This window comes from Hevea brasiliensis, chromosome 11 (assembly GCF_030052815.1).
Source record: "Hevea brasiliensis isolate MT/VB/25A 57/8 chromosome 11, ASM3005281v1, whole genome shotgun sequence".
In the NCBI taxonomy this organism is placed as follows: Eukaryota; Viridiplantae; Streptophyta; class Magnoliopsida; order Malpighiales; family Euphorbiaceae; genus Hevea; species Hevea brasiliensis.
Genome location: NC_079503.1, coordinates 95,921,379 through 95,993,467, shown reverse-complemented (window position 1 = coordinate 95,993,467; position 72,089 = coordinate 95,921,379). Strand labels below are relative to the sequence as shown.

The following is a 72,089-nucleotide window of genomic DNA, read 5'->3' as shown; positions in this document are numbered from 1 at the left end:
GGGACGTGGAACGTCAACCATGTATGCAGTCAGTATGGATAAAAAGCCATGATAACATATAATCGGGCATAAAAGCCATGAGTGCGGGTATAAAACCATGAGTGCGGACATAAAGCTATGAATACAGGCATAAAGCTTTACGAAGTACTGCTAAAACAATACCCTATTGTCATGCCAATCTATCCAATCTGACACACGTGTCTAAGCAATACATGGGTACATAGTACCATTAAATGTTAATATATTGTGTTTTATGACTTCATTATTTCATGACAAATTCCAATTATAATTTATAACATTTCAATTCTATTCCTAACAGAAGTATAAATTTTTAAAATACATTTCTACATAAATTTTACCTTCATCATAATTCATATATTTATTCATTATATCATTTGTGTTGATCACAATTCACAATAATGGTTCTCGTATACCATTGTACTCAAAGTATTATTCCTTTCTATAATAATGAGAACTAATGTCTCATTCATACATTAATATGATTCATTTATTCATTCATTATGTCATTCATATTGATCACAGTTTATAACAATTATTTCATTAATCAAATTACCTATATTAACCATCCTACTAGTTTTTCTAATTTATTATGCTATTTCCTCTATCATTGGGGTTACTATTCACTTAACCATTTTCCTTCAAAGGTTGACTTTTTAATTCATAATAGATTTGTTAAGCCTAAGTTCACCAAGGTACTATATTTTGCATTTTATTTTTGTTGGTATTGATTACCAATACCATTTTAAAGTATAGTGTTAGTTATTTAAAATTTTCAGATTTCAAGCACTAAGGTTACTGTTCCATTGGTTATTTGTACAGTAGGAATTTGACAAAATTCTCTTCATTAAAGTTGTTCCTTTATGTGTCATCTTTAATTCCCTTTTTGAATCACTCCATTTGGAGGCTTGTAGCTCAAGTTATGGTCAATTTATCATAACTGGCCGGATTAGTCCTTACCCAAATTTTCTAGGCAAATTTGGTTCTGCCAGATTTGGTGTCCGAAATTGGAGTAGTAATTTGAATTGGTTAGGTTCGTAATTTGAGTTTGTATTCTTGAAGAAAGTTGTTCTAAATTGTCTAATATTTTCATTGCTATAAAATTCAGGTCATTTGGATATTTCTACACCAAGTTATGGCCAATTCATTTGGTCATTTTCCAGGAACAGCTTGTGTGTTATCCGGATTTGGTCAATTTTTAGGGTATCCTAAGTTTGTTTTCTGGGCAAAGTTTCTTCATCAAAGTTGTGCCATTATGTGTCTAGTTTCATGTCCACTTGGTCTTGCACCAATTGAACCTACACCACTCAAGTACAGCTGCCCAAACTTGCTGGACTCATATCCAGCCCTGCAGGTTCTATGAGGCTGCATACCCAATCTCAAATCCAAAGCCATAATTCACTTCAATCCCTCATCAAACATAGCCAAATGGTCATTAATTGACCATTAGGACTTGCATTCACTAACACATGAGCAAAACCCTAAGTTTGTCCCAAACCCTAACTCCAAAATTCTAATTTACTCAAACATCATGCTATCAAACATTCTAATCATCAATTTCATGTTCAATTGCATTAATTCACAACTATAATTCACTTGAATCATTGAAACCCTAAAGTACCTTAGGCTGCCAAAATTGAGGGTTTTTCATAGATACATAATTTGTTTTTCTTTCTTCCAAACTAATACTTAATTCATAATCTACACAAGGTAAACTCATGGATTTATGGAAGAAGTAGCACTAACCTTGACTTAGCACTAAACTCATGGTTTCTCTCTCTCTCTCTCTCTCTCTCTCTCTCTCTCTCTCTCTCTCTCTCTTCTCTTGGTTTGGCTGGTTGAAGATGATAGCAGATTATTTCTTTTCAATTTTGTCTTAATTATCTCCTTTTACTTATTTTAGGAGGGCTTATTTAAATGTGATTGGTGGGAGCTTTTTAATGACATCATAATGAGGTCATAATTTGCATTTTATCTCATTTTATTTTATTTTCTTTTCTGCTCATTTTCAATTTAATTTTTAAAAATATTTATTCATATTTTATATCATAATAATTACTTACTTAATTGGACAAGTCGGTCAAAAATCATCTCTGAAGACGAAATGACCAAAATGCCCTCTGTTTGGCTTATTGAGCCAAAATCCTCTATACCGATTGATAAAATTCCATAAGCATTTTCTTGGCATTCTAATGCCATCGAAACCTCAATGACTCTTCTTTGGAGTCCCAAAAATTATTTCATGGAATTTCCCTCGGGTTTAAGGCTACTAGCTGTAAAGACAGCAACTTTCTGTTAGGGTCACCCATCGCTAGGGCACCAGCTCATTTAATTTCATTGTATTTCATATCTAAAATTTTTCCTTAATCTTTCTTACTATTTTTTGGTCTATTTATGACTCCTCACTCTAGTTTAATTATAGTTCCAGACATTCTAGCTGTTCGGACCGACATTGGTCACTAGAACAGTAGAACGTATAAACTATCTAAAGTGAGGGTGTTACACATGATCTACTTCTTCATGAGTAAACTCTTGCTTATCTTGATGAAGAAAACCATATCTCACCCACCATATCTCACTGGTGGGTGAGATATCCTGGTTGATCTGTGAGGAATATGTAACACCTCTATTTGCATAGCCTAGTATATTTCACTATTCTGGTAACCGGTGTCGGTTCGGATAATTAAGAGGATTAAAACCACACTTAAGACAACTAGATAAGTCCTAAACACAAATAATTAGTAATTATCAATTAGTTAAGTATAAATAAGAAAAATAGAACATAAGAAGTAAATGAGCTGAGAGTCACAGCGATGGGTGACCTTCTCAGGAAGGACTACGAGGTCAATCTAAACTCAAATTTCAAACCGTAAAATGTGACGTCGTGGTCCTTAGGACTATTGCGAACACAATGGAAAAGAGAAAATCATGAAAAAGAATTGTTAAGCCGGTCAAATAATTAGGTCGGAGATCAAGAAGAAATATTAAATTATTTACAAACCGGGTCAAACCGGCGAGGGGCAATTTGGTCAATTGACCCCGAGAGCTGACTCTTGACCTAACTGTTAAATAAAATCGGAGAAAAAAAATTTTTAGAATCTGAAATTAAATTAAAGAACTAATGGAAAAATAAATTAAAAAAAAAAAAGAAAAAGGAAAAGTGAAAAGTGATGACATCATGCATGATGCAATAAACATTATAATTTAAAAATTAACTTTTGGATAATTTTTTAGGTCTTCCTAAAGGATAAAAAGTCATAAAAGAAAAGAAAAAAAAAAAAACAAAAACACTCTTCTTCCTCACCATAGCCGACTCACCTCTCATCTCTCTCTCTACACATTTTCTTCATCTTCTCACTAGATTTCCCCCAAGTCCTCACCTTAAAACACCTAGTAGCCTTCATAAAAAATTCTCCTAACCTCTTGAGGAATTACTTGGAAGCATAAAGAAGAAAGGAATTGGAAGTAACAAGCTTGAAAATTTTCCCTAAGAGAGGTTAGTGCCCATTGATCTATTATTTTCATGGATTCCTTGTAAACTAGTTTAAAGATGATCAAATAAGTAAGAAATTGAAGAAAATTATGGGTGAATTTGAAAAGTGTAATTTTCGGCCATCAAGTAGTGAACTAGGGTTTGCTTGAGTTTGATTGAATTAAAGGTGAATATGAGCTTTAATGAGTTGAGTGATTATGTTTACATGTTTTGATTTAGTAAAATGTAAAAAAATTAGTAAGTTAGGGTTTTGGACCTAGGGTTTTGGAAGCCAAAAATTGGAGAAATGGTCAAATGGTGTGTGTGACCTTGTTTTAGTTGAATAATGGTCATTTGTGACCAATTGAGGTATGTTGGAAATGTTGGAATTGAATGGAAATTCGGATTGCTTAGGGCCATTATGCAGGCAGCAGGACCAAGGTCCCTTTCAGGGACTGAAATTGAAAAGTTTCTAACCCAATTGGTGTGAAGCCAATTAGAAATGAAACTAGACACAAAATGACACATTTTTTATTTAGGAATCATGCCCAAAAAGTGACTAAAACCTAGTGAACAAATTGGCCAAATCTAGATGTGAGTGTTTTTCCCTGTATAAAAATGACTAAATAAACAGTGTTTGTTCATTTGACCATAACTTGGGCTAGGCAGGTCTAAGTGACCTGAAATTATACCAGTGGAAAGCTAAGATATAGACCTAAAACTTTCATGAAGGATACAAACCCAAATTATGCCCTTAACTAAGTCATTTAGCTACCCAAAGTTGGTGACCTAAAACTGCCAGAACCCAGAAATTTGCCCAGAAATTTGGGTAAGTCTAATCCGACAGCCATGATTCAAATAGCTATAACTTGAGCTAAAAAAAAACTCAAATTGAAGTGATTCAAAAAGGAGAATAAATTTAAAACAATAAGGAACAATTTCTATGAAGAAAACTTAGCCAAATTCTAATAGTAAAATGACCAATGGAATAGTGCAACATAAGACACAAAAACTGAAAATTTGCAAATTTGCCTAAAAGACTTAAAATTTGAGTAAACAACCAAAACTAATAAATTTAGTAACAAAAATGTGGTATGTGAGTGAAATTAGAATTTCCATACCTATTAAGCCTTAGAAAGTAAACAAATTGACTTGAATAGTATAGTGAATAGTAACTCTGAAACACAAATTTTAAGGAATGCTAAGTTTAGCATATTAAAGCTAGGTAAAAGTAAATTTGAATTTATTTTTGGATTTATGATAAGTTATGATACTAAAACACTGTGAAACTGTGTGTTTCAGTGGAAAAGAATACTGGGAAAGAACCCGAGGGATCGAGTCAAGGCCAAGAGGCGACTCGTATAAGGTTTGCGCACAATATGAAATTTTTGTAAATTTTCTTCTGCATATTGTTTTGAATGAATTGAGATGTGAAATCGTGACATAATTGAATTGAAAAGTTTATTATGCTTTTGATTTAAATTGTTGAAAGATTAATTGTTTGTGTTTGAAATGACAATAAATGTTTAGTAAATTGTTAAGACAGTTTTGAAACCACAATGTCATGACCACATATTTGAATAACCCACTAGCATGACTAGTGGGGGAAATTAGTTTCAAATTTTGATTCCTTCTCTGACTGAAGTGTTGAGGTGTGTGCCAGTAGAAGAAGAAAAAGAATGGGTTCTCATATATTTGAGCTAGTTAGCCTTGTGTTGTGACTTCTCCTTAGCCTCTGGCTACTGAGATGATATTCGTTTTGAATGGCATGATATAACTGTGTGTTTTTATGAAATTTGTTTTGAGACTTTTGCAATGAAATTGTGTAACGATCGGGTCTCTTAGGCAAATCCCACATCGACAAAGCACGGAGATGGTCTTGGGTTCAAAAAGTAATGATATATAAAATGGGGGAACTAATCACTAGAGGCGCCTTTTGGTGGAATGGCCTGGAGAGTTGGAAGAACTCCAGGGTTAAGCGTGCTCGCTTGAGAGAAATCCTAGGATGGGTGACCTCCTGGGAAGTTCTTCATTCCACTTATAGGACAAAACCGTGAGGCTTATAGCCAAAGCGGACAATTCCTCTAGTGGTTGGAGCCCAATCGTTACAAATTGTTTAGATTAAAATTCTATAAATCATGTTTTGAATTTATATTTCATGTTCAGTTTAATTTTTGAACAAATATGATTTAAATTCCACATAAAGATTATTTTTAGTATATTGTGCACCACTTAGTCATAGTACTCAGCGATGGTTGTTATTGCTGTCGTAGATATTGAGACTAGAGGAGCAGCAGAGTGTGCTGCTAAGGATTGTGGAGCCATCTTTCCTAAAGTTTTATCGGGTATATTTTATACCCTGATTGTAAAAATTATTTTGATGTATGTAAATGTATGGACATGTAAAACTGGTTATGAGCAGTTGTATAAAGCTTGTAATAAATTTTGATTTGGATTTTTCCTAATGTAAATATTTAGAGTGATGTATATAAATTGTTTTATCTTTAGTCAAATATGAATGGAAGTATTTTGTTTTAATTTGAATGAAATTGATTAATAGTATTTTGATGATTGTTGAATTTTGGAAATTGAGGAATGATGTTGAAATTGGTTGGGATGGTTGTGGATTTGATGAAGTTGTTGAGATAAATCATTGGAAGTACTTTTTACAGGTATTTGGAGAACTGTTTTCTCAAAATACAAATGGCACTCTGCCGAAATTTTTATAAAATTTGCGGAAAAATAAAATGGGACAAAAATTTTTACTAGTCTTAAAACTTCGAATAAATGTTTTAATACCTAGTAGAAAATGTCCATCACTTATAAAAAGTAAGAAAATTGTTTTAAAATCCCTTGTAGGGTACTTAATGAGTTATCAATAGGTGAAGTTCGGTAGTTCATTAGGTATTCTACGGGATCATGTTATGCCTTACAGAGGGGTAAAGTGTGACATGTTTTAGTGGTATCAGAGCAAACTTTTAAAATACGTTTTAACTTGTGAATTTGTGTCTTTTCTTTGCTAAGTACAACTGCTCAATGTCCTTATTTATTACATACAGTGCATTACATCATAAATATGAACTAACGGAGGGAAATCTCCATGTGTTACTTGTTCAAGAGATATCCTACTCCAGACTATTATGGAAGAAGGGATCACTCAGTTGAGCAATCTGTTGAAGCTGAGGTACAAGAGGAAGCCCCGGCTCTACAGAATGTCAGTGGGTCAGTGGCACCAGCCCCACAAATGTCGCAGTTTTCTGCACAGTTCGCACAGCAGATGGCGGCAATGTTTCAAAAAATGGCTGGGGGTATGTCTACTCAAGCTCCACCCTAGACTTCTATGGTGCAACCTCAAGCTCCAGTCATACAGTATGACAAGTTGTTGAAACATGGGGCGACGGAATTCAAGGGTACAGTAGACCCTTTAGAGGCAGAACAATGACTTGAAAGAATGGACAGAGTGTTCAAGAAGCTGCACTGCCCAGAGGAGCTGAAATTTGAATACTCCGTATCACTACTGCAAGGGGATGCATATGATTGGTGGAAGACCATCCCCCACTACTTGGCTGAACTACCAGTACTGACCTGGGATGACTTCATTAGAGAATTCAGACAAAAATACATCCAAGATGCATATGTGGATTTGAAACTACAAGAATTTCTGAGTTTGAAGCAAGGCAACAGAACAGTGGCAGAATATGAGAGGGAGTTCTCCCGCTTAAGCCACTATGCTGAGAGTCTCCTTTCTACCAGCAAGGAAAGGTGCAAGAAATTTGAGACTAGTTTGAAGCCTAGTTTGAGGATGCAAGTAGTGGGATTCAGACACAGTAACTTCTCAGAGCTCATCTTTAAGCACTTGAGTTGGAAAAGATTGAATTCAAAGCGACACCCGCAAAAGAGAAATCAGAGAAGACTGAAAGATCAGAAAAAGAAAAAGGTGAAAAATCAGTTGAACAAAGTCCTAGTAGTACTTCTGAAAAGAAGAAGAAATTTGGAGGACTTAGCAGAGGTCGAGGTGGAAGGTTTGGAAGGGGCAGATTCTCTGGTCAGAGACCCCCTAGGTCTGGTCAGCAGTCGAGCAGGGGTTCACAACCTCCTCGCCCCTGTGAGACTTGTGGCAAGATTCATGGGGGAGAATGCTATTGGGCAACAGGAGCCTGCTTTAACTGTGGAGGCAAAGGCCATATTGCAAAAGACTGCACTAGTGCTCCTAGATTCGGTCCAGCTCCTACGACTGCAGAATGATCTATTCAGAGTCTTGCTCCCAGAGGTTCACAACCAGTTGGCAAAGGAAGAGGCAGAGGTAGAGGCACTGCTTCTGGCAGTTAGGGTACTGTTAGTCAGTCAGCACAAGGAAGTGCTTCAGCCAGAGTTTATACGATGAGATAACAAGAAGAGGCTGAGAGTTCCGATGTGGTAGCCGGTACATTCTCTATCCCTGATCAAGAAGTATTTGTGTTATTTGATCCAGGTTCGACCCACTCGTATGTTAGTGCTAGCATAGTCAGTTCACTTGATGTTCTGTGTGTCAAAATGGGTTTTGAAGTGCTAGTAACTAGTCCGTTAGGATAAGAGGTTTGGGTCAATAGAATCTATAAAGACTGTCCTTTGGTAATCCAAGGACATGTTTTTCTGTCAGATTTGATTGAAATGCCCTTTAGAGATTATGATATTATCTTGGGTATGGATTGATTAGCCAGGCATCACGCTATGATTGACTGTAGACTGAAGATAGTCACTTTTGGTCTCCCTCTATACGATGATGTGGTAATACATGGGGAGAGGCAGTTACTACCATCAAACATCATTTCGGCTGCATTAGCTAGAAGGATGATCAAAAAGGGGTGTGAAGCATACTTGGTACATGTGATAGACACCCAAGTGGGGAGTCCAGCACTAAGGGACATTCCTACAGTATGTGACTTTTCGGATGTGTTTCCTGATGAATTGCCAGGATTACCTCCAGAAAGATAAGTGCAGTTTGAGATTGATGTTATGCCTGGTGTGGGCCCAATCTCCATAACACCATATAGAATGGCACCTGCAGAATTGAAAGAGTTGAAAGTGCAATTGCAAGAGCTGCTTGACAAGGGCTTTATCCGCCCTTGTGTGTCACCTTGGGGAGCACCAGTGTTGTTTGTTAAGAAGAAGGATGACACTCTCCGTTTATGTATTGACTATCGACAGTTGAATAAGGTGACAATAAAGAATAGATATCCATTACCCCGCATTGATGACTTGTTTGATCAGTTGAGGGGTGCAGTTGTGTTCTCCAAAATTGACCTGAGATCAAGTTATTATCAGCTGAAAGTACAAGAGCAGAGTATTCCTAAAATTGCTTTTAGAACCCGCTATAACCATTATGAGTTCTTGGTCATGTCATTCGGGTTAACTAATGCTCCGGCTGCTTTTATGGATCTGATGAACACTATCTTCAGACCATACCTCGACTAATTTGTTATGATATTCATAGATGATATATTGGTTTATTTGAGGAGTGCAGAAGAGCATGATAGACATCTGCAGATTGTACTGTAGACTTTGAGGGAGAAACAGCTATACGCCAAATTGTTGAAGTGTGAATTTTCGCTAAAGGAAATATCCTTCTTAGGGCATGTAGTATCAGTAGAGGGCATCAAGGTAGATCCAAGTAAGATAGAAGCTGTCCTTAATTGGAGGCCACCCAGAAATATCACAGAGATTCACAGTTTTCTGGGTTTAGCTGGATACTTCTGTCGGTTTGTGAAGGGGTTCTCCATGTTGGCATCTCCATTGACTAAGCTACTTCGAAAAGATATGAAATTTCAATGGACGGATAAAGACCAGTAGAGTTTTGATAAATTGAAGAGGTATTTGACTGAGGCTCCAGTCCTGACTTTACCTACTCTGGGTAAAGAATACACAGTTTACAGTGATGCTTCTCACAATGGGTTAGGCTGTGTATTGATGCAAGATCGAAATGTCATTGCCTATGCATCACCCCAGCTGAAATCGCATGAGAGGAATTATCCAACACATGACTTGGAGCTTGTAGCTATTGTGTTCGCTCTTAAGATTTAGAGACACTATTTGTATGGGGAGAAGTACTACATCTACACAGATCATAAGAGTTTGAAGTATTTGGGCACCAAAAAAAAGTTGAATTTGAGACAGAGGAGATGGTTAGAGTTGATAAAAGACTATAATTGTCTGATAGACTATCAGCCAGGAAAAGCTAAAGTTGTGGCTAACGCCTTAAGTCGCAAAACTATGGCAAGTCTACGGGTTACTCCTTTGTCTATGGCACATGAGTTGAGATCATTACATGCCAGCTTAGAGATTAATGATGAGGGGCAGACAGCAGTTGCATGGCATGTACAGCCAGTATTGATTGATCAGATCAGAATGGATGCTCAGAATGATGAAAGGTATCAGAAGCTGTTGGAAAAAGTCAAACAGGGTAAGAAACTAGAATTCTCAATAAGAGATGACGGTTTACTGCTACACTAGGGAAGAATGTGTGTTCCTAATGATGTTGATTTGAGAAAGATCATTTTGAAGGAAGCACATGAGTCTCCTTTTGCCATGCACCTTGGTGGCACAAAAATGTATAGAGGGCTAAAGGAGCGTTACTGGTGGATGGGTATGAAGAGAGATGTGGCAGAATTTATTTCCAAATGCCTAACTTGTTAGCAAGTAAAGGTAGAGCATCAAGTACTAGCTAGGTTGTTACATCCACTACCAGTACCAGAATGGAAATGGGAGAGAATAACTATGGATTTTATGATGGGGCTTCCGAGGACACAGAAAAGTCATGATGCAGTATGGGTCATTGTTGACAGATTGACCAAGTTTGCTCATTTTCTGCCAGTCTGGACAGACTACAGTTTAGAAAGATTGGCCAAGTTGTACATTAATGAGATAGTAAGACTGCATGGAGTGCCAGTATCCATTATATCAGACAGAGATTCTAGTTTCACTTCTAGATTTTGGAGTAGTCTTCAGAGAGCCCTAGGAACTAGATTGAACTTCAGTACTGCATTCCACCCACAGATAGATGGCCAGTCTGAGAGGGTAATTCAGATCTTGAAGGACATGCTACGGCCTTATGTGATTGAGTTTGAGGGCAGTTAGGACACACACTTGCCTTTGATTGAGTTTACTTACAATAACAGCTACCAATCAAGCATCGGGATGCCTCCATATGAAGCTTTGTATGGCAGAAAGTGCAAAATTCCCCTGTGTTGGGATGAGGTAGGTGAAAGAAAGATGATTGGGTCAGAAATCGTTCAACAGACCGAGGAGAAGATCAGGGTGATCAGAGATCGACTTAAGACTGTATCAGACCGTCAGAAGTCCTATATTGATCTGAAGAGAAGGGATATTGAGTATGCAATGGGTGACAAAGTATTCCTCAAGGTTTCCCCTTGGAAGAAAATTATGAGATTCAGCAGAAAGGGGAAACTAAGTCCTCATTTCATTGGGCCATATGAGGTTCTAGAAAGAGTGGGTCCTTTGGCATATCGTTTGGCACTACCTCCAGAGTTGGAGAAGATACATAATGACTTTCATGTGTCTATGTTGAGGAGGTATCGATCAGACCCATCTCATGTACTACCAGTAGAAGAAATTGAAGTAAATCCAGACCTCACATATGAAGAAGAACCCATAGAGATTCTGGCTTATGAGGTAAAGCAGCTACAAAATAAGCAGATATCGTTAGTGAAAGTGCTGTGGAACCATCATTCGGGTCAAGAAGCTACTTGGGAATGAGAGGAGGAAATGAGGAGACAGCACCCACAGCTGTTTAGAGACTGATACCAGGTAAAATTTTGAGACAAAATTTATTTTAAAGGGGGAAGAATTATAACACCCCTGTTTGCATAGCCTAGTATATTTCACTATTCCGGTGATCGGTGTCGGTCCGGACAATTAAGAGGATTAGAACCACACTTAAGATAACTAGATAAGCCCTGAACACAAATAATTAGTAATTATCAATTAGTTAAGTATAAATAAGAAAAATAGAACATAAGAAGTTAAACGAGCCGAGATTCACAGCGATGGGTGACCTTCTCAGGAAGGACTGCGAGGTCGATCTAAACTGAAATTTTGAACCGTAAAATGCAACGCCACTATCCTTAGGACTATTTCGAACATAGTGGAAAAGAGAAAATCATGAAAAATAATTGTTAACCCAGTCAAATAATTAGGTCAGGGATTCGGAAGAAATATTGAATTATTTACAAACCGAGTCAAACCAGCGAGGGGCAATTTGGTCAATTGACCCCGATAGCTGACTCCTGAACTAACTGTCAAATAAAATCAGAGAAAAGAAAATTTTAGAATCGGGAATTAAATTAAAGAACTAATAGAAAAATAAATAAAAAAAAAAGAAAAAGGAAAAGTAAAAAGTGATGACATCATGCATGATGCAATAAATATTATAATTAAAAAATTAATTTTTAGATAATTTTTGGGGTCTTCCTAAAGGATAAAAAGTCATAAAAGAAAAGAAAAAAAAAACAAAAAACAAAAACACTCTTCTTCCTCACCATAGCCGGCTCACCTCTCATCTCTCTCTCTACACATTTTCTTCATCTTCTCATTAGATTTCCCCCAAGTCCTCACCTTAAAACACCTATTAGTCTTCATAAAAAATTCTCCTAACCTCTTGAGGAATTACTTGGAAGCATAAAGAAGAAAGGAATTGGAAGTAACAAGCTTGAAAATTTTCCCTAAGAGAGGTTAGTGCCCATTGATATATTATTTTCATGTATTCCTTGTAAACTAGTTTAAAGATGATCAAATAAGTAAGAAATTGAAGAAAATTATGGGTCAATTTGAAAAGTGTAATTTTCGGCCATCAAGTAGTGAACTAGGGTTTGCTTAAGTTTGATTGAATTAAAGGTGAACATGAGCATTAATGAGTTGAGTGATTATGTTTACATGTTTTGATTTAGTAAAATGTAACAAAATTAGTAAGTTAGGGTTTTGGACCTAGGGTTTTGGAAGCCAAAAATTGGAGAAATGGTCAAATGGTGTGTGTGACCTTGTTTGAGTTGAATAATGGTCATTTGTGACCAATTGAGGTATATTGGAAGTGTTGGAATTGAATGGAAATTTGGATTGCTTAGGGCCATTATGCAGGCAGCAGGACCAAGGTCCCTTTCAGGGACCGAAACTGAAAATTTACCAACCTAATTGGTGTGAGGCCAATTGGGAATGAAACTAGACACAAAATAACACATTTTTTATTCAAGAATCATACCCAAAAAGTAACTAAAACCTAGTGAACAAATTGGCCAAATCCGGATGTGAGTGTTCTGCCCTGTACAAAAATGATCAAATGAACAGTATTTGTTCATTTTGCCATAACTTGGGCTAGACAGGTCTAAATGACAAGAAATTTTACCAGTGGAAAGTTGAGATATAGACCTAAAACTTTATGAAGAACACAAACCCAAATTATGCCCTTAACCAAGTCATTTAGCCACCCAAATTTGGTAACCTAAAACTGCTAGAACCTAGAAATTTGCCCAGAAATCTGGGTAAGTCTAATCCAGCAACCATGATTCAAATGGCTATAACTTGAGCTACAAAACTCCAATTGGAGTGATTCAAAAAGGAGAATAAATTTAAGACAATAAGAAATAATTTCTATTAAGAAAACTTAGCTAAATTCTAACAGCAAAATGACAAATAGAACAGTGCAACATAGGACACCAAAACTGAAAATTTGCAAATTTGCCTAAAAGACTTAAAATTTGAGTAAATAACCAAAACTAACAAATTTTGTAACCAAAATGTGGTATGTGAGTGAAATTATAATTTCCATACCTATTAAGCCTTAGAAAGTCAACAAATTGACTTGAATAGTGTAGTGAATAGTAACCTCGAAACACAAATTTTAAGGAACGCCAAGTTTAGCATATTAAAGCTAGGTAAAAGTAAATTTGAATTTATTTTTGGATTTATGATAAGTTATGATACTGAAACACTGTGAAACTGTGTGTTTCAGTAGAAAAGAATACTGAAAAAGAATCCGAGGGATCGAGTCAAGGCCAAGAGGCGACTCGTATAAGGTTTGTGCACAACATGAAATTTTTGTAAATTTTCTTCTGTATATTGTTTTGAATGAATTAAGATATGAAATTGTGACATAATTGAATTGAAAAGTTTATTATGCTTTTGATTTAAATTATTGAAAAATTAATTGTTTGTGTTTGAAATGACAATAAATGTTTAGTAAATTGTTAAGACAGTTTTGAAACCACAGTGTCATGACCACATATTTGAATACCTCACTAGCATAACTAGTGGGGGAAATCAGTTTCGAATTTTGATTCCTTCTCTAGCTAAAATGTTGAGGTGTGTGCCAGTAGAAGAAGAAAAAGAATGGGTTCCCATATATTTGAGCTAGCTAGCCTTGTGTTGTGACTTCTCCTTAGCCTCTGGCTACTGAGATGATATTTGTTTCGAATGGGATGATATAACTGTCTGTTTTTATGAAATTTATTTTGAGACTTTTGCAATGAAATTGTTTGGATTAAAATCCTATAAATCATGTTTTGAATTTATATTTCATGTTCAATTTAATTTTGAATAAATATGATTTAAATTCCGCATAAAGATTATTTTTAGTATGTTGTGCACCACTGAGTCCTAGTACTCAGTGATGGCTGTTATTGTTGTCGCAGATATTGAGACTAGAGGAGCAGCAGACTGAGCTGCTAAGGATTGTGGAGCCACCTTCCCTGAAGTTTTACAGGTATTTGAAGTACTGTTTTCTTAAAATACAGATGGCACTCTGCCCAAATTTTTATAAAATTTGTGGAAAAATAAAATGGGACAAAAATTTTTACTAGTCTTAAAACTTCGAATAAATGTTTTAATACCTAGTAGAAAATGCTCATCACTTATAAAAAGTAAGAAATTTGTTTTAAAATCCCTTGTAGGGTACTTAACAAGTTATCGGTATGTGAAGTTCGGTATTTCATTAGGTATTCTACGAGCTCATGTTATGCCTTACAGAGGGGTAAGGTGTGACAGAATAACTATAAATGTTTCATCAATAGGTGTAGGTTGACTAGATAGATCTATATCAATTTGATTTGTTGGTTAGTCAGAATTCTCCAATTCTAACTCTATTTGCCTTCCTTTGCCACCTTCTTCAATGAACTGTTGTTCAAGAAATATGACATCTCTGCTTACTACAACCTTTTGTGATGTAAAAATAATATCCAAAACTTTCTTTTGGATATCCAATAAATCGACCTTTTTTTGATCTGGTTTTTAATTTATCAGTGTTCAGCTTTTTGATATGAACTGGACAACCCTAAATCTTAACATGCTTAAGACTCAGTTTTCTTCCATGCCATATCTCATAAGGTGTGGAAGAAACTAATTTTGATGGAATTCTATTCAGAATATGCAAAGTTGATTCTAATGCAAATCCCAAAAAGGAGATTGGCATATTAGTATAGCTCATCATACTACGTACCATATCTAATAGGGTACGATTTCTCCTTTCAGATACACCATTCAGTTGTGGCGTTCCTAGAGAAGTCAGCTGGGAAACAATGCCATGCTCTTTCAAGTATTCATCAAATTCAGTACTTCAGTATTTACCTCCACGATCTGATCGAAGAGTTTTAATACATTTTCCTGTTTGATTTTCTACTTCAGATTTAAATTCTTTGAACTTTTCAAATGATTCTTGTTTGTATTTCATCAAATACAAATACCCAAACCTTGATTTATCATCAGTAAAGGTAATAAAGTAATGAAAACCGCCTTTAGCTATTTTCTTAAATGGACCACATACATCACTATATATTTACTCCAAAATATTTTCAGCTCTTAGTCCTTTTCCAACAAAGAGTGATCTAGTCATTTTTCTTTGAAGGCAGGATTCACAAGTTGGAGTAGGTTCAGAACTCAATAAGGATAAAATCCCCATTTTCTCCAATTTTGCAATCCTATCTTCTGCAACATGACCTAATCTTAAGTGCTACATATATTTTGAACTTGAGTTGATTTTCATCATGGAATTACATTAATTTAAATTGCTTGCATTCAATTTGTGTTTATCATTATTATCCAAATAATAAAGACCATCATGCATATAACCCGAGCCAACATATTTATTTTCAAAATAAATATTGCAAACATCATTTGTGAACTGAAATTCATAACCATTTCTAATCAAACTAGATATAGAAATGATGTTCTTAAAAGTATCAAGTACATACAAAATATTATTCAAACACAAAACATGTCCACACATGTAAAAAGATTTAGATCCTATGGCTAAAGCTTCAACAGTTGAGCCATCGCCAATTCGGAGTCTAAAATCTCTAGCATGCAAGCTGCTACTGTTTGCTAGTTCCTTTATATCATAAGAAATGTGAGAACTGGCACCAGTATCTAAAACCCAAGCTGTAGATGAACTATGAGCATCATCAGTATCTAAATAACAAGATATAGACATACCTTCTGAAGGTGTATCCATCTTGTCCTTCAGAGAAGCAAGATACTCTAGGTAGTTCCTTTTCCAGTGTCCATCATTTGGCAGTGGAAACACTTTCCTTTGCCTCCATCAGTTTTGGTCTTTCCTTTCTGCTTGGCTATCTTCTTGGAAGGTCATAGAACTTGAGGTTTGTTATTCTTATTGCCCTTCTTCTTTTTGGACTTTCCAACATAAGAAGAAGATGCAATCAAAGTTACCTCTTTTCCTTTATTGTCCAGCATATTCTTTTGGGCAATAACCAACATGTTAAGTAAACCAGCCAAGGGTATTCCTGCTTAGTCATATGAAATTTGTCACAAAATTCTCAAATGACTCAGGTAGAGACTAAAGGATCAAATCCATCTGCAGTTGGAAATCCATGTTAAAGTCAAGATGTTCCAGCTGCTCTATAAGCCGAATCATCTTGTGACACCCCTTACCCGTCTACAATATATCCGAGTAAGCTATGTCACACGGTGTACCGGAACACTCTATTTTATCTTAATCATTTTTATTCTTCCTTAATTAATTTTTATCATAGTTTTGAATATAACTTGTGAAAGATAATTCATTTAAGTCATTTATTGAAATTATAATTTATTTGAGGTTCCGAAAATTTTATAGAAAATCCGGCAGAGTACCAGCTAAAAATGGAGAAAACAGTTCTTCGGAACCTGTGAAAAAAACTTCTGATAATCATATTCAATCATTCTCAAACTCCAATATCATCAAAATCTCAATATTTTTCAACAACATTTCTCAATCATTCATTTCTCATGGTACTCATATATATAAGTAATAAATAAATACTCAAATTTTCCATTCATAACCACAATTTTCACTATTTACATTAACATCAAAATACATTATATAAGTCTCATTTACACAATAGAAAATAAAAGATAGTTACAAAATACCAAAATGAAACCTAGTGTCCTACCAATGCACTGAGGATGGTGAGGTGACACGGACACTATGCAGAGCTGCAGAAGGTCTCACCCGATCGTGGTCTCTTGGGCTCTCGGTCGATATCTCGGAACCTCTGGCGTGGCAAAAGCAACGCGCTAAGCAATAATACTTAGTGGTGCCAATAATAAAATAAAAATAAATAATAGAAAGTAAATATGCAGTGAATGTATTGATGTTTCATTTCAAATAAATTTTCGATGAGTATTTGTAATATTACTTATTTTGTACTTGTTATATTCATTATTTCATTAAATTTGGCCACTTTTATATTTGGTTGCCCAAGTAACCTATACTGGACGACTGGACTAGATAAATGGGTAAACTGGCACTGGGCATCAAGTACCTCGGGCTGTCACACCATCGGTCACATATGTATCTCCCGGTATGCAACAGAACAGCTAATAAGCTGTAAATAACATTAGGCACAAGGCCAAGTCTCAACACAATGTCAGAATGGCTAAAAGCCATGAAATCACAGAATGGCATAATGCCATGTGCAGTACTGCTAACTGAACCCTATTGGCATGCCAAACTATCCAAACCAATCTTGTTAGGTATACTAGGGCATTTGATACTTTTGAATTTTGTAATTTTTGAATTTCAAGCTTTGGTGTTACTATTCACTTCATTAGTCAACAAAAATGTTGACTTTTGCATAGAAAATAGGTACATTGGTTTTAACACTCCCAACATACCACATTGTACATTCAAAACTTGTTGGCATTAATCACCAATACCATTTCTAAGCTTAAAACTAATGGAGTAGAATTTTCAGTTTTTATACCCTAACTTTACTGTTCCATTAGTTACTGTTGCAGTGGGAATTTTGTCTAGTTGAATTTCTTTTTTTGAATCACTCCATTTGGAGTTTTGTAGCTCAAGTTATGGGCCAAAAACCACAATTGGCCGGATTGAAAATTTTCAGAACTGACTATATCTACAGTGCAGTGAACAGTGACTTCAACTGCCTTGTTGGATAGGTTCTGGTCATAATTTGGGATAGGTTTCTTCATGAAAGTTGTTGGTCTATATCTTAACTTGTTGCTGTAAACATTTCAGGTCAATTGGGCCATTCTACAATAAGTTATGGCCAAATGAACAATCACTGTTCATTTGGTCATTCTGCAGAATCTGGTGGCAGGACATCCGGATTGGGGCAAGTTTTTGGTCCACTTGCTTTGGTCTTTTGGGCATGGTTTCTTCACCAAAATTGTGCCATTATGTGTCTAGTTTCATGTCCAATTGGCCAAACACCAATTGAACCTACACAGCCCAAGTTATGGCTGTCCAAACAGGCTGGACTCACGACCACCTGCTTTGGTTTCACTAGCGACATACCAAATCAGTTTGTAATGCTATAATTCACTCTAAGTTATGGTCAACTTACCTCAAATGGTCACTAATTGACCATTAAAATATTCATTCACCATTACATAAGCAAAGTCCAAGTTTCTCTCCAAAACCCTAATTCCCCTATCAATTCACACCACACACCTTAGTTAAACACACTAATTCATTATATATATATATACACACTTTAAACACCATCTCTAGTCCACTCTAAGCCCATCAAAACCATTAAAATCATCACCCCCAATAGGCTGCCAAAATTCACCATTTACCCTAGCATGTTTAATTTTCTTCAATTCCACAATTTCCTAGCCTAACTTAATGTTTTAACATGAATATCCAAAGGAAGAAGGAGAAAGATGGCACTAACCTTGTTGGAGCTAACTCCCAAACTTGTAAAAACTTTCTTTTCCTTCTTCTTTTTGCTGGTTAGAGAGAGTTTAAGATGCAAGGAAGAGTTTTTGTGAAGTGATTAAGTGAGTTTATGGTGAAACTTAGTGGGGTGTGAAGCTTGATGAAGTGTTAATGGAGGTTTGGGTTAGGGAAGAATTTGGCTGGTTTGAGGGAGAAGAAGGTAGATAGTGTTTTTTATTTTTTTGGTCTCAATTGTCTCTTTTTATTAGTTAATTAAATGGTTGTTTAAATGTAATTGGTGGGGATCTTTAAATGACATCATAATGATGTCATAATTTACATTATATTTCATTTTCTTTTCTTTTCTTTTCTACTAACTTCAAATTAATTTTTCATCAACATTAATTCATATTTTATGTCATATAATTTATGTACTTAATTGGACAAGTTGGTGAAAAATCACCTCTGAGGGCGAAATGACCAAAATGCCCTCCGTTTGGCTTAACGGGCCAAAATTGTCTGTACCGATTGAAAAATTTTTCTAAATATTTTCTTGGCATTCTAATGCCATAGGAACCTCAATAACCCTTCTCTGGAGTCCCAAAAATTATTTTATGAATTTTCTCTCGAGTCTAGGGCTCCTAATTGCGAGAACCGCAACTTTTCACTAGGTTACCTATCGTTAGGGCACCGGCTCGTTTAACTTGGTTGTATTTTATTTCTAAAATTTTTTTCTCAATTTTTCTTATTAATATTTGAGTTAATTATGGTTCCTCACTTTAGTTTAAATATTTTTCCGGACATTCTAGCTGTCCGGACCGACACTGGTCACCGGAACAGTAGAATGTACGGAGTTGCTACAGGGAGGGTGTTACACATCTTGTGGACATGATCCCCAACATTCTGTCCCTTAGACATCTTCATTCGAAATAGCTGCCTAGATATCTCATACCTAGCATTCCTGCTATGCTCACTATACAACTCTTACAGGTGAAGTAGGATCTCACATGCACTTTGCATATTTTCATGCTGCTTCTGTAACTCATTAATCATAGAAGCAAGCATGTAACACTTGGCTCTCATATCATGCTCCTTCCACTTGTCCAAAGTGTCATGTTCCTCTTGAGTGGCCTCTGGAGGTAAGGGACTAGGAACCTTTGAGTCTAGAATATATCCAATACATTCTAGGTTCAAGACAAGTTTTAAATTTCTTAGCCAATCAGAAAAATTAGGTCTCGTCAACCTATTGTGATCAAGTACACTCGCAAGGATATTGGATGGTGGTGGTTATTGTGTGCTCATTATTATCAGAAAATTAACTGCAGAAAATAACTAGATTAATTATTAAATGTATCAAGTAATTAACCAAAATGATTATGGTATTTTAATCAAATTGGTCCTCCCACTGACTTGGCGAATCCTACACTTCCAAAGTAGGAAATGGAAATCCTAGTTGGATGAATTTCTAGTGAGTGATTGAATTCTTATAGTCTTATTGATCATCCTCAGGCACATCCATTATTGGAATTACAATAAACTATAAGTGAGTAACTCCTTGCTCATCACATCTCATGTGAGGTTCAATCATTTATCTAGCCCCCAATGCTTAAAATCTCAGGCACATCCATTATTGATTTATCTTGCATTAGTTAAGTTGATCCCATTGAGCCAGTAAACATGCAAATAATTTTAATATCCTCAGGCACATCCATTATTGGCCATCAACATTTTTACATATTTACAACATCTCATTCTTAATAATTATCTTCAAGAAAATCTCTTAAATTAAATTCATCACATGCAAGTATTTAAAATTTCTTAAAATAATTGCCTCAATGGAGGGCCCATGATATAATTATTTTAATTATACTATTTCCAATTTAATCATTTATTTGGAAGATTTAGTGGTCGGCTTAATTATTATTATGGTCTTACTTTGCACATTATCCATTTGGCATGCATATATCATATACTTACATACATTTCCATATATCTCATGCATGCATACATGGATAAACAAATAATATTGTATGATCATGAACTTTCTAAGAGATTTAATTTTGAGCCACAAAGAATTGAATCAGGGCATTCCTAGGTGCATTTCATTCATTTATTTTACAAGAGTTGCTGCAGGAGTACATAATCAACACTTGATCTTGAATTCCTCCCATTGGTCCCACCAATGCTTTTGACCTCCTTGATCTTCTTGCAATCCAATTACATTGTAATCCTTGGCATACCAAGGCGAATTTATAAGAATATAGACTTTAAAGCCCTCAAATAAATGAAATTATAACCCAAATTATTACAACACTTATAATATATGCCACCAAAATAAAATTAATTATTTTACAACCCAAAGAAAAATAAAAGAAATAAATCCAATCACATTGATCTTTTAATGTCTATGATCATCTATCATACAAATTACCATTTAACAATTAAATAAAACATACATACTAACATTAAATTAAATATCTCATATTCAACTAAAAATTCAGATTTGAATCCCATTCAAACAAATTTAAAAATTTAGATTTGAATCTTATTCAAACAAATTAAATTTAGAAACTCTTTCCAAATTTAATACCTTGAAAACAATTTTTCAAAATTTAATTATGTGATCAAAATAAAGACATACAACAATTATATATTGAAGCCCAACAACCATGCGCACCAAGAGGGAAGCCCAACAACCATGCTCACCATGAGGTACACAACCATGCCTCCAACTCTTGGTGAATCTAAACAGCTATAGATCAATCATAATTTGATCAAAATCACACAATTAAATCTCAATAAACAATCTAAATAGCAAATATAGTGGCTCTGATACTAATTGAAGGAGTGGAAGTATGGTGATTTGTTCATTAGAGTATTGAATTTCAAAAATTTTCTTCTAGGGTTTCATGCATCATGTCACATCTCTTATGTGCCTAATTAATTTCAATGCTCAATTACATATTAAAATACTTTTAATATATATCAGGATCTATGTTTGCCATTCAAGATTGTGAATTAACAAATTAATTCATTTAAATCCTAGTTTAAAAGAGAGATTAGAGCACTAACCTCTTTGATGCACTATGGATGTAATTGGCACCTTTAGGAAGCACCTAGGACCCAAAGTGTTGTCCCTCTAGCTTGTCCACACCAAGATCACCAATGGGCAACCCCCAATTTGCTTATCAGCCTTTGCCAACCAATTATAAATTGGGTTTTTGCCTTTAGAGAGGTAGTATGTATGTATAGGATTCTAGCAATTTTAATTCAAAGGATTTTGGGCAATTCTCTTTGAATTGATGAGACAAGATAAAGAGGAGAGGGAGAGAGGTGTGCTGCCACACTTGAGAGAAAATAAGAGTATTTTGTTTCTTCTTTTCTTTTCCCTTTTATATAATTAGGTCATTAAGTCACTTAAACCCTATGCCACATGTCACCACCTCATTGCATCTTATTTTTAATTTACTCAATCACATTAAGCCAAGTGTCAAAGCTAGACTTAATCTTGACTTTGATAATCTTACATGATAGGAAGACAAATGGCAAGCTTATATGATGCCATGTGTCACCATCTCATAGTGCCACATGTCACCATATGAAATGACCAAATTACCCTTATGTTGTAATTTTGAGTTCTCAACCCAAAATCATTATTTTTCCTCTTCTAATCAATTTATATCAAATATAAATCAATTAATTAATCTCCATTAATTAATTTCTCACAATTAAATTTATATTTAAATACTTTAAATATAAATTTAACTTATATTATACATCCAAAAACCCATATTTGGTTTCAAGTCATGCTAGGGACTTTGCAATCTTATTGCAAACCAAACCTATTTAATTAATCAATTAAACTCTTTAATTAATCAATTAAATCATATTTTACTTGGTGATTATCTTGTGTATGTGTGTGACTCACTAGGCTCATCACTAATTGGCAATGAGATATGATATTAACTCTTAATATCATCAGAACTCTTTCTTACCATAAATGATTTCTCTAAACCATTTTAGGCATCTCATAGACCATGGCTGATACCTAGCATAGCATGTCATGGCCGCCTAATCAGTAACAAGGAATACCTTAAATGAACCAATAATCATATGTTACCATGCACTGGAATCTCTCTGTTACAAAATCCCAATTCGAGCTGGAGTCATGGTTTATGTCAAACCCTATTAGCTATGAACATTATGTTCTCTTTTAATTCCAATTCTTGATTAATTAGATTTTCTTGTCAGAAACTCTTTTTTGACTAAATCTGTCTGTCCTGGCCAAGAACTTGAAACATCAAGAACAATTAAATGAACATAGGATTTTATCCCTATTTACTTAGGGTAACAGATTCCATCTTGATTAACTCCTATCTCCATATATAACTAGTAGGAGCCAACACATGCTCATATACCCATGCATAGTATAAGTATGAAAGTAGTATCAAACTCAAACCACCTATATACAAGATAACTGTGTTATCTCAGGTCTAAAAATTATATGCACTATTATGATATATGATAATGCATTGACAAGAGTAAACTCCATGTGCTTGTTATATGCGTCACTAGTTCAGCCTACTTATCATGTATAAGTGCCTATCATGTTTGTTATGTGGCATGAGACTCACCACTCCATCTTATTTATATCTCATATAAATACCTTGGGAACAAACATGATTAGAATCTTTCTGGATAAGTCATGTCTTGTGTGAAGTATCCTCGATTATGAACCAATTTATGATACTTTGTGCTAGAAATACTGTCACTCATATTTTTAACAACTTAAGAATAGAATTTCTATCATCAATGGACTTTTTCTATTACACATAAATATATTATATAAACGGAAAAGTGAAATTGCCTTTTTATTAATAAAATATGTATAAGATACATACTAAATGATATGTTCCAGGGCATCCTACTAACAAATAAACCTTTAATTAAGTCCTAAAAATTATTTCTTAGGGCTTCTCACGGATTTGGGGTCGACAACTGTCTTCACAGTCGCTTCCCGTTAGGTCAGCCATCACTATGACCCCGGCTCATTTAACTCATTTGTAATTCATTTCTTTTATTTTTCCTTAATTTTTCTTGGTCTTTATTCGATTAATTTATGCCTCCTCACTCTAGTTTGAGTGTAGTTCTAAATATCCTAGCTGTCTGAACAGACATTAGTTATCAGAATAGTAGAATATACGGACTACCTAAAGTGAGGGCGTTACACACCCGCTCAAATGTCCTAATGGTACCTAGACACCTAAAAGCGGTCTTTAACACATCTTTTGGAGTAATAAAGATTTGATTGTAGCTTGAAAAGCCGTCAAGAAAGGATAGCAGTTCATTCTTTGCTATAGCATCAATGAGCATATCTGCAGTTGGCATCACATAATGTCCTTTGGCATCGCAATATTCAGGTCCCTAAAATCAATACAAACTCACAATTTTTTATTCTTCTTAACTATAGGTATAATGTTAGACAACCATTGACTGTACTTGGTTGGCTTGATAAATCCCACTTTTAGGAGTTTTTCTATCTCTTCTTTCACCTTCAGAATTATCTCCTTTGACATTCTCCTAGGTGCCTGGCGGTGAGGTCTTTACTCAGGCTTAATTAGTAACTTGTGTTCCACTAAGCTTCTCTGGAGACCTGGCATCTCATGATAATCCCAAGCAAAACAATCTTTATATTCATAAAGCAAAGAGATTATTTTTTTTTTTTAGATCTTTCCTTAATAGAAAACTAATATAAGTTACCCATGGTTCTTTAGGTGAGCTGAGATTTACCTTCTCCAAAGGATCTTATACATCAGTCAATATGTCATCCAGCTTTGCAGGTGCTAGGTATAGGTTCCAAGGTTACAGTTCTCCAGGTTCCTCCTTCTCTAGTTCTTCTTCATTTATGATCTCAACTCCTTCTACCTCCAGGATTTCTTCCATCTCCATTCTGTCAATGAGTAGCAATCTGAACTCTGGAAATGGCATATGCAGCTACTACAAACTCCTCTTGAGTGTGTTTACTACTTATCCTGGAACTTCTCAATTAAGGGCTCCTTCATTGGCCAATGGTAAGGCACGATTGCAAGTGATTTTCAATCTTTTTCTGTCAGCTCCTCTAATTCCTCCTTCTACTTCTTTTCTACAAGTGAGGAAGTGACTGTGGTTTTAGCATACACCGCATGACTTTCTCCAGGGGAGTTGTGAGCTAGTGCCCCCCGAGCTTTCTTTTTGAGGAACTGAATGGGACTGATATCTGCATCATAGTATTGGGCCTTAATTGCTTCTAAGTTAGTCACAAAAGGCTTAGCATTTGCCCATACCACTTCTACATTGTTCCCTTTTCAAAATAGTAAAAATTGGTGAATAGAAGAAGGAATGCACTAGTTTGCATGTATCCAATCCCTCCCTGGAAGAGCTTGATGAATCAGAGTAGAACATACAACAAAAAATGTAGTATTATAAGACTCACTTCTCACAGTTACCTCCATTAGCAGAACACTACGTGCTTTAGATATAACTCTCGTGAAAATTGATACCAAGACATCAGTTGTGATTAAGTCCTCTTCTATCTTCCCTAAGGCTAACAAAATCTTGAGTGGCATCATGTTAATTACTGACCTATTATCAATCAACATCCTAGAAGTGGGACAACTATTGAGATGAGCCATTACATATAAAGGATGCAGGTGTCTAATTATCCCTTCAGATGGTTTGTCACTTATGACTTCCTTTAGTTCCCCTAGTTTAGTGCACTGTACAGTAACTCTACTACACACTTTAGCTTTCAAAGGATCTACTAGTTTCTCAAGAACCTCCTCAAGTTCTCCCACCATCACCTTCTAGAAAGTAGAGGGTAACAGTAAGTAACATCATAGTTAATAGGTAGTTTCTTACCTCCCTTTCCTTGGTGTGGTACTTCTTTTAAACTTTCAATTGACTCTGAATCCTCTGTCGCCTTTTTGTTGAATTTTCCTTTTACTTGAGGCTTTTCTTTTCAATCTTTTCTCGTCTTTTTTCTACTACTATCTACCTTTGAAGCCTCCTCTTCTGTGTATGTCTCAGCGGCTATGAGAATTTGGAATGGCACACCACCTGCCATTTTTTGCTTGGTTTTACTAAGGATGGTGCCACAAACCTGAGTTGGTTCTTTTTGGAATTTGAATATAGCTGCAAAATTTTTGACATTCTGAGGAAAGCAGTCTAGTTACTAGCTCTCTTGTTGACTCCCCTGGTACCTAGGTATCTACTAGAACTTTGGTACCTGTCATCCAAGTAAGTATCACTTGGCCACTTCCTAGATGGTGATTCAAATTAGAGGCATTTCTTAACTGAGCCCCCAGCAACCCTTAGAAGAGTGTTATAGACTGAATGCATATGAAGGGAACCTTTGGATTTTTGGATTACCTCAGTTTGAACTTGCAGTCTTCTCAATTCATTGATGACGCTCTTAAATCCACAGTAGCTGTGTTGATGGGAGCCATAAGAGGAAATGGGTCTTCATCAATGAGCATTACTTCTTTCTTCTGAGGGAATTTTAGGACACCCTTGTTGATGTGATCTTGGATCACTCCCCTGAAAGCCCAACAGCTATTGGTATTATGATTCTAGGAGTCATGGTACTTACAGTAATCTCTCCCCTTCATCTCTTATCTGGTTGGCAGCTTATGGTTAGGGGGAAGATTAATTAACTTTTTCTTCAGTAAGAAATCAAATATCTCCTTTGTTTTACTGGTATCGAAGGCGTACTAAAGGGGTACATTTGGAGCAGACTGTGTCTTCCTCTATTGATTTGGCTTTGTCAGAACACCTAAAACAGGACACACACAAGTACTAATAGTCACCAAGTCAGCTATAGCTAGTTCATGGTTATTTACCACCTGGTAGTAAGTTCCCATAGATGTCCTCTTTCGATGTGATTCTTCCATCAGCAACTCCTCGTACTCGACCACCTTGATAGCAAGTTCATAAAAGTCCTTGAACGCCATCCCTTGAAACTTCTTCTTCAACTTGATGTCCAGACCCCATTGGGCCACCTTCACATGCTCGATCTTTGGTAAGAACACCTTGCACCTATTCCTCATCTTTTTGAACCAAGCAATGAAAGCATCAACTGATTCTCCACTTGTCTATGTCATATTTCTAACTCAGCTTTGAAAAAATGAGTATGAAACAGCCTATCCATTTCCTTCCAGGAATACATAGAGTTTCTAGGAAGAGTATAGTACCAAGTAAAAGTAGTACCGATGAGAGAGTTTGGAAACAATCTCAGCTTATAACTGGCAAAATTCTCATAATTTGCTAGTTCAATATACTAGATTGTGAACCTTGCTATGGTTTCAAAGTTGACTGTTCATCTTCTCCTGAAAAGATATTGAAGTCTAGGATGTGGTACCCTCTTAGATATGGGTTCTCCCTGCCAATAAAGTCTGAATATGGCTTATGGAACTATGGTCGACCAATTTGTCTAAAGCCAGGACCATATAGCTCCTGCACAGCATCTCTAATAACATCCATGGTCAATTGGGTTTCAGCTAGAATTGCTCTAATCACTATCAACTCTCTTCTTTCAGATAACCATCTATTAACTATTAGATATTTAATTATTAATTATATTAGGCCATAAATTAATTAAATTAATTTTTTTATAAAATAATTTAATTAATTTTTAAGTCTAAAAATAATAAATAAATTATTTTTTTATGTAAACAGGTTGTAAATTCAACGTTGAGTGCACGATGTGCAGAAAAAGGCAGTTCATAAATAGACCTTGGATTTTTGCAGAAAGACTTATCAGCCCGCAGGATGCATGAGCCAGGTTAAAGAGAAGATGATAGTGCTGGTGGGTTTTCATGAGCAACTTTAACTAGCTCACTTTTCCATCCAAGTTTCTAAGCTAACTGAAGTCAAGTTCAAGATCCCACTAATTTAGGAACTTTTAGAAGAAATTAGCGCATATATATATATATATATATATATGCATCCTGAAACAAATTTATCAGCTGCAGCCATTGGAGCTTGAACTACCACATTTCTCTGATAACTAACAAAAAGCTTTACTATTCTGCACTTGAAGCCTCCATAATTGTGAATTTAGCGTATAAGACCTTTCACTGCTTTCTATGTATTATTTCCATGTATTTTGAGAAATGGGTATAGTCTCACATACACAGAATATAAGGCTAGTGCTCGTTCCTGCGTGAATCAAATATTGATTTGGTATAATACAAGAGTGATAAACATAAAGAATTGGGCAATCCTAAGTCCTAAATTAGATCAGGCTCGGCTTTAATCGATGGTTGATGACTTTGAATTGATCCTGAATGTTATATGAGGGCTAAATTGAATCAAAGTTGATGCTGAATCATCTTACATTGAAACCAGTTAGCATCGCTTAGAATTGATTCGATTTCTGATCGTTTTCCTCGACTTCAGACCATCCGCCAGGTTAGGGTGTATGAAATATATTCTAGTTTTAATTAAAATTAATAAAAAATTTTAATAATGGAATATTCTAAGGTGAATTTGTCTATCTTATGGGCTGAAGTTCGAAATGGATATTGACTTCTATTCGAATTTCAAGTCAAGTTTAGATATTATTAAAATAAATAATTTGGAAAAACTTTTAATTAATTTTTAATAATGTTTTATTAATCTATATTATATATAGATGTATTAAGGAAAACATTAACTTTATCCAAATTGCCCATAATTCTTAAAATTAATTATAGTTATATTTTTATTATTTATATTAATTTTTAAAATTTATATAAATTTAAAATTCTTAATTTTAAAGTTCATATAAATTTAAAATTATTAATTCTACTTATATTTAACTTTAATTAAATATAAAATTTTATAAAAAATAATTATATTTTTATTATTTAAATTAATTTTAAATTTATACAAAGTTAAAATTCTTACTCTTACTCATACTTAACTTTAATTAAATATAAAATTTTATAAGAAATAATTAACTAAAATAAGAAATTAATAAATAAAAAATAAAAAAAATACTAATCTCTCTATTATTTATAAAGATATAAAAAAATATATTTATAGCGACAGATAAATAATTCGTTGCCAATAAAACGTAATTAAAAATAATAACATGTTATCTATAATATAAATTCGTCGCTAATGCTATTTAGCGATAAAATAATATGTTGCTAATAATATTAGTAATTATATCCTTCTAAATATTATAGTTGCCAATTTTTTAGCAACAAAAATTTTGTCACTACAGTCTTTATGATACTAATTATATAATGTACTATATTGTCATTAATAATTTTTAATGACGATATATATATATATTACTAAATGTCTAATAATTTTATTTTTAATATTACAATAATTAATATAAATTAAAATTTTAATATTATTGTAATAATAATTCAACTTATACTAAAAAGAAGTTATAACTTTTAATATGGTAATTCTATAATTATAATCCTATAAGTATTATTACTTTTTGAACTAATAAAAATATTCTTATAAATATTAATAATCTAAATTTGAATATATATATATATATATATATATATATATATATATATATTAAATTTATATTTATATTTTAATCAATAATGCATTTTTAACATATATAATATAATCTATAATTTAAAAAATAAAAATATTTATTAAACATGTTAAATAATTAATATATTAAATAGATTTTAAAATTTTTTGTATTAAACACTATGGTCATATAAAATTTCAATATATTAATATAATAAAAATAAAAATTTTATAATAACAATACACTAAACTAACAAAAATTTATTTCAAAAATTATTCTATTTTCTAATTTTACAAATAATTTTCTTTCACATATTTGATATGCAATATTGCAAGTTAAGATTATTCTAAATTATGAAAAATTAAAATAAGATATGAAAATCAAAAAATTTTTTTAAAAAAAATAGAGTTTAAATGAATTAAATTCACTAAGCTAATTTATATTTATTATTAATTTATTTTAATTTTTAAATATTTTCACCTATTTATATTTTTAAAATTTATTATTATATTTTTTTATCATATCACATTTATGTTTACAATTAAGTTAATATTATATGTTAATAATATAACATATAACTTTCATAAAAATATAATCGAATAAAAAAATAATTTTTAAATTGATAAATATGTTTATTTATATAATTAATTAAAATGACATTAAAATTAATATTATAATTTAAATAATTCAATATAGTATTTATAATATTATAATAATATTATATAATATATAAAAAATAATAGAAAATAATATGAAAAGTAAATCACAAATTTTAAAACGAGTATGATAATGTGTAATGCACATTTGTAAAAAGATTAGTATATTTAAAAATACTAGTTTTTTTTAAAATATGTCTTATACATTTTTACCTATTATATATACTCGTGATTAATTTTTTTTGTTTGAAATATTATCATAATAGTAATAATTAATTAATTATTCAATTAATATTGAATTAAATTATAATTTATTTAAGAGTTATTGACAAAAAAAATCTAAATATTTACGTTAATTGGTCATTTTATCCACATCTTTTAATTTTGATAATTAAACTAAATTTTGTACAATTGAAGAAATTTTATCCGATTACCAAAATCAAAATTGGGGATTTTGAATTTTGTCTCAAATATTCAGTTTAATTTGTATTTCTCAAATACTGTATGGTGAAGACTTTGCATTTTTTTACTTTTTATGTCTATAAAACTGATTTCATATCTCATTCACGTAGTTGAATAATAGGATATTTACCTTGGATAAATTGCTCTGCAATAAAATCATATAATTGATTTTAACCATTGGGTGTTTACCCTGACATTCTAGGTGGCAAAATTCAAAGTTCTCAAATTCTAATCTAAGTGTTAGATATAATTTTTCTAATTTCAAAAGTTTTAGTTTAATCGTCTAAAATTAAAAGATTTTGATAAAATTAGCGATCAATGCAAATATTTAGATTTTTTTTGTCAATAGGCCTTTATTCAATTAAATGAATTATTTCTAATAATTTGAATTTACAAGATAAAGCCGTCAACAATCAATGTTTTACTTGTTTGTGCATGTTTTTCAAAGGTATACTAATAAATGTACAAAAGAGACTTAATACATAAAACTAGGGAAAAACAGTTTTCGGTTTAAACTGAAAAATCAAATCGAATTGATTAATTCGGTTTAATCGGTTTGATTTTAAAATTTAATCGGTTCGGTTTATAATTTTGATAATTTCAGTTAATCGGTTCGGTTTGGTTATTTTCATAAAAAATCAAAAAAACCGAACCGAACCGAAATTATTAATATATATAGGAAATAAAAAAAAATCGAATCAAATTGAATCGAACCGAACCAAAATAAAAAAAAAAACCGAACCGAACCTTAAGATTTTTGAGTTTTGATTTCTAGTTTTTTTTGTTTTTATGTTTTTATTATTTAGATTTAATGTTAAAAATATGAAATTTTATAAATTTCAGTTTGATCGGTTTAAAACCGAACCGATATTTATCGGTTCGGTTTTCTCTTATCAATCGGTTCGGTTCGATTTTTAAAATTTTTGATTTTCAATTTTATCGGTTCGGTTCGGTTCGGAACCGAACCGACCGTTTGCACACCCCTACATAAAACACATATCAAAATGTGTCTGAATCATTTTATAAATCTCACTCTAACATAACTTAAAAAAAATATGTTAATCTTTTTAAAATAACAAAGTAAAATATACGTCAATTTTTATATTGAATTTCTAAAAAAACAATTAATTAAGATCTTTATTTGAAGAATTGTAATAAGAATCTTACCAAAATCGATCAATGTCGATTCTAAGGATTCTTTGGCGGTGAAACTTCTTTGCTGTAGTCAATATTAGAATACTTGTTAGCTAAAAAGTAATTAGATTAAATGTAAAAAAAGAAGCTGCCATGTAATTGAAATATATATTTTATACTTGGCATTATTATTATTATTATCTTAATTTAAATTATTATAAAAGTTCAATTTAATTTATTTTTATTATATTTTATTACTTTTTAAATTTTTATGATATTTAATTGTATTATTGCTGATAATATAAATTTATTATTTAATTAATGAATTACGAGAAATTAATGAGTATGTAAAATAAAATAAAATTTCTAATCATAATACATTTATATGTCAATATGATCTTAATATATTATTTATTTTTATTTTTATTAAACTTTATAATATTATAAATAATCTAAAAGTTAAATATATAATTATTCCTTCACAAATTTACCCTTCATTAGTACTCTTATATTTGTAGATTATTATTATTATTATTATTATTATTATTATTATTATTATTATTATTATTATTAATTTGATTTTTCTAACTTTGTTTGGAAACTGTAAATTTATGATTTAGGGAAGAGGCATAGCATGAGTTCATTATATGTGTGGTAAGGGCTCCCGGCTTATCTTGGTATCAGAGCCTGATTATGTTTGTATTATACATACTTCACTGGTGAGTAGGAGAGAAATCTTCAAACTCTGGTATTTCTCTTAATATCTTTATCACTGTTTTTTGCCATCTTCTCTTATCTTGGTATATCGGCTGGAAACTAGTAACTGCTTGATTCCTTCCTAGAAGGTAGAGCGATCTCTAGTCACAACATCACGTACCGAACATGGCTTGTCAAACACCTAACCCTGTTTCTGAAACTCATCTTTAGACCCCTTCTCCCTCTGAGATTGTTAACCTCACTTCTTCTCTTTCTCTTTCTTCACCACTTCGAAGAACACTATCCTCCAGAATTGATAATCTCGTGGAAATATCCACTTTACCTGAAGATGCTCAGATTGGAGAATCTCTTCTTCCTCTTCTTAGTCCATACAACATTTACAGACGATCTGGATCTTTGACCAGATCTATCAGATCTCTCATTTCTTCCAGAAGATCTTTGTCAAAAGAATATGTTCAGGCCTCTAGAATGGATCAATGCTCTCTCCAGAGTTCATCTGCTGAACACTACGTAACCTTAGAAATCCCTCCTCAGCTCATCCCCAGATGGAGACAAGAAGGGTTTTCTCATCTTCACTTTGGAGCTATTCGACTTATCCTTAGTCTACATGGACGATGAGGACTTCCAGTAACAGCAAGAGTATCACTCCTCGATACGAGGTTTTTACAATATGAACATGCAGTGATAGGGACATGTCTTACCACTTTGCATGCAGGAAGTGTGGTATTGACGTTTTTCCCTAACTACAATCTTTCCCTTAGAGATCCACATCTCAGCACTGCTTTAAAAGTCCAAATCCAACTCACGGGGACAGCCCAAGTCACATCTTCCATGATGGCTACGTTACACCACCAGATTATCTACAGGCTGCAAGAACATGCAGCAGATCTATCTCAGTCATCTGTATCAAATGATGCTTTGCTTGTGCTAGCAGACACTGAAACCACTCCAACAATTGTTCAGATACCTAGGCAACTGCCTAAAAATGAGCTTGAACAGCTCATCCCAAAGGATTGGCTAACCAACTACGACAGGCTCCATTCAACATCTCAACTAATCCAGATCACAGAATCATCTTTCAAAAGGAATCCTGACGGTACAGTACAAACTTCCTTCCAGCCACCACGGCATTCTACAGGATCCCTGCCTGTATTTCAGACTATGATGGTCCAGCCATTAGAAAAGGAGCAAGAAGACTATCCCATTGGAGTAGTGATACCTGACAACCATTACATCTATCCTCAGAAAATAGATGGTCACTGTCCCTGGGATCTCCCAGGCTCTGGAGCATGCGATGAAGATTGTGATTGTTGTGATAACTACTGGCAAAATGAATATGACCATCCTTTGTCTGATAAAAATTGGAGGAAGCTCACCAAACAAACTAGGAGAGCCTCTTGCAAGCCTCAACAAGTTCACAGAAGAGACTATCCAGATAATAGTCCATGGATTGGTATCCATGAACAAACCAAGCAGAAGAAGCCTCTTCCCATCTATGAGCTTGCCTTTGAGATCATCAGAAAGGAAGGAAAGAAACTACCCCCTCTCAAGCTAGTTTCTTCCCCTCCTCCTGCACTTCCTCTGGTACAACCCTGCATGATGTTCTCACCTGCCTCTTATGAAGCAGACTTTCCTCCATTAGCACAGCAGACAGACCAGCAAACCAAAATCTCCATCATACCTTTCATTCACTCAACAAAGGTTGATAGTGAAGGTCATATCATCCCGATCACTCAAGCTGAAGAAGTTTTGAACTGGCAAACCAAGAATGCTGCTGTCCAGAATAAGGCACTACAGTATATTGATTCCAAGATTGATCAAGTCCTCACCAGGACTCAGCATGTTGATCAAAAAATTGACTCCTTTACTGCTTTTGCCCAAAACATGTACAAGGACTTACAAAGCAAAATTACCTAGCTTGATAGAGATCTGAAGGCTTTGATCCAACAACGGAGATTTGGCATAGAATTCAATCAAAAGGAACAGGAGATAAGAAGGCTGAAAAAACAGTTGGCTCAAGTTGAGGCAGACTTGCATAAGCCCACAGAAGCTCCGGTCTCTTACAGCCCATTCAGCCTTTTCTCTGCTCAAACAACTCCTAATCCTTTTCTTCCTACTCCTGAACCTGCTTACTCTCCTTTTGGACCTTTTAACTATTCATATGAACCAACTCCAATATACCACCCGTCTCCTTTGTTCAAACCTACTCCAACACCTGCCAGATATGAGCCAAAGAGTCCATCTTCCTCGGAAGAATCCCATCCTCCTCGGAAGAATCCCATCCTCCGAAAAGGAAAATTGATAAAGGGAAGAACAGAATGTATCCTGATCCTCCTCCTCAGCATATGGTGTCCATACCCTCTGAGCCAGAACCAGAAGAAGATTCTTCTGATGACTCGACTGATGACAGTGAGGATGGACGTATGGATATCACGACATTGTTCATGGCTGATCCTCAACCAACAGCCTCCCAAACAGGTCCTTCACCAACCACAGATTCTACCAGTGGCACTACAGGCCTTACAGGGCCTCCTCAAGACCCCCATGTTGAGATCCCTGATGATGAACCAATTCTAGATTTTGGACTACCAAGCGCTCCACAATAGACCAGGCCCAGTTCAGGCCCATGGTTCACCTTAGATGATGTTCCCCCATCAAAATGGAGAGATCGCCTTACAGAATTTAAAGCTTGGCTTGATGTCCAAATGCTCCGGGAAGGTGCTGACTCCCACACTATACTCAGAATTCATCTCTCGAACTGTTGGCACATTGCAAGATTGGTTTTCCTCCATTGGAGAATATCAGAAAGCTCAATTTTGCCACCTAACTCCCTTATAAGCAGTCAACGCTCTCTTTGCTGAGTTTCTCGGAGATGCATCCTTATACAGCAAGCAATTAAGACGAGAGTTCTTTGATATGCGCTGCTGTTCTTTAAAAAGATCAGACATTGAAAAACACTACCAGCGCATGGCTCAGCGTTATTATCTGCTTAATGGTTACAATGATGTCAACCTCAGGCATACTTATATTGCCTCCTTACCAGAAGCATTACAACCAGAACTCCACAGAAGTATTGCTACTACCATAAGAGCAATGAATGCTATCACTATAGGGGAAATCCATCAAATGACTCTGGCCTATCTGGACAAAATGTGCGAGCAACAGAAATTGTTCAAAGATATCATTGACAACAGCAAAGCTTTGAAGAATGTATGCCAGAAGTCTCACCTTGCCATTAAATACAAGGAAAAGAACTGTGACTGCAAGCCAAAAAAGAAAGCACATTACAAGAAGCATCCTTCTGGGTTCAAACCCCCTTTCAAGCAAAAGAAAGGAAGAAAGTCAGTCAGATACTTTCGAAAGAAAAGAACGGGTACAAAAAAGTCTGACAGGTGCTATGTCTGTGGCAATCGAGGTCATTATGCCAAGAACTGCCCAAAAAACCCTAATAAGGCAGTTAAGCTATTACAACATATACAGCAGGCTTCTCACATCTCCCTGGAGCATGATGATGTTGAATCCCTGTTCTCTGAACAGGATGAGCCCGATGAAGATATAGTCTTTGCCCTTGGAATAGATACTGGATCAGAAGAAGATTACTTATTCACTTCAGAAGAATCCAGTTTAGATACTGAAGCCCATTACCCATCTTACCTGGCCGAACATATCCAATCCTCCCAATCCACTTATGGCCCAGACACTATTCCAATTCCTTTAGTCCCGATTCATATTCTTCCCAGCAAGTATGAACGGCCCATTAGTGTCATTGGCTTCCTGGATACCAGGGCTCACAAAAGCATGATGAACCTAGCCATCTTACCTTTAGAATACTGGGTCCCTCACGAAGAATACTTTAAGGCTGCAGATGGAAATGTTTTCAAAACTAGCCTCATCACTAAGCATCCAATTGGGATCCAGTTCTTCCCCACTTGTATCCTCTGGACTAGGGTCATCGGGTCAGATCTTCCTGACAAGGATCTGCTGATAAGCTTTGACTTGTATCAACAGGCGAAGCATTTGAAGATCCTCCCCACAGGATTGAAATATAAGAGGAATTTTCAGCCGTTTACTTCTGTCCCAAGGTTATATTCCCTGGCTGATGCCTCAGCTGAATTCCAAGAGCACAAGGAGCTCCTCTTAAGGTCCTGTGCTGATTCCCATGCACATTTTTACCATCACCACCCCCTATGGAAAAACCTGAAATTCTTTGTCAATCTTCCATTCAAACTCAATGAAGATATCAATCCGACAAAGGCATCACACCCAGGAATAAATCCTACAGACTTGGCTCTAGCCCAAGAAGAGTGCAGACAGCTTCTCCAACAAGGCCTCATAGAACCCACTTCCTCCCAATGGGCCTACCAGGCCTTTTATGTTGAAAAAAGATCGGAATGACTAAGAGGGAAGAAAAGACTTGTCATAGATTACAAGCCTCTGAATCATTTCCTCTAAGATGACAAGTTCCCATTACCAAAGCCCGAAGCCTTGTTCACTCAACTACACGAAGCCCATATCTTCTCCAAGTTTGATCTTAAAGCTGGTTTTTGGCAATTGGGTATTAACCCCTTTGATAGGCCCAAGACTGCCTTCTGTATTCCTACAGCCCAATACCAATGGACAGTCCTTCCATTCGGCCTTAAGACGGCCCCATCAGTTTTCCAAAAGGCCATGACAAGGATATTCGAGCCCATACTACATAGTGCTCTTATTTATATAGATGATATCCTTCTCTTCTCCAAAGATGTTACGGCCCATAGGACACTCCTCTCCACATTTCAATAATTGGTGGATTCATATGGAATTATGCTATCAGAAAAGAAGAGTTCACTGGCCCAAACTGACATCGACTTCCTTGGAATGAAATTCAAGGATGGAAAATACCAACCGGGACCTCACATTGCAGAAGAATTACTGAAGTTTCCTGAATACAACAGTTCCTTGGTATTATCAATTGCATCAGGAAGTTTGTCCCGCATGTGGTCGCCCACACCTGCCAGCTGTCAAAGATGCTTAAAAAAGATGCCCCACCATAGAGGGAAAAACAGACATGTGCAGTCAAAAAATTAAAAGAAGTGGCTTTAAACCCTCCACCACTAAAGATTCCCAGCACTGGACACCGCATCCTTCAGATTGATGCTAGCAATACCCACTAGGGTGCAGTCCTCATCGAAGAGATTCAAGGAGAAAAGCATATCTGCGGACATGCTAGTGGAGAGTTCCCAGAGCCTCAGAAACATTATCATTCAGTCTACAAAGAGATATTAGCTGTCAAAAATGGAATAAAGAAATTCGAATTTCATCTGATTGGCCACTATTTCACTGTGGTCATGGACAGCTCATCCTTCCCAAAGGTTCTAGACTTCAAAAACAAGTCTCTTCCTGAACCACAATTACTGAGACTTAAGGATTGGTTCGCCAAGTATAAATTCACAGTCCAGCATATCAAAGGAAAACACAACTTGGTTCCTGACCTAATCCAATCCTCCTCTACACTCCCCTTGATTCTCATGGCATCATCTTCATCCTCTCCACATACTCCTTCTCCAATGCACAATTTCCTGGTTCCTACTCCAGACAGTTTCCCTCCCGGATGCTCACCAAACCAGCCTATCACAAAAATGGCTAAGTTCGCAAGGGATCATCTGTTTCACTACCTGAGTGCAAGAAACACCCTAAAGGGTTTACTCCCCTCCTCGACTGTCTTTATCCCTGACAACCCTTTCCTCACCTGTTTTAGTATCCACCCTGGTAGAGAACTATAGCTCCTCTGGTGCATGGTTACTCTCTATTCTACAGGGATAGAATTCCCGCTCATGGCCCTGTATCAATATGTTATGAACAACACCAACAGAACTCTCCTGTCCAGATTTCTGGAATGGTTCAAGCCCATTTCAGCATGGCGCTACAGTCTAAAGCGTATCATAGATACCCATGGAATAGAAGACAGGCCCATCGCTACTCAGCCCAACATCAGAACCATGTTCATTTTTCACAGACCTTTCTCTAGAAGGCCCGATGGACTCCTCTGGACCCAGAATACTGAATACGAGTGGAGGACTTACGTGGGATCAATTATTTACAAGGAGGCCATGGGACCCTTGAGAAAACAACTAGCTGAATATCTTTGTGAAAACAACAACTATTATTGTCTGGTACCTCCCCATGTGAATTGTACATCACTTGGACCCATCCAGTCTCTCACTGATGAGCCTATTGACTGGACCCATCCCATGTGGCAAGATTCCCAGGATCCAATGGACACAGAGTCATGAGATGCCATTCAAAGCGCTAACCCACCATCTCCTGTACACAGACAGTGGCCAAAGGACTTTTTTGGAATCGACTCTGATGACTCCGACTTTGACACCCTCAATCTGTCCACCACTCCATGATAAAAGTTAAAGTTTGTCAGTTAATAATGTAATAATGTGTCTGTCTTTATGTTGCTTTAAGAGTGTCGGTAGCCAGTTTCTAACCGGTTGCCTATAATGTTAAGAGCCTCCTCGCCTATATAAAGAGTTGCTCTCTTCAGTTGTAATCAGACTTAGTTCCCTTTCAATAATATTTTCTGAAGTTCTCTTCTATGGCTTTCTAAACTCTTCTCCTTCTCTCCGAAAACCTTTGGACATGTATCATACTTTTATAATCAGAGATACGTATGCTCTACACTTGCCTCTTTAAGAGGATCCTGTGTATCAGAAATATCTTTGTTTTGACATTAAGGTGCGACGGTCCCGTTATGACATGTATAATGAACAAAAGGGCACAGCCAGAGAGTACCTATGGAGAGGGAAGAGGCATAGCATGAGTTCATTATATATGTGGTAAGGGCTCCCGGCTTATCTTTATAATAGGACGGATATAAGTAGGATTAGAAATTTTAAATTTATTAAAACTTTAAAGTTAATTTGAATAATAGAAAATAATATAAATATAAATAAAATAAAAAAAGTGGTGATATTTTTGTTCACTCAAAATTTGAACCTCATTCGTACATTTATATATATATTAATTTTTTTTAAACATTCATTGCATATTTTTCATACTCATTATATGTACCTGTAATTTAATATTTTTACATATTATTTTTTATTAATTTTTTATGTGATATAATATTATCGTAATATATTGATTGTTATTATGAAAATATAATAGGTTTTTATTTTTCGTGATATGTATATTATATATGCACTTATTATTTTTAGATTATGTTAATCAAAATAAAAGTATATAAATGAAAATAAGAAATTGGAGATGTGAAATTTATAATAAAAAATTTATTAATATAATATAATTTTACAATTGTAAGTGATTTATAAATATATAAATTTAACTATTTATTATTTTATTAGTTTATAAATGTTGAGTTTATTAAGACTAATTAGTTTTTATTATTTTATAACTTTTATAAAACATATATAATTAAAGCAAAAAATCTAAATTTTTTTTAACATTATTTAAGAGTTTATACACATAATATTAAAATAAATTTAATTTGGCATAATGTTATATAATGATAATTTTTTTTATATCTAGTTATTTTCAATTTGATCTTTTAATTTTGTTTGGCAAAATTAATTGTGCATATCTATATCAATAAGAATCAATATTATTAATTTTTATTTAATATATAATATTTTACATAATTTCAATTTTTTATAATAAAGAGAAAAAATTTAAAAATAAGATTGAAAAATATATTAATACTAATAAATTATTTATAAATATCAAATTAATAACTAAAATGTTATTTTTCTATAAAAAATAAAAAATCGATACTAATAAAATAAAAACACCGACGTTAACATATTATTATTTTTAATTGAAATGATTACAGTAAAAAATGTGTAGACAATTATTAAATTTATAGTAAAATATTTTATCAAACTAACTTATAATGTATTTTTAATATAAATTTTTTATAATTATTTTTCTAGAAGTAAATGTCAAATTTCAATAAAGAAAGTTGTTGAATTCAAATAAATAAAAATTCTATTAAATAATAAAATATTTATATTCATATAAAAATTATAATTTTTTTAAATCAAATTATCTATTTATATTTATATTTAAATATAAATTTATTAAATTAAAATAACAATTTTATATTGAAAATATGATTTCTAATTCTTTATATACGTACTCATTATCTGCTAAGTTAGGATAACAGTATAGTATTAAAAAATTAAAAAAAAAATATTATATATTTTATATGTACAAACATTAACATTTTTAAACTTTTAATAATATATCCTTTTAAAATAAGTAAAATAATATTATATACATAAAGCTTATCAATTAATAGTATTTACATAAGACTTATAAATTCAATTTTAATTAGAACTAATTTATATATTAAAGTAATAATTAAGAATTTTAGAAATATATATATAATTAAGAAAAATATAAATTTATTTTATATGACATATTTTTGAAATAAACTTATAAGAAATTAAATTAAATGAGAATTTCAAAAATATTAATAAATGAATTCATATATTTGGCTAACAAAAATTAATTTCTTTTCTTGTTTTTATAATTATATTAAAATAAATTTACATAAATAATTATAAAATAGAGATAAAAATTTATTAGATTCATTAATAAAGTTATTCATATAAATAAAAGTACTTTCTTATTTTTGTAAATAATAATCATTAAGGTATTTTTATAAAATTTTATTTAAAATTATATTATCATAAAAATTTCATTAAGTAGATTTTAAATATAAGTAAAATTAAAAATATTAGATTTATAAATTTAAAAATTATATAAATAATTAAATTTTAAATTTTAAAAATTTTAAATTTATATAGACTTTAAAATTAAATTAAATATTAAAAAATATAATTTTAAATACTATAAATAATGATGAATAATTTAGTCTAAGCTAATGTTTCCCTTCACATATTTATATATTTTATGGATATAGATTTTTTTTTTTAATTTTTTTTAGCAACAAATCCAGCCCTAATACAGGAGACACCCTTATTGTCCTACAACCAGCCATGCCCACCATCCACGTAACACTTGCCAAAAATTAGGGCCATTATGCCAGGGACGCCCAAAGCATGTAAAAGCAAATTTTCAATTTCCAATGTCCAAATTGGTAAAACCATGGCAGCCATTGAAGGGTATATTTAATTTCATTACAAGCAATTCATTCATCTATCTACCTATCTATATATTTTGATCCAGATTCTGTAAACTGAGATCTAGCAAATTATTAGCTCTTCACTTGTGCAACCTTCTTCTAAACGCCTTTTTTTTTTTTAATCATTTCTTCTCAATGCTAGCTAAGAAAATATAAATTTCATATTCAATAATGAAACTTGATTTTATTAGAAACTTGAATTGAATGGGAGAGTTACTCCGGGACGAGTTAGATGGGTTTACTTGAATTAAGGCCAACCATTGCCAAAATGTTAAAACTAACGAATTCGTTAACTTAATCCTTCACCCTTATAAGCTTTGAATTACTTGTGATGACATGTGTGACTCTTGACAGATTTATATTTGGAAGCCATGGATTGAGGATTCCAGGAATCCATGACTGTTATCGGAACTATAAAGTCCTAATTGTTGGAAGATGCTTCATTTATAGCATGTTTATCTCCCTTCTTTTTTATGCATTTTCTGTTAAGCTTTTATGTATAAATACATGCTTTTTTCTCTCTCAATACATCTCTTGTTTTTGGCCTCTGTTTTCTTCCTGTTAAAATTAACACTGATGCATACCTTGCTTTCCCAAATGATTAATTTCTAGCTTTCTGTCTGCAAATTAAATGGAATCTCTTATTTCACCCATTAAGTTCTCAGACATAATTAATATAATAAAAGAAAGCAGCGTTACAAGTAAACCCCATCCGTCTATATGTTGATTCCAGGGGATAATTAAGCTTCTTTGTAAAAGAGATGACAGTTTGTTACCTTCCAGGCACCCTGGGATGAGGTCAGATCATGGATTTGTTCCGTTGTTTCTGCTGTCAATTGATGAGAACGTTTTGCTGCTATTCCAGGGCTATTAAGGGTAGTTCATAAAGTGACCTTGGATGTGCAGACAGTTTGAGCCTGCTGTGCCAGGATATAGAGAGAAATGTCACAGGTGGTCAAACTGGTGGCTTTTGCTTTGAATAACTTCAACACTCTCACTTTTCCATGCAAGGTTGAAACTGAAGTAAAATTCAAGATTCCAAAAAGAAAATCTCGGCTGAAGTTACCATCTTGAAAAAACAATTTTTCAGCGAAAATGGTCACAGATGTATTTAAATCATGCTTCCCTCGAGCTGGAATTGTATCAGCAGCAATTGGGGCTTGGCCTATCTCATTTCCCCGATAACTAACATAGGCAGTGCTGTTCTCGAACTTGAACTCTGCATGATTCTGATTTTCGATTGTGACTCCTATACCCAACGTAAAATTGAGAAACAGCTGAGGCCAAGCTGCCTTATAATTTTCCAGCTTAACATATCGATTGGTAATTCTTGGTTCTTTAGGCTTAAAGACAGTAAAGAAGAGAACAACCAAGACCACAACTAGTATGATTATGAGCAGAGCAGAGACACCACAACAGATTTTTAGGCCACGGTAGGACTTTTTCTTGCTGTCCATGATTTGATTAGATCTGCAAAAAAGGCGGAATGAGAATGGAAGAATTGATTAATTAAGAGTATATATATTTATTATATTGTGATTTTTCTAAATATGAAAATGAAACCATGGGGATTATTCCAATGTTGGAATTCCTCTTTATAACTAACATATATATATATATATATATATATATAGTGAATTTTCTAAATATGAAAAATGAAACCATGGGGATTATTCCAATGCTGGAATTCCTGTTTATAACTAACACGTTGATGAAAGCAATGGAAGAAAAATTTCTTTCTTTTATTTAATAAAAGTTTAATGGGTCGAATAATAATTAATAAGTTATATAATTTTTTTTGTCATAAATAAAATACAATCAGATTAATGATAAGAATAGATCACCGTTTAAATTATGACAATTTTAACAGAGTTCTTACTCTCATATAATCTACACTTACTATAATTAATGTGAAATTCAAAAGACCAACCCACTAACAGATGGGTCTATCTTAGTGAGTTATACAATTAGCGGTAGTCATCTAATTCGTTTGTTTAAAAAAAAAACTTTAAAAAAAATAATTTTTTGAACAAATAAATGATTTTTCTCATAATATTTTTTTCTTAAACAATAGAAAATATGAATAATATTTTTGAGAATGGTAAAACAAACACGTCTCATTTGATTTTGAAAGGACGGCGTCCGCTTGGTTGGCTCGGAGCGTTCTTGTGCTTATGGGCATTACAATGTTTGGTTTCGGCTTTGTCAGCTTCCAAAATCGAACTGGATGGTCTGGTGGCTTTCAATAGAGTTCGTTGAGATAAGCCCGTAAGTTGAAGCCATTTTCTAACTTGAATTGACAGAATTTTTGAATTCTTAATTTAGAATTAAAGTTAAAGCCATTTTCAATAAAGTGCCTCTTTTTACTTTTAGCGATGAGGGCTCGGCCTTTTCCTTAAAATCATCTTATTTTCTTTCTTTTTTTTTTTCTCTCTTTAATTTTCTTTTGAGTAATTATTGGTGAATGTTTTCATACAACTTCTCTTTTTTTTTTTTTTTTCTTTTTTACTAATAATTCTCATATTTATATATATTTAAAATAATTTTTAGATATATAACTTTAAATCTATCATTATCGATAAATTTTGAGTGATTAAAATCTTTAATTTTATAAATATTAAGTTTTTATAGTATTTTTTGAAGTTATTTTTTTTTATTATTAAAATATTTTTTTTATAAAAATACTTTACAGCATATAAATTTTTCATTTAATAAAAAATCTAAATATAAAAGTTATCTTACATAATTTAAAAAAAAAGATTATTCAGTCTAAAAGTAGAGTTTACAGTATATTTATTAACTAATTTATATATTCTGTCAATGCTACCAAATATTTTAAATTCTTTATATTATTTTTTGTATAAGTGGATGGTTTTATTTATATAAAAATATAATATGTTAATTTATAATTCTCTTTTTTTACTCTATGCCTAATTAATTAAATATTTTTATCTATTTAAATTAAAAAAAAATTGAGTATGAATAATGGGTAATCTAGTATTATAATACTCAATTCAAGAAGCTCATAAATTTAATATAATATTTAATATATAATTTTAAATATGATTTCTCGTATGTTGCACTGTAAAATAAAGATTGAAAAAAAAAAAAAAACCATAAAGCTATAAATTATAATTCACTTAAAAGAGACATAATGAGCCTAAACTCAGTAGGCCCATTTTGCAAGGGAAGTCTGAAACGTATAAATCCATTGTCCAGATTTTGTAACTGATAAGAAATTTAACGATCTACAAGACCTAATTAGACTAAAAATTCAAATTTTTATGTGAATTTATTATTTAATTTTATTTTTTTTATTATAATAATTTAACTTAAATTCGTTATTTGTAATTTACTAATTTGATTAAAATTGAAATTAAAAAAAATATTTTATTCATTAAAAATATTTTTATTAAAAATAGTAAAAAATATTTTTTTATTAAAAAAATATATTTAACTAGCCAAATGTTGCTTCTTTTCAGTTATATGGGTAAAACCAAAAACATTTGCATCTAGCTACGCCAATGTCTCATATAAACAATGATTCCTCCTTCATCTTCACATTTGTTTCCCTTGATTTCTCACCTTCCAACCATAAAATTGATCATTTACAAAGCTTATATGCTCTTCTTGCTCTCATGAAACCGATCCTGAGTACAGAAAAGGGAACATTTGCATGCATAATGATAGTTTTCTGTGTTGTTAACTTGCATCAATCTTCTTATTTCTTGACTTGAAGGTTTGGTGTTGAGTCCAGTTCATGGTATGCAGCCTTGGACTTCATGGCTAGTGAGGATGTTGATGAGGTAGATAAGGATGTGGGAGAGGAACTTCTCGTCTTCTTTTTCGTTTTCACTTTCTTGGGAATATTTGGAAGATCTGAAGATGGAATGTTACTGAATGAATTGGAAATGGGTTGATTTCCAATAGATTGATCAAAATCTGTTGTAAGAAATCAAAGTAAAATGAGGAAATTTGCTCAAACCACTAAAACAGAATAAATTGGCTGCACCAACACAAAAATTTATCATCAATGGAAACAAAGGGAATGAATATCATCCAAGAATCCTGTTAGAACTACAGTAGCATTTGGTGCATAATAGAAACATTCTGTTTTTAATAAATTCTGAATCTCCAATGTACCCAATAAGAAAAAATTCAGTTTAGTAGCTATTAGCCAGTACAATTCTAGCTTTCTCTCTTTGTTTTTTTCAACTCTTCTCTCTTTCTCATAGACATCTCTCTGTCAAATTTCCCTCATTTCTCAAAAAACAAACATTGAAGTTAGGCCTAAGGATTTCAAGTTCAATAGGAATAGCAGCTGCAGCTGCAGCTGCAGGGACAACTATTACATAAGAGGGAGAAAATATGCACAAGATTACCAGCATGGAGAGGTAATGCTAGCCATAATTTATTGAGAATCACAATTCTTCTTCTTCTTCTTCTTTGAGGGATTGAGAATCACAGCGACCATATATAAGAAAAAGAATGGGAAAAATACAAATTCTACCACCTAGGAAAATTCTATCTATGGTCCACCAAAAATTGGTTTTTTTTAGGTAAAGGCCAGAATTTGTAGATTCTTTCTCGTGACACAAGAGCCAAAATCTGTCTGTTTTGAGGCAAAGAATCTCATAGCCTTATGCTATACAATACAAAATTACAAATGTAGCTTCAATAAATTAAAACAGACATTAATGTACGTTTCCCTCAGCAATCAGACACATAAAAAGAACCTATTCATTGTCTGATTATGGAACACCTCTCATGGTAATCAATTAATTTTCAAGTCTAATTTCTAATCACAATACAATATTACAATCCCTCCCTCATATCACAAAACATCCAAGTTCAAGCAATCTCTCCCCCATCTATTTTAAAAAAGTAATAATAAAAAGCATTCGATTTAGTTTGATAATAAGTTTATTTCTCGACTTGGGTTAGATATCAAGGTCATTTTATTTTTTATTTTCATTTCCATTCATTCTAAAAATAACAATACTAATAAAAAAAATTTACCTTGAGAGGACCATGAAGAGAAAGCAAGAGAATTCTGATCTCTTGCATTACTGAGCGTTGTTGTTGCGAAATCAGGAGGTGTTTTGAACTCATTCATCTACAATGCCCAACAAAAATGCACAAATTTAGTGCAAGAATATGTAATTGATCAGTTGAAAAGTTCAATAGACTATGCACATACCCAACTGGGTGCAGTTCCAGAAGGACCATCCCAGCCTATGTGGGCTACATGCTTCACATCTGTTGGATACCCAATTTCCATCTCTCTCTCCTTCACCACTGCTAAAGAAAAATAAAATCCATTTCCCATAATCTTCAGCTACCCGATTAAGAAACCAAGACATAAATAAAGGAAAAAGCTTTACCAAATATTTGGGAGATGAACTTGAAGCCCTTATAGATCCCTTTGATCTTGGTTGCCATGGTGGAAAAAAGTAAAAGCCAATGCAATAGTTCCTTCAATGAATGCCACAGAAGAAGAGAAAAACCAAATGTAAGTGTAGAGATGGTTGTTTTGCCTGCAATAAAGCAAGATTTAGATATATTTATTTGATTGTGTAATCCACTGCATTTTACAGCAGAAGAAGTCAGGAACAGAAGCAAAAGGACAAAAAAGAACAGCAACTTATCACAGAAGATAATAAATGCATGTGACTTAACTATTTCCCTGTAAATGAAGATTGGAATCTATCCTTTGAATTAAAAGAGGGGGAAAAAAGTTGCATTGATGTGAAAGTAGAAAAGGAAAAACCAGTTGATTTGAATTAATGCCTCTAGGGAATGGCTGGCTCTGATGGTGTAAAGAAATGGGAGATTTAGAAGGTAGACAATCTCTTCTCTCTTTCCTCGGGGCAATGTTACAAAGCTCTATTCTCCATGTTTCCTCTATGATTCTTGATGAATACAGGAACATAAAAGTAGTCTACCTGTGAAATCAAGAGCTTGGTTTGGACTAACAGAAAAGAAAACTCATTAAGGTAAACAAGAAAAACTCCCAAAAGGAAAGAAATGAGAAGGAAATAAACAGGAAGTGGGAAGCCATGAAAAAGCCAAGACTTAAGAATGCTGAGAAGATAAGGATCTAAAGAATTGATAAAAGAAGGTGGGAAGCCATAAAAGGGAAAACATGCTAAAGAGGAGGAAAATATGGCAAGAAGAAAAAATAAATAAATGCGTACAGCAACTCCATTTTACATATGCATTGGCTAGGAAGAGTGCGGACCCTCGAACATAATTCTGCCAGATAATAACACTAATACGACTTTAATCACAGAATAAATTTTTTTTTATCTAAACTCTTAATTTCCTAAAAATATGATTAATTGCGTTATTATTATTGTTATTTACAAGCACTTATAGTTAAGCACATCGACCTTGCAATCTACTATATATTAGTGAAATCCCTATGCTTTTCTGGCAAATTGCTTGCAAGGGCTTAGGTGTTGTTTGGTAACATACCAAGTATCGTGGATGGTTGGAGCCACGTTTGTGGTAGCTGTTTCTTACAATGAAACATAATCTTAAAAACGTATATACTATTTATGGATATGTACCAGTCACATTCAACTATAAGATTGTCAGAATTTCAATAATGAATTAATGAATTTTGAAATTATCTTTAATTTTCACATCCCATCTGCATAAGCAACCTCAGTAGACTTCAACCACTCCCCCTCCATGAATGAGCTATGAACTGTGATTTTCTTGGCCTCAGTGGCACTAGTAATGACATGGCAACCTGCCCATTTTACTCTTACTCTTAGAACCAGGTCTTGCTCCCTTGTTCATGTATCCACTTACCACCCAGCACCAGCAGGATCAATAATTCAATATGGCCAACGTTATCCAACTTTCTGGAATATTCTTTCCAGGGACGGCCGAAGTATGACCGAACTTGGCCCTTAATAGGCTCAAAAGTGTCTGTATTTTGGTTTGGGTCAGTTCGGCCTTGGCCCGTTACCATGTTCTGGCCTACCATTTTGCAGTTTTTAAAAGTAATTATGAGTGATACTGAAATTAACTGTACGAGTAATAGTGAAATCAACAAAAAGATCTCACATTCAAATTTTTTATTAAAAAAAAAAAGTTAATAGTAAAGCATTGCCCTGCGGGCGCTGCAAGAACTTTAGAAGAGAAACAATGGCCCAGCTCTTCACTGGGCATTTGATACGTATGGTGAGCTTGGTAGCTAGCTCAAGAAAACCATTACTTGAATCTCATTTCATTACACTGGATTGGATCAAAATGACATGAATAAACATGGTCATAATTCCCATTATTAGATGGGTACTACACATCAATGGATGATTTCAGCGCTCTCATCTTTTCTAGCCCAATCATATAAGCAAAGGGCATAAATCACTCGTTTGGTTTAATTATAAGAAATAGAGAAGAAAGCAGAATGTCGAATTGTAAAATTGTAATACAAGAAATCATTGAAAGATGATACAAATTAGATTATTCTGTCAAGAATACCCTTCATCAATGAGATAAATACATCAATTTTTCGGAAATAATATACTATAATTTAACCATAGTTGAGGCGAAAAATGTCATTCTGCACAAAGAGGCTTCCCTGTGGAGAGGGAATCAAGTGAAACATCTGCATCACAAACAACATTCGAATCAAACAGTCATTTTTCAAAGCATCTCCATGCATGCATGGCATATTCGCAACTAGAAGAGGAGGACCATAATAAGCGATTTGATTTGTAGTATTTGTATGAAACTCACTAATATGCACGTAAAGAAGGAAAGAAGAGAAGGTAAAATGAAAAACCTGGCTAAATCTTAGGGGGTGATCCTCTCCCAGCAGATGTAAGCTGCCACTGACAAAGACCACAATCCCACCGGCAAAAGAAGAGGGCTGTGAATCAATTGTGCTAACCACATGTTTGCATTGGTCAAATGGCAAGTTGTTTAGCTTATCGGAGATATCATCAACGCCTAATATCTTCTGACCCTCGAAACTAAGCATGGAGTTAGGCTGGTAGAGATTGGCGAGAGAAGATCGATCATTGTCGAAAAGGTTGTAGTAATGGTTAACAAATGCTCTTCCCACCGATTCAACCTGTTCTTCCATTTTCTCTCCTTCTCTCTGTACGAGTGAATTCAATCTTTCTCCTTTCTCGCCAGGCCATGGTGCATGTTTAATATAAATGGAGAATGAATATGCTATAAAGAAAGCAAGCCAATAAAGGGAAAAGGGTCCTTGATTATGACTATAATATCCTTGTGCTTTTTGCCTATGTATAGCACTGAATCAAAAAGGAAAAAAGGGTAGCATTGTAAATGGGATTGAGAATCGGCATCGCTGTGTTCTTACGCAAAGTTGAATGGTGTTAAAAGGATTGTTTTTGGCATCAACTTAGAGCAGATTGAGAGGCTAGCTACTCTGCACTGTCGGGCCCTTTGGCCGTCCAAAATAATTTTATAAACATTCTACGTCAGCTTCTGTAAATGTTCAATAAACCCTAAAGATCATATGCAACCAGGAAAGAGAGATGGGTCTAAAAAGATGAAAAAATGTATGCATTTAGAAATAGGGTTTTCGACAGGTTAATTAGAAGATGAAAACTTCAATGGGCGTGAGGAGAACGCTTTGGTGCTCTGAGCCGAAAGCATGGAATATATCCCATATCCTTTGCTTCAGACTCAGACCTTTTATCTCCATTCCAAGATTGGTACCATACTACTTCCCTTTAGAAGTGGTAACGTATGGGTTTCAAACTTTCAATCATTTGTTAGTAATCCAACGATACTACACGTTCAGGAACCACTAAGTTCCCATGTGGAAGGAATTGTGTTATATGCATATTGGATTTTGTCCATCTTACGTAAGTTTTGAATGCAGAAGGGAAAGGTGATACCCAATTGGCCTTTGACTCACAAGAAGCATTATTTGCAAATACCGATCCAACAAGACAATTACAGCAAGAAAATACGAAGGCAGGGTGCAGTGAAAATGTAATATAAGGTTAGTAAGCCTGGACCCTAAGCTAATTATAGATCTGACCCATAAAGGATACATAGAGATACATCACAATAAAAATTAACAATTGGGCTTAACAGGCAGTCGAACAAATATGCTCGACAAACCTTGGCCTTATAAAAAAATTTATCAGAGGCCCTTAATAGGTGGGTCCAGGAACCAGCTCACAATGCTACTCTGAAGTCTCAAATCTCGATTCATAAAAACATTAAAACAAACAATAACCCTTTTCTCTGCTACGTGTATGGCTTACCAGCATTCTCAGTGCAGTTTATAAAGCTAGAAAGATCAAATAAATCCATTAATGCAAGCTATATGCTAAATTGCTAATGTTATGTAGCTCACCATTGGCGAAAATCTACTCCATGGTGATGAATATGCATGCAGCTCAGATGTGTGACTAAAAGGCCAAACATGCCTGATTTTGGGAATGGCTTCTCTGGGTAATAGACCACATCATAAGTTTACTTAGTTCTTCCCAACATGGCTGTGATGAATAACCCGATCCTCAGTTCAGAGAGAGAGAGAGAGAGAGAAAGAGATCCTAAGTTAAAGTATCACAACAAAATACATTTGAAGATGACCATCAAAAAATTCCATTTATTAGATATCTAATGACGGGAAAAACACCTGTATCTTATGACCTGTTCTGCCTTGCCATCAATTTTTTTCAAGAGAATGTTCCAGCCCAACCCACGAGATAGGGAGGATGTATGAAAAACATAATCACTTTTTTTTTTTTGAAACAAGACACTCAAAGAAAAGAATACAGGTACAAATGACACCTTCAATAACCCAAGCTAACATAGCTTAGTTTCACCAACTATAAATGCCAAGACTCTAAATGGCTCAATGAAACAGATGCATTGCCATTTCTCTCCAAAACCTCAAAACAGTATATCTCTGGCTTTCACCAGAATAAGCTAATAATACCACCATTTGAAGGATTGCAAGGATCCACCTAAAAGCCTAAATGAAAAACACGTAAGAGAAATATATAAATAAGTAGCCACACATACTCAGGATGATTATACCAGTCAATCTACAATTTGCAAATCAACAAAATCTTTGATATGGTTAATACATCTTTCCTGCCCCAAATCCAATAGAATTCCAGTTCTTCGCCAAGCTTGTCTAGCTTAATCTTCAAGACCAGTCAATCTACAATTTGCAAATCAACAAAATCTTTGATATGGGTAAGACATCTTTCCTGCCCCAAATCCAATAGGATTACAGTTCTTCCCAAGCTTGTCTAGCTTAATCTTCAAGATCAGTCAATCTACAATTTGCAAATCAACAAAGTCTTTGATATGGTTAAGACATCTTTCCTGCCCCAAATCCAATAGAATCCCAGTTCTTCCCCAAGCTTGTCTAGCTTAATCTTCAAGAATCCCACTAGAAATACTATGAAATTTGAAGCTATTTGGACTTCAGTAACTATGCTTTATCAAATTTCATTATCTGATCCAAACATTCTTATCTATATCATAAAGACAAAAGCAGAATCCAATACAAACTACATTTGAGAAACAAAAGCATACTTCTATTGCTAGGTTGAATTTAAAATGAGAAATAGAGACAAAGTGAAATCTTAGAGCCAACAATCAACAAAAGCAAATGAAAATGACAGTAGTGTCAGCCATTCATGAAAGCATAACTCTAGGAGGAATTCAAATTATACTCACATGGAAGTGCATAAAAATTTTCTCCATGCATGAGCAATCTACACTCCATTAGAATAGTCACTCATTCACAAAGCATCTTTATCACTCCAAAGACAAAACCAGAAATAGTTCAAATTACTAACCAAAAAACAAGCAAGCAGCATGACAAAATCTTTTAGCATAAAAATTTAATTATTTGTGAAGCAGCAATAAAACCTGAAGCTAAAGTTCAAGTGTAGACATCTATTCTAGGCAAAACATCAAAGTCTACATCACTATTGTTTCAGTTACGAAAAATGAAAACCTTTCACTTCTCGAAATATGAATTGCATCCTCACTTCCAGCTCGACGGCCAGAAAGTATGAACCCCATAACCAGTCTTCCAATTGTCCAGGTAGATAACCTTATTCACAGCCCAAAATGAAACCACTAGTGAAACGACCATAATCGATCTCTGGACTGTCACATTCTTTACCATTACAAGCACATGAGTCACAAACGCTAACAATAGCCCCACAATGGTGTACAAGAACCCAATGGCGAAACCCTCTGCTCCCAGCTGCATCCCAGACCCCTGGTAAAAGAAAATCAGCTTGCTGGGGTCGTTTCGATCGGCCAAAAACATGGGCATCTTACGAATTATATTGTGCATTGCACCGGAAACACTGAAGAAGTACACAAATACCGCCCCACCAAGCCATATTTTCGGATCGTGAAGCAATGTCTGGCCGGTCAAAACCTTCTTAACCATAAAAGGTGTCCAGATTAGTAAAACAGCGAATAGAAAACCCAGTTGGTTCCTGGAAAGAATTGGGGGACGGTGGATAGGTCCCACATAGAGCTTGGTCCTGGACGCAACGAAATCGGACATCGATTCGGCCATTCTAGAGAAATCCCCTTGATCCATTGCCTCAGATTCTTTAGGGTTCCTCACATTGGGACCAACGAGGCGTATGTGAGGGAGGGAATTGACGCCAAAGAGAGAGAAGGACGATTGGGATTCCTTAAATTCGATGTCGCAGAAGAAGAGTTTACCATAGGATGTAGAGGAATTGTCAGGGTTGTTGAGGATGAAGGAGGAGGCGACGAGAGAGAACTCTCCGTGGAGTTCTTGGAGGTGGAGCTCATGCTTGTCATGGAGCTGCTTGGCGTCGAAGAAGATGAGCAGGGAGTAGGGGCGAGGAGTTTTGGTGGAGGTTAAGAAGCGAGAAAGGGTGTGATCATCTAGGTGAATTACGCCTGTTTTGGATTGGGATTGTAGAGAAAGGAGCTCGTTAACGAGCTCTTCTGGGTCAGAAGTGGAAGCGGTAAGAGACACGAAGAGGGAGAGGAGAGTTGTTAAGAGGAGGAGACGGGTGACTGACTTTGCAGACATCGCCATTTTTCGGGGAAGAGAGAAATTGTTTCGCTGCATTTCGTTTTTGTTTTCGGGGAAGGATATGCAGACAATGGAAGAGTGTTTTTTTAAGTAATTTATAATAAATTGGATAAAAATTGTAATTTAGTCAATTTTTTAAGAAATAAATTAATCTTCAAAATATATTCCCATTAACAAAATAATATTTTTCATAATGATTATAAATTAAAGTAATTAATTTAAATATAAAAATTAAATTATTATAATAAAATTACAGACATTAAACTGTTATTAAAATTAAAAATGATCAATTATATTATTATAATTTTCAATTTACTAATATTAAAATAATTATTTTATTATTTCATATAATATATATTTTAATTATTTTTAAATTACATAATTTCTAATTATAAAATATATATATAATTTAGAATTAAACATATTATATAATATAAGTAATATAAATGTATCATATAATTATATCATATAATATATATTTTTTAAGGCTATATAATATATTTTTTAACTTTTTCTTAAATATAGATTACTCAACTAAGAGTTACAAATATAATTAAGAATTAACAATATTACATAATATAATACATTTATAATTAAAAAGTGATTTAATGTGCTAATATTACTAAGAAAAGATAGACGAAAGAAAGATAATCTTAGGTTGCATATTTCATAATTAATATATATATATATATAATCGACCTTAACATATAGTTAGCATTCAGTTTTCACTTCATTTTTAATGAAAAATCTGAACCAAATTAAAATAATAAAATAAGGTTAGTTAGTTTCAATTCTCGTTAAAAATTAAAAGCAAACAAAATATAGTCAAGATTTTAATTTTAATTCACTTAAATTTGTATTCAGTTCAATTATTTAATATTTCAATTTGGGTTTAATTTATTTTTTTATTTTTTAATTTCAATTCAGATTTAATTCAAATTTTAATTTTTGTTATAAAAAGTTAACCTTGAATTATTAAATAGGTTTTAATATACTTAAAAAAATGTTGAAAATTATATTTATTAAATTAATTTTAACCTCAATTTTTTTGATTCTGTTGATAATAAGTTCAGTTAGATTTCTACAATGTAGATTCTTTTTCAATTTTTGATTCGATTTAATTATTAAATTTAGTTTGAAATACCTGAGAATGATGCTCAACCCTAATGCTCAGGTCTCCATGAGAAGTGATAAATTGGTAATTGCAACAGTAAAGTATCAGAAGCCAGATATGGAGTGGAGCTATTTCTATTTCTGGCGATAGAGCTTAGATTCAGGGCTTGAATTCCAAATTGTGCGCATTTGGAAACATTTCTTTTCAGTGGGTAACTATGCAGAACCATGTCCCTATATCTACGCATAATAATTTAAACATGTAATTGCATTGCTTCATTAACAAAAGTTACTTCCATCAATTGAAAATGCAAATGGTAGATTCAGCCTAAAATGACACCGAGCTTTTTTGCCTCATCCAGTTCAACAAATTTCTTAAGTTTGGAGCTTCATCAAAATTCTGCTCAAATTTTATCTAGGAATGATAAAAAAAAATAAGTCTTTTTTGCATTTTTGCACTGTCAACATGGCTTGGGAAATATTCCAAGTCATAAAAAGAAGGCACAATATGCAATTTCAGCCTGTACACTTACAGAACAAACAGAGACATTGAAGTAGACATCCTATCGCTTGAATTCCAATATCAAGCTTTTATATGTTGCTTTATCAGGTTTAAGCCCCATATTCAACATTTCATCATGAAGCTTCATTGCTTTTCTCATCTCCTTTGCATGACAAAGCCCACGGATTATAACTGTAAAACTTGCACTATTAACTAATTTGAGTCCTTTCATATAATCAAACACCCTAATTGATTCTTCAATTCTTCCTTCTTTAACTAAACCATCAAGGATTATGTTATATGTTGTTACATCTAAACTTGCTTCTGATTTCTCCAACTTATTATGCAATGCAATAACTTTATCAATCTGTCTGCTGGAGCAATAATGTTCGACCAGGGAATAACAGGATAATGAATCTGGCAATAACCCTTTCTCTAGAACCACATTCAACAGCTCCTCCACCTCCCCCCATTTGCGTTCTGCACATAATGATGAGATACATTTGCACAAATTAGATGTAGAAGGACTAAAACCCCTTCTCATGATGTCCCTCAGTATTCCATATTTGTCCTCAGGTTGGTCTTCCTCACAAAGAAGATCTACAAAAGCATGATAAGCACTATTCTTTATTGTGATACCCCTTTCTATTATCATTCGGTGTAAACCTATAGCTTCCTCTACCCTTCCTTCTTTAGAAAATGCCTTTAGCATACACCCATATGTAGCATCCTGCAATCCAATCCTCTCATCACAAGCTCTCTCGAAAAACATTGTTGCAGCATTCACATTTCCCAAATCGCAAAGCTTCTGGATAGTTGAACCACATTCAGATAAAGGAGGCTTAGGAAGCAATCCTTTATCCACCATTTCAGCCATTACTCTGTCAATCACTTCAACTTTTCTAAATTTGCAAGCTCCATCTAGTATGGAGCCATAGGTACTGAAACTAGGGTCAAGTTTTCTATGATGCAACTCATTTAAGCGACAAAATGCAGCTTCAAAATCCCCAATTCTACTGTAATAATCAACAATAGCATTGTACATAACTGAATTACGAATACCCATGTCTAACAATTTAACAATTCTCTCAAATTTCCCATCTCGACGAAGAATATGACCAACCAGGGAACAAGTAAACTTATCGGGCAGAATCCCATCTCGAATCATGGCACCATAAAAACACCAGGCCAATTTTATCTGATTTCCTCTTTGCAAAACATCAAGAAGTGCATTACAGGCATGAACAGAAGGAGTACATCCAATAACTCTCATTTTCCTAGACACCTCCAAAGCACCCATAAACAAACCCTTACGCGAATAGCATTGAAGAACAAAGCTTAAAGCATCAGACTGAGAACTTTTACCTCTACAAGCTTGAACCATGGTCTCCACGAGTACATGTGCACTGCGGGTTTGAACTAGAGAATCCAAGATTGTCTTCGCGGATTGGGCAAGACCCGCCCCAAGAGAAACTTGGATAACATGGCATTGGGATATGAGGTCTGGCTTGAATTTGAGATAGGATATGGCCCAGTTGAAGAAGCTGAGAGAGATTTGAGGGTGGGATTGAGTTTTATGGAGTATTTGGAGGAAGAGAGGAGGAGTGAGCTTGGAAGAAAGATTAAGATTCAGAAGAAGTGAGACCCAGTTGTGTCTTTGTATTAAAATAGAAGAGATTTGGGAAACCAGTTGGTTTTGTTTGATTTGGGTTCTCCAAGTGAGTTTAGAAGTTGCAGTTGAATATGCTTTGTGATTGTGAAGAAGCATTTGAGTTCAGCGTGCAGCCGCTGGTTCCGCTGTGTTGCAAATGGAAGTGTGGAAGGGTAGGAATTTTGCAGGTGATAAGGGAAACGATGTCGTTCAAACGGCAAAACATAATTAAAATAAAAAAATTTCCAAGTGACAGCTGTGGGATTTGAACCCACGCCCTTTCGGACCAGAGCCTAAATCTGGCGCCTTAGACCACTCGGCCAAACTGTCAACAGTTGACACTCATTTTTAGTTTATTATATTTATTGTTTAGACAGATCTGATTTCAAGACTAAATTAAAAATTTATTTTTTTTAAAAAAAAAATTAAAAGTTTAGATTTGTTAATGCAAAATATACTGTTTCCTTCGGCTAATTATTATATATACTGAGAGTATTAAAAAATAATATTTTTTCTTTCATAAAAAAAAAGTGAATTCTCTTACTAATATAAATATAAAAATAAATCTCATATGATTACAAAAAATGATATATATATATATATATATATCCTTCATGCCAACGAGTCTTTATCACCCTGTTACATTTATAGACTTTAAAATCATGCTTATCGATCTTTCCCAATGGAGTGCTCGATAATTTAAGATCCAAAGGGACTAAACCTTTCCCACCGACATGGCAACACGTGACTATGTAATGCTTTCCTGCCCAATAGCTGATGCCCGATGTAACATTTATAATAATACAGAAGAAGAGAAGAGATACATCCAATAGTCAAATGGAGCCGCCATTGAAATTGATTGTAAATATAATAACTCCAAAACATGATTCCTGCAATGTGTTGACAGATGAGCTGCCCGATTATTGCTTCATCTCTAACAATGCCTTCAGCTTTTTCACTCATGGTGGCATTTTTCTCGAATCAGAGCCAGTTATAGGAGTTATTCAATCCAAGGTTTATCATCAGCCTCAATTGTTTGCTCACATGTACTGTCTGCAGAGGATTGGACCTGAGTGAAGACTGAAGATGGATATTATTTTCTTGGTGTTTGTGATTAGCATGTTTGTCATGTTAATTAATTACCAAGAAAGCAAAGCTCTGCTTCCCAAATTAAAAGATCTTTTTTCTTTAGGAAAAAAAAAACACTGTTCCAAATTCCTTTTGCTTTGCTTTTGACTGTAAATAAGCTAAAGTAATCCTTGATTTCCAAGCCTGCTTCCTTTTTGCCCCAAGCTATGTGAATTGACATGTTTTTACCTGTACAGAACTGCCATTCATTTGGCTTGGATGAGATTTAAATTTAAAATTTCATAATTATAAAAATATTACGATATCAGTCAATATATAGAATATGATGCATTGCAAATTCCAGCTGTTCAATCCAAGAACTTTCTGATTATTATATCACACACTACATGTGGACCCATTTCCATTCTTAGTCTGCTAAAACCCATTGGAGGGCAGCCTGGCTTTCCTCACTCCACTGGGCATCATTTTATCAAATCCCTAAAATGCCCATGTGGGTTTCAATCTTATAATTCTATAGTAGTGGGAGCTCCATGGGTAAAATTGCACATGTGATCATGACCAAATAATTTATCAAGATTGTTTATGTCAACTTGGTTTCCGATTTCTACCCTTCAAATGGAAGACTTCATTTTTCAAATGCTGATCATTTCTCATCATCCCCTGACAGGAATCCAGTTGAGAAACCTCATTTGTTCTCTGCCTCCAAGACCTTCTTCAAGCAAAATGGAGAGATGGGTTTGGGCATATTTTCTCTTCATTGCAGCTCTAATGGCTGCTTCTTGTATACCATCCGAATCAGCTATCTCTAAAGGGTCTTTTGAAGACAATTTCAGTATTATGTGGTCAGAGGAGCATTTCAAAACTTCTGAAGATGGTCAGATCTGGTACCTCTCATTGGACAAGGAAACAGGTATAGAAAACTGACATATGCATTTATGATTTAATCAAAGCTTTTTATATTACCTTTCTTTATGTTCAAGATTAGTCCTGCTTATATATATATATATTTCTGGAAATAGGTTGTGGGTTTCAAACAAAGCAGAGATACAGATTTGGATGGTTTAGCATGAAGCTGAAACTGGTTGGAGGTGATTCAGCTGGTGTAGTCACAGCTTATTATGTGAGTCTTTCTTGATATATACTACCAGATATCTGTCTTCCAATGTTCTTAATGCTTTAACTTTAGAAAATTTTATTGCTATGATCCTTGAGGACTTGCTTGATATTGGAAATGGGTAAATGAATGCAGATGTGCACAGAGAATGGGGCAGGACCAACAAGGGATGAATTGGATTTTGAGTTCTTGGGGAATAGAACTGGACAGCCCTATTTGATACAAACAAATGTATACAAAAATGGGACTGGTGGACGTGAGATGAGGCACATGCTTTGGTTCGATCCTACCGAGGATTTTCACACCTATTCCATCCTCTGGAATAATCACCAAATTGTGTAAGCTAATCTTCAAATTTCAGGCATTAAGGATATCAATTCAGGACAATGAACTGATTTAAATTTCCATTCAATGACAGGTTTTTTGTAGATAGAGTTCCCATAAGAGTGCACAAGAACAATGGAGAGGAGAACAATTTCTTCCCCAACGAGAAGCCCATGTACCTATTCTCCAGCATTTGGAATGCAGATGATTGGGCTACAAGAGGTGGGTTAGAGAAAACAGACTGGAAAAAGGCACCATTTGTGTCCTCCTACAAGGACTTCAGTGTGGATGGTTGCCAATGGGAAGACCCATACCCTGCTTGCGTATCAACCACCACCAAGAACTGGTGGGATCAATATCAAGCTTGGCACCTTTCAGATTCTCAGAAAATGGACTATGCTTGGGTCCAGAGAAACCTTGTCATCTATGATTATTGCAAAGACACTGAGAGATACCCAACACTGCCAGTTGAGTGCTCTTTGAGCCCATGGGATTGAAATTGACAACCATGTGATAGATCTTCAATTTTTCCTTTTCTTTTATTATTTTTATTCTTTTTATTTATATATTTTGAGATGAGTTTAAATTGTGTATTTTTGTCCAATCTTTTGTATTGCATTTGTTTAAAAATAAATTCTCTTAATTAAAAAATTTGTGAATTTATCTTATTTTATTAATTTTTTTAAAAAAATAAAAAATACAAAATATATCTAAATATTCCTCTCATCCCAAAATCCCTCTTTTTTTTTTAGTTTCTTCTTTATAAGCGACTATTCTTACGTAATTTTATTTATAAAATAATTAATAAATTAATAGGTTAAATTAGAAATTTTTAATTTTTAATCACAGTAACTTTTATAAAATTCAATAGATTAAAAAAAATTTAATAATTTTTATAAAAATATTTATAAAATTAAATAATAATATTTACCTCAATAATTGACTTTAAAAAATTTACTTTAAAACAATAGAAATCAAACAATTGCTAACTATAAATAAGAGACCAAATATTATATTTTATAAAATAAAACTTTAAAAAATAAATTCTATTAAAATTTAAGAATTAAGTAATAATTTTCCTATCATTTTATTTATACAAAAAAATTATGGAAGATGATAATACCAGATAAGTGGAAGGAAAGACCAAACACCACCACCATAGGTAGTTGCTGTAAGATCAACGAGAACAAACTCCTTTCTAAGAAGAAAAGGTTGTTTCTCTTATGCCTTTCGATAATCGATGGGAAAACTTTCTAGGTTTCTATACAATTTAGTAGTTGCTTGCTTATTTGTGGGCATGGGTCTTTCTAATTATTTGGTATATTATGATTAATTTTTTAATAGCTTAGTTGGGTTTAGAGAAGAATGCTATTTTCTCAACTATATTTTGAAAATTAAAAGTTCATTCCTTGATCTCCTGTCCTGCAATATAGGTTTAGCAAGGTTTCAAATCCAATTTCCTCCTGCTCCTCCTTTTTAACTTTAAATTTTATGTTGTTTTTCAATTAATATAGTGTGATTGATTATTTGTATTATTTTTCAATTAATATAGTGTGATTGATTATTTGTATTACAATCCATGTTTAATATGCTATACCTATATATGGAAGCAAATTGCAGGAATTATAGGGTTTCTGACTTGTAGGATTTCAGCTATATTAGTGGTTGAATCTACTCTTTGTGACAAGAGTAATAAAATTTATGTAGTATTTTAGGATAATTTATGTGCTGTTACAGTAAACAGAGCTTATGAGTTAGAAATTCGGTGCTATTTGCATCTCAAACACAATGTGAAGAATAAGCAGTTGATAAATAGCAATAATAGGATGTGATAGCGGATATTCCAGAGTACATGTGCATTTGAGCATAGCAGAGCCACAATGCCTTCGAGTTGCTTATTCCTTTAATCCTTTCTTATTTTTGGAATTAGGGCTTTAAGTTTCTCTTTGCTATTTGTTAGTTACCTTGTATTCTTATATGCCATTTTTTTCCCCAATACAACATCATGTTAAAATTAGTAGGTTTCCATGAGAATGGATTTTTACATTCATAATTCATGATGGGGTGATTCTAAGTGCATGATTTGCAAGCAGTAGGTAGAAAGGCCACACCTGTGCTTATACCGAAGGCAATTTAATTGATGAAATGAATATTTATTATTTTTTGATTATGATATTTTGAACATATTTATTAGTTTGCAACAAGTTCTGACATTGTTATAATTTTTTTAGGGGTTTGTGCAATGTGTGGTGAACAAGTACTTGACACAAAGTTTTAGAAACAACACAATGTATAATTCAAAGCAGATGTTTTTGGCATGTTGAATGAGATGTAATGGCTTATAAACTCTTGATTGTTTCAAGCTCAATTGATCACTATCATTAGCTTGCACATAAAATTGAAGCTATAAAGATCATCAACTGTTATGTAACTTACTAGCATTCTTGGTTTTTTTTTTTTTTTTTTTTTTTCGAAAGAAAATTCATTAAGCCATCAAGAAGTTCAAGAAGATATAAAGAGAAATTGGCTCATAGGGTTAAACAAGAAGGACTCATCTTTAAGAGCATTTGCAGTTAGAGAGTGGGCTACAGTATTAAAATTTCATCTGACAAATAAAAAAGTAACAAAAGTTAAAGATTCAGCTAGCAAAATAACATTAGACATAACTCTTTGGATTTCTACTGAGCTCACATATCCTTTACAACTGTTGATGACCTCCTAGCAGTCACCTTCAATGATAGCATTTGTCAAGCCCTTAGCTATGGCTAGTTGAATAGCCTCTCGAAAAGCCAAACTTTAAAGAACTAGGGGATCCTTTATATTTGGAAACAATTTGTGATGCCATCCAGTCACTTGACCTTAATCATCATGAACAATGGCTACTACTGATCCTATATGTTTCTTCATGTTTACAGTAGCATCAAAATTAACTTTGAACACTCCTGTGGGGAGAGGGGTCCAAATGGAGTTAGTAGGGTTAGAGGTTAAAGAAAAACCCTGCTGACTTTAAGGGGAGAAAAAAGAGTCAAAATGATGAAGGGCTAAAGTTATGATTATTTCATGAGGAAGCTTTTTGTTGTCAAAAGTAAGGGCATTTCTGCTCTTCCAAACTTGCCAAAGGAGGAAGACAAAAGGGCTTTTGAGATCCACATTTTGATAATTAGACTTGAGGTGTGTTGTGATTTCTTTCCAAGAATTAATAGGAACATTGCTTTGAATAAGAGTTTATCTCAATCAAAAAGGGGAATTAACCCAAACTTCTACTGCTCTGGGACACATGAAGAATAAGTGCTTGGTAGTTTCTGGCTCACCACAAAAAGAGCACTCGTTTGGATATTAATGAAAATGCTGGCAAAGCTTGGCCTTTGTTAGAAGCCCCTCTTTAAAAAATCTCTAAAGGAGGATGAATAACTTGGGTGGAATTTGTAATCTCCATACCTTATTCCAGAATGCAGAATTATTGAACGTCGAAGTTGGACCAAGCCCTACCACCGAGGGGCTAGTGTTTAATTCTTTCAATTGTTGTGCCAAATGATACCCAAACTTAACTGTGAATTTGCCATCTTTAGTGTAATGCCATACCATTTTATCAGGTCTATTAACTAGCTCTATGGGGATAGAAAGAATGTTAGGATCTCTTCTAAAGTTTGTTTGAGAATGTGCACTCTCCACTGCTGCCTTGGGCAGTCAATCAATTAGGAAACCCAGTTTATATCATTGGGGCATTTTCTTTGATAGCTGGTCGACAAGGAAAGGATTTTGGGATCCAAGAATCTTCTTTGCAGAGAATTAAGGATCCACAACCAACTTGCCACCAAATTCCTTTAGAAAGTATCAATCTTCCCCATAAAAAACTATGCCACCCCCATGAGGGGTTTGAACCAGTCGAAGCTTGCAAAAAAAAAGATGATGGAAAATACTTTCCTCTGAGTACCCGAGCCAATGAGGAATCTAGATTGTTGACAATTCGCCACCCTTGTTTTGCTATTAAGGCAGTATTAAAACATTCCAAGTTACGAAATCCCATTCCTCCCTTTAGCTTTCTTATACACATGTTGTTCCAAGATACCCAATGAAGCTTTCTTTTTTCCTTTTTCTAACCCTACCAGAAGGACGATATAAGACTGTTAATGGAGCGACAGAAAGATGATGGTAATTTGAAACAAGCCATCGCAAACATAGGTATAACAGTGGCAACTGCTTTTTTATGAATTTCTCTGCCCCTTTGAGAAAGAAATTGCTCTTTCCATCCTAAAAGCTTTTGCTTGATTTTATCAATTAGACCCCCAAAAGATTATGACTTTTGGAAATTGTAGCTAGCAAACCTAAAAATTTCTCATGTCCATTAATGTGATGCACATGAAGGAGCGAAGTAACTTGTGTTCTAGAGGAAGAGGGGGTGTTGCGGCTGAAAAATAAGGCTGATTTTCACAAATTAATGTGCTGGCCGCTAGTTAAGGAATAGATATGTAGAATTTGATTAATCTTTTCTGCCTTTTACTTACTAGCTTTGGTGAAAATGATTGAGTCATCTGCAAATAGTAAGTGTGTGATGGCTGGTTCATAGTGAGAAATTGAAATCCCTTGCAAACCGAAGGAAGCAAGCATATGCAACGATCCCTCAGCACAAAAAAGGAAGAGGTAGGGCGATAGAGAATCACCTTATCACAACCCCTTGAAGGTCAAATAGTCCTTGTTTTATGACCATTAACAAGAATAGAGTAAGTCACTGTAAAAATACACTACATTACCCACCCAATCCATTGACTCTCAAAGCCCAAACAATATATCATATGCTCCAAGAATGCCCACTCTACACACTCATAAGCTTTGCTTATGTCTAGCTTGAGAGCCATGCCAAAATTCTTTCCTTTCCTTCTAGTTTTGAGGGAGTGCATAATTTCATGAGTGATGAGGATGTTGTTAGAGATGAATTTGTTTTTGGTAAATGCACTTTGTTCCTTACTGATAATGCTATCCATGAAGGACTGCAACATGGAAGTTAGAGTTTTTGCAATAATTTTATATACTACATTGCATAAAACAATGGGGCGAAGATTAAACATAGATTGAACATGAGTAACTTTTTGAATTAAAGTGATTATAATGTGATTAATACTTCCCAAAGGTGCCCTTGATGAAAGAAACTTTTAATGGATGAGCAAATTTCATCTCTAATGATCAGCCAATAATGTTGTAAAAATAGTCCCGTGAAACCATCAGCAACAGGCGCTTTCCTTGGATTAATTACAAAGGCTGCCCTTTTGATTTCTTCATCTGTGACTAGTTGAGTTAGAGCCTGGTTCATCTAATTAGACATTCTTGACTGAAATCCATATGTGACTTGATCAAAATTATGAGGATGAGTGGTGGAGTAGATAGATTCGAAGTGACTCAAGGCAATATCCTTGATTTCCTCATTTGAGTACTTCCACTGACCATTTCTGTAACACTCCAAATTTTTAAATAATTATTTTATGTGTAACTATATGATTTTTTACTGTTTTGGAGCCAGGAGGGGCCATATGATGTTGATGAGATATGGTTATGGGAATTTGATATTTAGAAATGTTATTTTGATCTTTTTGCAAATTGAGTAGGTCCTAGGTATAGGGAAAATTCAGCTGGATTTTCATCAAAATTTAGGATTGTCCCTTGATTCTTTAAAATTTTGTTTTAAGTAAATATTTATAAAATTTTTGATATAATGTTTAGGTAAGCCGGGTTAGCCTTTATCCTCCGCCCAGCCGCCGCAGTGACTTTTAGTTAATTTGTGAGTAGATATTAATTTTATTTATAATTTCAATATTATTATATTCAAAGCATGTTCATGCATCACTTATACATACTTGTATGTAGTAAATATTAAGCACACTTTATATTGTATCTGTTTTTTATGATATTGCTGTGATTTGTTGTTTTATGGTGATCTAGAGCTGTGTGTGTGAGTGGGTGTGTATGTGGTGTGTATATGGATATGGGTAGGACAAGTAGACACGGCTGGAGCTTGACTCACTGGGACCTGATCCTTATTATGTATAAGTCGGGGTAGGCACGGCTTTGAGTTGATCTCGCTGGCCCCCACATTTGAATATTAAGAGAAAGTCTGGCTTTGAGTTGATCTCACTGGCAGAGGTTGGAACTAAGAGAGCTGTATAGGAGATCAACTCTCATATATGTATGTGTGAGTATGGATGTGACACGCGGGTGTATGAGTGCACCAGATTGCTTTTGGTGTGATTATGACTTGACCTATTTGAATTGTATGAAGGTGTTGCATTCATTCTTAGGGATGCACTAGACTATAGAAATTGTATGTAAAATCAACATCTTACTCTATGAGTCGAATGCTCACTCCTGCTTACCATATTTTTCTAGGTTATAGGAGAGCTTATTCTTGTGTTTAACCTGCTTCCTACCTCACAGGTTTACTAGCTGTTATTTCCATATCTTGTATTGTTAAATTTGAAATCTAGATCTCTACATGTATAGAACCATTTTATTTAGCTTGGGACTATAAGATTAATTATTTTGGAATTGTAAACTTATTAATCTATGTGTAGACACCATATTTTGGCCGACCTTCGAAGATAAGGATCTTTTAAAATTGAAACTTTATTATCTGTTCTGGACCAATGTCCTAATCACAGGTAGCTTTTTCTGAACTTACTGATCGCTCGTCCCTGGAACAAATCGATCTCACGCTCAAGTTAGATTGCTTTCAGATCTCTTGGTCTTTATCAAATGAGTTCGAGTCAATATTAGGTCTCTGGACCATCCAATCTTGCCTGCTGTTATTCTCCGATCTATCTATGTATAAATATCACAAAATTCCATTTGACTAATGTTGTGATTGGGCTTCTCGCTCGAATTGCTTAGATATTCCTCAAAATGAAGTTAAGGTTTTTATCCGGTCTAATAATGGTTTCGACCTTAAAAGTTCAAGTCAGTGTCAAATCTTTGCAATTCTAATATTCTAAAGTTTCATTCAATATTTGGTCATGACCCGTCTGATCTCATGTTCGCGTGTAACGTTTTTCCGATCTCTTGGAGTAATTTGATATCTTTTGATTAATAGTCGCTCTTAGGTTTAATGTTCAACTGCATTTAATCAATTAAGTACTCAAACAATTTGGTTTGGATGCTTTCCGATCTCATCAAGAAATTGAACATAAAAGACTTCAATTCATTTCAAAAATAAAAAATATATACAAGTCAATTAGCAAGGGGGGTCTCTCTGCACTACGCCCCAGTTACATTCCTCTCTCCCTCCTCACCCTCGTGCTCCTCATCGTTGTCCTCTTCAGCCACTAGGATGAGCTTATCCATCCAGGAAAAGTCCTCCTCAGGATAACGCTTCTTTAGTTCGGATAGGAGGTTATTATGGGCGTTCACATATGCCCCAGCCTCTTTTATAGTGCTCTCCTCCTCCTTTGCCCGAAGTTCCTCAGAAAAATGAGCGAGATCTGTAGATCGACTAGCCCGAAAGACTTCAAGTTCTTGCTCCACTTCAGTTATCCTCTCTTCGCAATACTTCACCGATCTTTCAGTTTGACGATGTAATCATTGGCAGTGGAGAGCTGAGCCTTTGCAGTTGATGCATCCTGGATCGCCTTAAGAATCTCCTTCCTTAAGACGTGGGTTTTTTCTCTAATCACGTATTGGTTTGCAATAGCCTCCAAGCCCAAACTCATTATCTGAGTTAGAATATCATCAATACTTTCCTCAGCCAACCGGTTTCGATCTTCTTGGAAACAGATGGAAGCGCCCATGGTCTTGGCTAGACCAAGATTCCCTCGGGCAGAGCAGTTTCTTTCCAGCGATTGGATAAGAAGTTGAGCTCCTCAGGAGAGCGTTCTAACAGTAGGGCCAAAAGACTCCCCATCTACATTGGAAGAGATCGAAGGATGCGGATATTAAATCTGCTGAGGCGGAGAGACGATGACCTTTACTTCCGAGGCTGACTACTCCTGAGGTCAAGGAGGGGAGCTCGGTACTTCTACCAAGTCTCGTCGAGGTGTCTGAGCGGCAGTGGCAGTAGCCTCTTTCATCGCTTGTACCTTTCGGGAGACCTCCCTCTTTCGCTTGCGGTTCTCTTTGGAAGCGTCACCACCCACCATACCTGCACAAAGAAGAAGTCAGTGAGTTCACTAAGATTGAGAGACTAGAGATTTGGATTGTACCGGTAGCAGGACTGAGGTCAGAAAGCTGAAGCTCGTGATCTTCATGGGAGATCAGCTGCATCATCCACCATTTCAGTTCGGCCATAACCGCATCTAAGCACAAATATTTATGGGTGGTCACCTAAGTTTTTAGTTCTTTCACCATGGCATCTTCGTCTTTATTTAAAGTAAGGTTCTTAGGGACTTGGGGGACCAAATAATTCCAATTACGTGGGATCCCCTTAAAGCTGTTTCGATCCTTGCTCCTAATATGAAAAACCGATCCTTCCAGTTCTTCAGCGAAGAAGGGAGATCGGTGAAAAGCCCGCAGTTCGACTTTGCCTGAAAGAACCAAAATTTGTCATCCTTTCTTTGGGCAAGCCTATGCAGCTCAGCAAAGACCCTAACTGTGGGCTCCAGTCTCTTGGCTTGGCAGAGACCTCTGAAGGCTACTAAAGTCCGCTAGGAGTTCGGATGCACTTGAGCTACCGAGACATGGTGGAATTTTAGGATGGCCTTGTAAAATCCATCCAAGGGAAAATGGAGCCCGGACTTCAGCTACTCCTCGTACACTATGATAAGATCGCCTTCTTCAAAGAAGTGATATGCCCGAAGATCGCCATGGCATCTGATCAATTCAAAAGAGTCGATCCGCAGATTGTATTCTTGACTTATGGATTGGAGATCAGTTTTTCTAAGGACTGACGGTAGTTCATCAACTGGCAGGTTCTCCTTTCTCAAAGATGTTCCTCGCTTCGATCTGGTAGCCGGACCAGTAACCGGAATGATGGCTGTGCTGGATCGTCTGCTTGGTCTAATCACGTCACCTTTTTCGAGGTCCACAAAATATGAACGGAAGGAGGGCTCGCACCTCTCTGACCCTCGGTATCACTCATTTTCACAAAATAAAAAGGAAAATTAATCGAGAAAATATCAAAACCCTTACCGGAGTGTGAATCGGTGCTTGAAAACTTTAGAAAGCGAGAGGAAGCGTTGAAATCACTAGGGGAAGGTCTAAAAATGACATAAGGAAACAAATGACTAACCTTTCCCCTATTTATACCCGTCTGAGCATTAAATACTCACGAAGTCCCAAGTGACGCATCGATTACCGAGACCGGGCCGCCTCCTTGACACGTCACAAGAAGGTTTCAGAAACATAGTAAAAAAGTCGGATAAATGAGATCGATCAACTAAGGTCATCAAATTGAACAAATTTCCAAACCCACGGATCGGTGAATGACGATTCGTCTAGGGATCAGATCGAGTACACTTATCGGAGATCGAAAAAATAACCAATACAAAAACAAAACAAAAACATTCAAGTAAAATTTTCATTTCATTTCCAAAAGATTAGATTACATCATTTGGGCAATCTCAAAAGATCTTGTCACAAGGGTTTTGCGGTCGCCTGGACAAACTCTCACTGAAGTGAGAAAAGTGAGGAGTCGCCACTTTAATTTTGAGAAAAATTGAAGAAAACCATTTGTAAAAGGTAAATTATAAAAAAACCACTTCGAAAATAGAAATTCTAGGTTCGAGGTCCGTATACGGGTGAAGAAGGTGTGGGGCACCCCACTTCATCCCTTGACGAGGGTAAACAGATTTAACATTATGTTCTTCATAACTTAAAACTGGTAATTAGGGGGTTTGGAGTGACGATGTTAATCCTTCACAAGGATAAAAGGAATATTTGATATTTTACTATTCAGGGCTGCCCACGAACACTAGTGCATGAGATGACCCTTTGTGAGTAGGTGTGGGTAGCAGATTTTTATTTAGGGGGTTACTTTTTGTATTGAAATTTTGGTATTTTAATTTGGGTTTTAGTTAAAAGAATTCGGGTAAGGACTCTCTCCCGATCCCTTGATGTATTAATTTAAGTGGGAAGTTTCAGATAAGAACTCTCCTCCGATCTCTTAAAGTATCCTGTTCAAAGTTTTAAGCGAGGGATCTCAGATAAGAACTCTCCTTCGATCTCCATATATTTTATTAAAATTTTGGATGAGAATCAGGTAAGAACTCTCCCCCGATCTCTTAAAGTATTCTGTTCAAAGTTTTAAGCGAGGGATCTCGGATAAAAACTCTCCTCCGATCTCCATATATTTTATTGAAATTTTGGACAAGAATCGGGTAAGAACTCTCCCCCGATATCTTAAAGTATTCTGTTTAAAGTTTTAGCGAAGGATCTCGGATAAGAACTCTCCTCCGATCTCCATATATTTTATTGAAATTTTGGATGAGAATCGGGTAAGAAGTCTCCCCGATCTCTTAAAGTATGTTCATTAGAACGAAGTTTTGTAAGGATTCAGAACCTAGAATTCTGGTAAGGAGTCTTTCTGGACCTCCTCTTTTATCGAAATAGAGTACCGAAGACACAGGAAGTCCGGGTAAAGCTTTTCCTAGCCTACGGGACCTTATAACTAGATAGTGGACAAAAGACCGAACTCTTTGCCGATCTTTCGCCTGATCATTTTATTAGAACTCTTTGATTAGCGATATCCGATCTCTTTTGTCACTAGTCCGGGATCCAATCTCACCTTAATTCCCTATCTATTGCATTTTCGCCTAGTTTCGTTCTGAGGCCCAGTCTCATAACTTGTTTATTTGACCTATTCTTATTTCTGATTTATTCGACCTTTTACTACGCCTATCTTTTGTCACTTTTATTCATTCAAGCCCGAGGCTCTCATGTTAAGATACTTCTACCAATATCTTTTAGATTATCTACAAGTTATCCATGACCTGAACATCTATTCTCGAAGAAAATGAGAACTAAGAGGAGATAAATAGAGCTTACGAATGAGTAGAAAAAGAAGACTCAGAAAGTAACTATTAGCTTGTATAGTCTACTTTGGGATTTTAGTGTGATTGAACATAAAGAAATTTTAAGAATAAAAACGGAGAAAATAAAGGCAATGCGACAGGGCCAAGCGGACGACCCAGTATAGCCATCATTCCGATCACTAGTCGGACTGCCAGACCGAGGCGGGGAGGATCTTCTTGAAGAGAAAACCTGCCAGTTGATGAGTTGCTTTCGATCTTGAGAGAAACCGATCTTCAATCTATAAGCCAAGAGTACAATCTTCGGATCGACTCTTTCAAGCTAATCAAGTGCCATGGTGACCTTCGAGCCTATCACTTCTTTGAGGATAGTGATCTCCTCATCGTATACGAAGAACAACTGAAGGCCAGACTCCGTTTTCCTTTAGATGAGTTTTACAAGGCCGTCCTAAAGCTCCACCAAGTCTCGGTACCCCAAGTGCATCCAAACTCCTGGCGGACTTTAGTAGCCTTCCGGGGCCTCTGCTGAGCTAAGGGTTTGGAACCTACGGCTAAAGTCTTTGTCGAGCTTCATAGACTTGCCTGAAGGAAGGATGACGAGTTCTGGTTTTTTCAGGCTAAGCCGAACTGCTCACTTTTTATTGATCTCCCTTCTTCATTGAAGAATTGGAAGGATCAATTTTTTATATTGAGGAGCAAAACTCCAAACGGCTTTGAAGGCTTCCCACGGAGTTGGCAATACTTGGTCACTTCAATTCCAAAGAAGGTCACTTTGAATACGGACGAAGATGCCATGGTGAAAGAGTTAAAGACTCAGGCATCTACCCACAAATTCTCATGCTTAGACGCGGTTATGGCCGAACTGAAGTATTGGATGATGCGGCTGATCACTGACGAAGACTATGAGCTTCAGCTCTCTGACCTCAGTCCTGGTACATTCCCAATCTCTGGCCTTTGAATCTTAGCGAACTCACTGACTTCTTCTCTGTGTAGGTATAGAGGGTGTCGATACTTCCAAGGAGAGCCACAAGCGAAAGAGAGAGGTCTCCCGAAAAGTGTGGACGATGAAGGGGGCCACCGTTACTGATGTTCAGACCCCCCAGCGGGAATTGGTTGAGGTTCTGAGCTCACCTCCCCGACCTCAGGAACAGCCAATCCCAGAGGTAGATATCGTCGCTCCTGCTCCTCAGCAGATCAAACTTCTGCCTCCCCCGCCTCCTTCGATCTCTTCCACTGTGGAAGGGGAGTCCTCAAGTCCTACAGTTAGGACACTTTCCCGGGGTGCTCAACTCCTAATTCAATCGCTGGAAAGGAACTGCCCAACCAAAGGGAACCCCGAGCTAGCCAAGGTTATGGGCGCTTCTATCTACTTCCAAGAAGATCAGAACAGATTGGTAGAGGAGAGCATAAATGATATGTTAACTCAGACGATGAGCTTGGGCTTGGAGGCCATCGCCAACCAACATGTGATCCGAGAGAAGGCCCATGCTTTAAAGAGGGAGATTCTTAAGGCGGTCCAGGATACCTTAGCCGCACAAGCTCAACTCTCCTCTGCCAATGACTACATCGTCAGATTGGAAGATCGGATGAAGCGTTGCGAAGAGAAAATATCCAAAGTTGAGCAAAAAGTTGAAGCCTCCCGAGCTAGTCGATCTGCCGATCTTGCTCGTTTTGATGAAGAACTTCGGGCAAAGGAGGAGGAGCTTCGAGCGAGGGATGAGGAGCTCCGAGCCAAGGATGAGGAACTCTTAGCCAAGGAGGAGGAAAGCACAATAAAAGAGGCCGGGGCTTATGTGAGCGCCTATAATGACCTTCTAGCCGAACTGAGGAAGCGGTATCCTGAGGAAGACTTCTTCTGGATGAATGAGCTCGCTCCAGAGGCCGAAGAGGAGAGCGACGAGGAGCTGGAAAGAGAGAGAGAGAGAGAGAGAGAGAGGATCAGATAGCGGATGATGTACCTGGGGAGCAAGCTGGGGGTGATCCACCTACTGAGTGACTTG

The 72,089-nt window shown here is 34.8% G+C and overlaps 6 protein-coding genes and 1 non-coding gene across 9 annotated transcripts; 1 reads left to right on the top strand and 6 right to left on the bottom strand.

The window, feature by feature from the left end:
- Window positions 1-42,179: 42,179 nt before the first annotated feature.
- LOC110633191 (uncharacterized) lies at window positions 42,180-42,755 on the bottom strand. The gene has a single exon (XM_021781697.2). It carries the CDS (start codon window positions 42,753-42,755, stop codon window positions 42,180-42,182), a length of 576 nt encoding a protein of 191 aa, XP_021637389.2.
- Window positions 42,756-44,750: 1,995 nt separating this feature from the next.
- LOC110633180 (CRIB domain-containing protein RIC10) lies at window positions 44,751-47,473 on the bottom strand. Of its 3 annotated transcripts, none has more exons than XM_058130427.1 (5): window positions 46,978-47,473; window positions 46,683-46,835; window positions 46,499-46,596; window positions 46,318-46,414; window positions 44,751-45,240 (listed from the first exon to the last, which is right to left on the bottom strand). In XM_058130427.1, the coding sequence occupies exons 1-5, from the start codon at window positions 47,228-47,230 to the stop codon at window positions 45,020-45,022; spliced, it is 822 nt and encodes a 273-aa protein (XP_057986410.1). In that variant the 5' UTR covers window positions 47,231-47,473; the 3' UTR covers window positions 44,751-45,019. The 3 variants fall into 3 exon arrangements, with proteins under 3 accessions (XP_057986410.1, XP_057986409.1, XP_057986411.1); XM_058130426.1 differs by having other exon boundaries at window positions 46,499-46,599; window positions 46,978-47,471; XM_058130428.1 differs by having other exon boundaries at window positions 46,499-46,599; window positions 47,089-47,471.
- A 1,246-nt stretch (window positions 47,474-48,719) lies between these two features.
- On the bottom strand, window positions 48,720-50,541 carry LOC110633190 (nuclear transport factor 2B). The gene is made up of 2 exons (XM_058130425.1): window positions 49,097-50,541; window positions 48,720-48,919 (listed from the first exon to the last, which is right to left on the bottom strand). Exons 1-2 carry the CDS (start codon window positions 49,397-49,399, stop codon window positions 48,845-48,847), a joined length of 378 nt encoding a protein of 125 aa, XP_057986408.1. The 5' UTR covers window positions 49,400-50,541; the 3' UTR covers window positions 48,720-48,844.
- Window positions 50,542-52,135: 1,594 nt separating this feature from the next.
- LOC110633209 (probable dolichyl-diphosphooligosaccharide--protein glycosyltransferase subunit 3B) lies at window positions 52,136-53,432 on the bottom strand. Its single transcript, XM_021781717.2, has one exon. It carries the CDS (start codon window positions 53,384-53,386, stop codon window positions 52,307-52,309), a length of 1,080 nt encoding a protein of 359 aa, XP_021637409.1. The 5' UTR covers window positions 53,387-53,432; the 3' UTR covers window positions 52,136-52,306.
- A 1,456-nt stretch (window positions 53,433-54,888) lies between these two features.
- On the bottom strand, window positions 54,889-56,783 carry LOC110633216 (pentatricopeptide repeat-containing protein At4g21170). Its single transcript, XM_058130424.1, has one exon. It carries the CDS (start codon window positions 56,731-56,733, stop codon window positions 55,027-55,029), a length of 1,707 nt encoding a protein of 568 aa, XP_057986407.1. The 5' UTR covers window positions 56,734-56,783; the 3' UTR covers window positions 54,889-55,026.
- Window positions 56,784-56,866: 83 nt separating this feature from the next.
- TRNAL-UAG (transfer RNA leucine (anticodon UAG)) lies at window positions 56,867-56,946 on the bottom strand. Its single transcript has one exon. It is a non-coding gene; the product is annotated as a tRNA-Leu (tRNA).
- Window positions 56,947-58,244: 1,298 nt separating this feature from the next.
- Window positions 58,245-59,736, top strand: LOC110633217 (probable xyloglucan endotransglucosylase/hydrolase protein 8). The gene is made up of 4 exons (XM_021781727.2): window positions 58,245-58,615; window positions 58,725-58,825; window positions 58,955-59,157; window positions 59,238-59,736. Exons 1-4 carry the CDS (start codon window positions 58,288-58,290, stop codon window positions 59,638-59,640), a joined length of 1,035 nt encoding a protein of 344 aa, XP_021637419.2. The 5' UTR covers window positions 58,245-58,287; the 3' UTR covers window positions 59,641-59,736.
- Window positions 59,737-72,089: the final 12,353 nt, after the last annotated feature.

Excerpts from the sequence above, each read along its gene's own strand:
- LOC110633191 (XM_021781697.2), bottom strand. The coding sequence starts at position 42,755 with ATGGACAGCAAGAAAAAGTCCTACCGTGGCCTAAAAATCTGTTGTGGT.
- LOC110633180 (XM_058130426.1), bottom strand. The coding sequence starts at position 47,230 with ATGTTCCTGTATTCATCAAGAATCATAGAGGAAACATGGAGAATAGAG. Across the intron at positions 46,836-46,977 it reads TCTTCATTTACAGGGAAATA|GCAAAACAACCATCTCTACA; the intron begins GTTAAGTCACAT and ends GCTTTATTGCAG. Across the intron at positions 45,241-46,317 it reads CTCTTCATGGTCCTCTCAAG|ATTTTGATCAATCTATTGGA; the intron begins GTAAATTTTTTT and ends TTCTTACAACAG.
- LOC110633190 (XM_058130425.1), bottom strand. The coding sequence starts at position 49,399 with ATGGAAGAACAGGTTGAATCGGTGGGAAGAGCATTTGTTAACCATTAC. Across the intron at positions 48,920-49,096 it reads ACCCCCTAAGATTTAGCCAG|ATGTTTCACTTGATTCCCTC; the intron begins GTTTTTCATTTT and ends TTTGTGATGCAG.
- LOC110633209 (XM_021781717.2), bottom strand. The coding sequence starts at position 53,386 with ATGCAGCGAAACAATTTCTCTCTTCCCCGAAAAATGGCGATGTCTGCA.
- LOC110633216 (XM_058130424.1), bottom strand. The coding sequence starts at position 56,733 with ATGCTTCTTCACAATCACAAAGCATATTCAACTGCAACTTCTAAACTC.
- LOC110633217 (XM_021781727.2), top strand. The coding sequence starts at position 58,288 with ATGTCAACTTGGTTTCCGATTTCTACCCTTCAAATGGAAGACTTCATT. Across the intron at positions 58,616-58,724 it reads CTCATTGGACAAGGAAACAG|GTTGTGGGTTTCAAACAAAG; the intron begins GTATAGAAAACT and ends TTCTGGAAATAG. Across the intron at positions 59,158-59,237 it reads TGGAATAATCACCAAATTGT|GTTTTTTGTAGATAGAGTTC; the intron begins GTAAGCTAATCT and ends ATTCAATGACAG.